The sequence below is a fragment of the Pungitius pungitius genome, chromosome 3 (assembly GCF_949316345.1).
Source record: "Pungitius pungitius chromosome 3, fPunPun2.1, whole genome shotgun sequence".
In the NCBI taxonomy this organism is placed as follows: Eukaryota; Metazoa; Chordata; class Actinopteri; order Perciformes; family Gasterosteidae; genus Pungitius; species Pungitius pungitius.
Genome location: NC_084902.1, coordinates 27,414,798 through 27,480,796, shown reverse-complemented (window position 1 = coordinate 27,480,796; position 65,999 = coordinate 27,414,798). Strand labels below are relative to the sequence as shown.

The 65,999-nt window shown below is 48.9% G+C and overlaps 4 protein-coding genes and 3 long non-coding RNA genes across 13 annotated transcripts in view; 3 read left to right on the top strand and 4 right to left on the bottom strand.

Annotated features, from left to right (window-relative positions):
• Window positions 1-9,742: 9,742 nt before the first annotated feature.
• On the top strand, window positions 9,743-34,437 carry klf7a (Kruppel like factor 7a). The gene is made up of 4 exons (XM_037480257.2): window positions 9,743-10,136; window positions 25,735-26,374; window positions 31,227-31,350; window positions 34,308-34,437. Exons 1-4 carry the CDS (start codon window positions 10,035-10,037, stop codon window positions 34,357-34,359), a joined length of 918 nt encoding a protein of 305 aa, XP_037336154.2. The 5' UTR covers window positions 9,743-10,034; the 3' UTR covers window positions 34,360-34,437.
• On the bottom strand, window positions 33,136-39,625 carry LOC119223262 (uncharacterized). Its single transcript, XR_005120911.2, has 4 exons — window positions 39,473-39,625; window positions 38,691-38,802; window positions 34,306-34,421; window positions 33,136-33,394 (listed from the first exon to the last, which is right to left on the bottom strand). It is a non-coding gene; the product is annotated as an uncharacterized LOC119223262 (long non-coding RNA).
• A 4,705-nt stretch (window positions 39,626-44,330) lies between these two features.
• LOC119223154 (putative methyltransferase DDB_G0268948) lies at window positions 44,331-48,542 on the top strand. 3 transcript variants are annotated; one of them, XM_037480306.2, is made up of 7 exons: window positions 44,332-44,495; window positions 44,641-44,804; window positions 45,096-45,312; window positions 45,536-45,639; window positions 45,725-45,862; window positions 46,123-46,188; window positions 46,315-46,530. In XM_037480306.2, exons 1-6 carry the CDS (start codon window positions 44,388-44,390, stop codon window positions 46,160-46,162), a joined length of 771 nt encoding a protein of 256 aa, XP_037336203.1. In that variant the 5' UTR covers window positions 44,332-44,387; the 3' UTR covers window positions 46,163-46,188; window positions 46,315-46,530. The 3 variants fall into 3 exon arrangements, with proteins under 3 accessions (XP_037336187.1, XP_037336203.1, XP_037336196.1); XM_037480290.2 differs by lacking the exons at window positions 46,123-46,188; window positions 46,315-46,530 and adding an exon at window positions 48,374-48,542 and having other exon boundaries at window positions 44,331-44,495; XM_037480299.2 differs by lacking the exon at window positions 46,123-46,188 and having other exon boundaries at window positions 44,334-44,495; window positions 46,315-46,520.
• A 2,047-nt stretch (window positions 48,543-50,589) lies between these two features.
• LOC119223247 (uncharacterized) lies at window positions 50,590-52,297 on the bottom strand. Its single transcript, XR_005120910.2, has 6 exons — window positions 52,173-52,297; window positions 52,012-52,080; window positions 51,822-51,910; window positions 51,616-51,721; window positions 51,360-51,465; window positions 50,590-50,917 (listed from the first exon to the last, which is right to left on the bottom strand). It is a non-coding gene; the product is annotated as an uncharacterized LOC119223247 (long non-coding RNA).
• Window positions 52,298-52,373: 76 nt separating this feature from the next.
• Window positions 52,374-55,766, bottom strand: LOC134127001 (uncharacterized). The gene is made up of 3 exons (XR_009955941.1): window positions 54,960-55,766; window positions 54,667-54,869; window positions 52,374-52,495 (listed from the first exon to the last, which is right to left on the bottom strand). It is a non-coding gene; the product is annotated as an uncharacterized LOC134127001 (long non-coding RNA).
• A 1,979-nt stretch (window positions 55,767-57,745) lies between these two features.
• On the bottom strand, window positions 57,746-63,988 carry LOC119223191 (receptor activity-modifying protein 1-like). Its single transcript, XM_037480360.2, has 3 exons — window positions 63,840-63,988; window positions 62,409-62,541; window positions 57,746-60,277 (listed from the first exon to the last, which is right to left on the bottom strand). Exons 1-3 carry the CDS (start codon window positions 63,895-63,897, stop codon window positions 60,022-60,024), a joined length of 447 nt encoding a protein of 148 aa, XP_037336257.2. The 5' UTR covers window positions 63,898-63,988; the 3' UTR covers window positions 57,746-60,021.
• A 1,858-nt stretch (window positions 63,989-65,846) lies between these two features.
• LOC119223090 (receptor tyrosine-protein kinase erbB-4-like) overlaps window positions 65,847-65,999 on the top strand; it is a 116,010-nt gene continuing 115,857 nt past the window's right edge. For all 5 annotated transcript variants that reach the window (XM_062561441.1, XM_062561444.1, XM_062561442.1 and 2 more), the window contains exon 1: window positions 65,847-65,999. This exon is cut by the window's right edge and continues 198 nt beyond it. The gene's annotated coding sequence lies outside the window, so the exon portion shown is untranslated.

The window sequence follows — 65,999 nt, the reverse complement described above, 5'->3', positions numbered from 1 at the left end:
GATCCATCAGGCTGCTTAAAGGAGGACGCTCCCTCTCTTTTCCTCACAGGGAGAAAAGTCTGTCTCGGAGGAGGCGGCGGCGGCAGGGCACGGAGGAAGCATCTACTCCAGAAGGGGTACCAGCCAGTTATTAATTACTCCCCAATTCTCATCTGTTCTCCGTCTGCCCGCGAGAAGTAATTACGTCTCCACCCGTTTCTCCCCTCGTCGGCATCAGAAATGACGCGATAACCAGAAGCCCAAATTACTCCCGCTGATGAGACAATCATTGAGCGAGAGGGAGCAAGCCGGAGATTCGTCAGCCCGCTGTGCTTCACCCATCGGGGTAATGGCACCTCCGTTCGGTTTAGGCCGCCTCCGGGACGCATTTCGCGGGGCGTTTCCAATTGCCACTTCGCAAAACACTAGAAGATGGGGAGGAAGAGATAGGCAGAATTAAATGAGGATATATATATATATATATATATTTTTTCTTCCTGTGCTCCCAATAAGAAAGTGCAATCATGAGGCGGTTCCAGCCGCAATCAGTGTTCTGCAGCTGGAGAGGAGCGTGATGGAGGAGGGACATTAGCACCGCGTCCTCGTATGCCACCGAAGACACAGGGAAAGAGACTCCTTTCTTTTCCTGCTTTACTTTGAAAAAAATCAACTGAAGCGGGTGGTAGCGTGCCTGTCTTGACAGGTGAATTGAGTGAATCCCTTTGCTGCTACACGTGTCCCTGTCTTACTAAATGACACCTCCAAACGCCTTAATAAACACATTTAAATAAACATGGACAGCTCTCCTTTGAGTCAACTGGAGTCCAACAAGATTAACTGATCAAAAAATAAAATCTTTTACTTTCTGCGGTTAGAAATGAACCATTTCTTTTTCATTAAATAAGACTTTCAGGGTTCAACAATACACAAGAAACACCAGAGGTTTGCGGAGGCAAATCTTCTGCTCCCCGATCAAGGCCGATCCAGACATCTCCAAATGCTTCTCCCCTACCCCCCCCTCCCTCCCCCTCCAGCTGTCAAACTGCAGTTTAAATGAGCAGAAGAACCAGCAGGCTAGTGCTGTTCTCTGTATTGGCATTTCAGTACCTGTCAAGTGCCTTATTGATTGGCTGCGGTGGATTAGGGACGTTGCTGCGGAGTGCGTGTGCACTATATTTATACACACACACACACACACACACACTGCACATGTGCCCCGCGACGGAGGTCCCCGAACTGACAACGAAGCACTCTTAAGAACACCTCACACCTCCTAATCCCCCCCGCTCGCTTACTTCATCTCTCTCTCCGCGTCTTCTCCCCTCCCCCCCCCCTCCCCCCCACACCCCACTCGCTAACGTCGCCTCGGCGTCTTTCGGGCCCCGGAATGATTTGGATCCTAATAGTCTTTTTACAGCCGCTGGCTAATGTTGCCGTGGGGGATGTAACAGGACCATAACGAGACAATCCCGTCCCATATGCAGAGATATGAGGGGGGGGGGATCGTCTGCTTCAGCGGTGACAGAGACAATCTGTACCGTGGGGCAGTTCCAACGAAGGAAGGGAGAGAGGGAGAAAAAAAAAAGCTCAGTGTATTCAGGATTATGGTGTAGGAGCCCATTGAAAAATCTAATGGACTAGTCACATCAGATAGACTTGGTAGGACCATGCTTGGATGAGTTCATGTATGCCACACACACACACACACACACACACACACACACACACACACACAGACACACACACACACACACACACACACACACACACACACAGAAGCCATTACCACCAGGGGGTTGGGCCATTACTCTCTGTCCAGTATGCCAGTAAGAGTGTGTGTGTGTGTGTGTGTGAGTGTCTGTGTTTGGGAGGCCCAGCCATAATGTTTCCAGTCCCAGAAAGGGTCCCAGTACAGTTCGGCCCGCCCTAAATAATTTCCACCGGTCTCTTTTTATAAGAACAGGGGGGGGAGGCAATAAGAGACCGGCAATATGGCGCTGATAGGAAGAGTGCGAGGAAGACCACTTGGAAAAGTGTCAGCAGGTGATTTCAAAGGCTGCAGCTGAGCTACAGCTGGGCGAGTGTTCGTGATGCTCACGTGACCCACGCGTGTCGCCTGGAGTCGCCGCGGCCCAACAACGTTTACATTTTTCAACGCGCGCGACGACTCGGCTTCGGTGGCCTCGTTCAAAGCCGACGTGGAAGGAAAATCACAGGTGTTACCAATGACATTAACGACGTCTCCATTCTACTCCGACCAACCGCCACTAAATCCACTGAGGGAGACACGTCCACGCAATTTCTAAATGGTAATTCCTGAGAAAACCTTCCAGCTGTTCCACCCAGTCACAGATGAGGCAATACCAGATGTTTCTACCTCATTTGCCCACCTACAGCTTGGTTAAAAATGAGGCCGGCTCTAATGTAGAAGTTCTCTTCCAATTTTAACCCATGTCATTCAGGAATGGAGAGGCAGTATGTTACTGACGCAAATAAGACCTGCTTCTACTTAACAAGTTTGAAAGTAGAGCATCACCTACCGTTTTCATCAGGTAGAATTATGTTTTTAAGACTCATCTTCTCACATAAGTGGTGGGTGGATATACTTCAGGAGCAAAACATGATTTTGTGGGGAATCTCTTATCTCTGACGGGTCCCTGATCCGCGTCGGGGGGAGGGGGGGTATGCGTGTCACACAGGCTGTCTGTTGCCACCGATCCCTCCCCCTCACCAGCCCTAATCTGCGTAAGTCATCCTTGATTAACCCCTCCTGAACGACTCCAATTAGAGCCAATTAGCGCTGGCAGAAAGAGCCGCTCTCCCATGCAACGGAGACGTGGAAGGATTGATGGAGGGATCGGAGCGAGGTCGAAGTGGAGGTGTGGAGAGCCGGGGACGCGCGGGATGATTGAGGGATGGAGGGTGCTACGGGAGGGGGGGGGGGGGGGCGTGGAGAGAGCCGAGATGTGGTGGGAGAGAAATAATGAGGGCGATGAAGGAGGAGGAGGGTGGTGGGAATCTAAAGAAGCGATGGGTGCTGGATGGCCAACCCGAGTCAAGAGGAACCAAACCCTCTCAAGGGGTGGGGGGGTAGGGGGGGGGGGGGCACTGTGGCAATGATGAAACGTTCCTTTAAACCTGCACGGAAACTATTTTTCCCCCCAGGAACAACAGCGGAGGCTTTTGAGCTGCATTCTGGGGATTGGATGATGGTGGTGTTTTTAGAAACACACTATAGGCGGAAAGATGAAGAAGAAAAAAAATATGTTTCTTATGAGTCCTCCAATTTAATGAAATTGAAATGCTCGATCACACCGGGGCTCGGATTACCGTTAGCCTTTACAATTCTTGTTTGTTTTTAATAATTGTTTTTTTTTCCCTCGCTCCGCACCCTTTAACCTCCATGTGTATGCTTCCAGTTTGCCAGGCAGCTCGGGTAACGACCGGCCCGCGTTGCCAGCCTCCCCGCAGGCCCCCCCCCCGCTATCAACCAGCAGCAGCAGCAGGGCTGGAGAGGCCAGACTGAAGAGCCCCACTCAGCCTGCCCAGTGATTGCCTCAGTCGATCATCAGCCAGAAGATTTCTATTATTGCAGATGGATGATTGGTCTGGCTAGCTGCCGGCCTGGCAAAGCAAGCTCATTTCAGAGCAGGTTTCCAGTGCGAAACCCGGCGTACCGAAAGGGGGGGGGGGGGGGCATGACAGCGGCGAGTCGACAGTGGGGATTTGGCGGTTCGGTGCGGTGAAATAATGGAGAGGTAATGGCCGTAATGACGAGGCACGCTGACGCCGGGGGCATTTTGCGCGGAGGACGAGGTCGTTAATGTGGACTGCCTCCATTTCCGACAGCAATCGAGACGCTAATGGGAAGCGCTTTTCCTGCTAAACAAACAGACGCCCCGCTCTTCGGACAAGGAGTTTGTTTACTGCTCGCTGCGTCACCCGGTCGGTGGAGGAACGGGCCAAAGAAAAAGCACAGTTTCCCCCCCCCCCCCCCCCCCCTCAAAAGAAGCTTGTTTCTCAGTCACGCTCTCAAAAGAACCCGTGTTTCCCCCCCCCCCCCCCCCCCCTCCCCGCTGCAAACCGCCCCCGGGGGAGGGCTGCAACCCCGAGCGCGACCTCGCTATCATGTGACGCCCGGGTTCGTTGTTCCGCAGCAAAATCAAATTCTGTCGACGAATGAGACTATTTAAAGTCCCGTCGTGGTCCAACTCGGAGGCACGGGGCGTCACTTCACTGCATGACCCGAGGTCGGCCTGCTCCGCCGCCGAGGCTCTGCACCCAGCGACCCGCAAACCCCAATCGAGAGTCTTGAGGGAGTTTACAGTATCTGACTGCGTGGCCCCTGCACTTTGGGCATTGGAGGAGTGCAGAGGAAATGCAAACCCCCCCCCACGCAGGGTCTCATGCGGCATCGACCTCAGCACCCGCAGCTTTAAGCTCGTGTACCAAACATGTTGTAAAGTAAAGGCTAAAGAGCTTTGATCGAAAAAAAGAAAAATACTCTAAAACGCTAATGGCCCATTTACTGGTTGGGAATTCATTTTGGCGACAAAAATCTGGACTCGCATCGAGCCGCCTGCTACTTTGCGCTTTGCTGTCTTTCCACCTCTCTCTGACTTTCTCTCGTCTCATCTTTTCCGGCGGCGGCGGCGGCGGCTCTTTGAACCTCGGCTCGTCGGCGGCTCTGTGGCTGCTGCTGTCACCTGCTAATGTCACCGGTAATGATGTGAGGCCGGGTGTTTTTTTTCTTTTTCTTCTTCTTCTTCTCTTTTCTTTTTTTTTCTCCCTCCCTCGACATGGCGTCGCGGAGCCAGGACTCAATCATTCCATTTAAGCAAAACAAAGTGCGACGGCGACAGAGAGAGAGAGAGAGAGAGAGAGAGAGAGAAGGAGGGGGAAGCGTCGTTTTTTTCGTCTGCAAAATGATTTTGCGTACACCTTTGAAGTTGGTGACGCGCCTCTGGAAAATGCAGCGAAGAAGCTCCCTCCCGTTCGCGGATGAAAGGGGAGTCAGAGCTTCTCGTCAACTTTTGACCTCTGTGCGTGGGGGGGGGGGGGGGGGGGGGAGGAGGATCAGTCGTTTTGGGCCAGCTGCCGCTCCAGACGGCCGCCGCCCCCCCCCCGTTTTTTTGATAAACGACACTGAGGGTTTCCGCCCGCCTTATTGCGTCGAGCTCTCCGGGGGCAAAAGGAAAAGTAAACTGAGTTAGAAAGAACTCGGATGACTCAACTCTACTCAAACAGAACTGAATCGCATCAGGGCTAAAAAATCCATTTACGGCGCGGATGAGGCGCCCACCTCCACCGGGCTGTGAGGCTCGGCGACAGAGTTTGTCGCGCTCTACAATAATTCAGTAACGTGTTTTATTAGTATGGGGGCCCGGGCTTTTTTTTTTCTTGGAAAAATAAGATAATAGAGAGGGAACTTGGTATCAGAGAAAACATTTCAAATGTATTTGACCCCGGGACTACGAGTGGTTGACCCCTCACAGTCAGCGCCGGTCAGTGCGGGCCGGAGCTCATTCTGAGGTGGGCTTTGCCGGAGTGCAGGGGGTTAAGACTCAATGAAGCACTACGCCACGGGAAACGCAATCACAGGGTCCACTATACAGTGAACACCCCCACCATTCCCTTCATATGAGTAATGCTGAAGGCCCATCTTAGCGGACTGATAAAATAATTCATAATGCGGGACCTAACATCAGCGGCGTGGGCGGCCCTATAGTGGGAAGTGATCCCGTAACCCTGCCTCGTTTACGGCTTTTAACTTCACATTCAGAATTCAAAATGACAAACTTCGAAATCTACAACTAGTTTTTCCCGACAACTCCAGCTCGCAGCACTCGAGATTTTGCAATGCAATGGGCCTCTAAGAAAATACAAATGGGTTACTACATAAATATATATATATAAAAAATAAAAAAAAACACCACATGTCAACAGCACCCACCGGTAAATCATCAGAGCAACATTTAGCGTCTGCACAGATCTCCTTTGAGCATTGTTTTCCAACACCCCCCCCCCCCCACACACACACACACACAACACCCCATCATTGAATCCAGCGCTCGCTAAGCCCGCTCGCGGATCGCTGATGCGCCGGGCGCGCTGTCAATATTGGCCCATCGGATGTGAGTGAGCAAATCTCCCCTTGACATGGCCAGCCATGCGAGTAATAGCTAGGATTAGGACAGGAAAAAAAGGTACACACATGAATATACAGAACACAGCGCGGATTCGAGGCGGCGGGGGGGGTGGGGGGGTGGGGTGAATTAACAAGGCCTCGGATGTTGCCGGCGCCGCATAGAGAGCGAGATCGACTGGGAGCTCGGACGCGAAAAGACTCATTCACCTGTCGGGCGACCCCGATGACGAATGGCGCACTCAACGTTCGAGGCCATTAAGGATCTATCAAGGTAATTTGGGGGCCGTCGGGGGGGGCGGTTTCTCGTGGACAAAAGGAGAGAGACAATCCTGCAGCCTGATTGGATGCTTCTACCACGGAGAGCGCGCACCCGGATCCCCCAACGAGGCCGGCGGCCCGCTGGCTGCCTCGCAAACGGCGACGAGGCCCTATTTGTTTCACCTGTGTGGCTGCTCCTCCTCCCGGGGGGGGGGGGGGGGGGGGGTGGGGAGCGTTGGCAAGCGGGCGTATCCCCCCCCCCCCCCTCACCGTCGCCTAATTGGCACTCAGCAGCCGCCCCTCATGGCCTCCTCACCGCCGGTGTTTTTTAAACCGGGCCCATCAATCAACGCGGCGAATTCTCCTGTTCTGTGTCGGAGGCCGGGGCGGGAGGCTCGCTCCGGGACAGATGTCGAGGGAGCATTTGTACATCCTTATTACCTCAAAACAAAAAGGTTATCACAATATTATTCCCCAACCGGCGGAACTCTGCCGCGTATTTGTGTGAACGCGTTTGTGTTCAAACACGTCGCAGCGTGCGGATGTCACATCACGCCAAGTGAGACTTACGGAAGGAAAAGCCCGGGCCGCGACACATGGGAGACTAATGTGTGGAGGCGAGCTGCTGCAGACGTCAGGTGCAAATCCGCTGGCTCCTTCGGTGGCTTGATTATATTGTGTTAGAGGGTCTCATGTTGTCTCAAAACCAGCGTCCCTTCAGGCCCCGAGCAGCAGTTAGGAAGAAAAAAAATCGCCGAAAAGTACATTTTTACTATTGAAACGCCGCTGTGAAGTTTTGAACCCTGCCAATGTCAGCTAACCATATTAGCATTCCCACATGGGGGGGAGGCTGTGAGTCGGAATAGAAATGGGCCGGTTCAGTAAGCAGCAGGAGTGGAGGTCCCATTCGTCTTGTCCTGTTTAAATACACTGGTTAACTCCTGCCAACAGGGAGGCCATTCAGCAAAAGGCCAAGGGCATCTGTCATGTGTTGAGCACATTGGTGTTGTCCCCTTCCACCTCCCCTCATCCCCCCCCCCCACCCCTCTCTTCTTCCTCATCATTGGCCCCCTCTTTGTTTATCTTTCGCTTCTCACTCACTCAACCGCTCTCCCTCTTTCCTCTCTTCCTCCCCCCCCCCCTTGCCTCTCCCTCACTACCCCTCCACCTCCTTTGATGAGAGGAGTGAATATGCAGGGGACTGACATGATTAGCAGCGTCATATCCCCATGATGGATGGCGCCTGCTCTATTATTAATATAGTAAAAGCACCAACTGCCAGGTAAGAGCAATGTCAGCATCCCCGATATAACGCCGGGTGCCCGCGGATAATGGTGAGCACTTATTTTTTTTATCTATGATATGCATGGGCTTCGGGCCGAGGAAGAGGATAAGGAGGAGCTGGTGGTGGGGCTAAAAGACGGACCCAGTTGAGCTTGTTCTCTACGATGGTTCCCTCAAATAAAACCTGTACTAACTTTAAAGAGGGAAATAACAGTTTCTTTTCAATGCGTCTCAATGACGGGTTGATCGGGGGACTAATTCAAACGGGGCGATTATATGACAATGTAGAACCTTGAAGCCTCATATAAAGTGCTGAGTTGACATTTCATCTCTTTTGCAGTGTTATTCAGTACGATCGAGCATCATTTAAATTCAGTTGCTGAAAACAGAAACATAGTCAGTGCTATTTGCGTTGTATTATTTCATTATATTGTTCTATATAGATGGAAACTTTAGATTTAAAGAACATAAGTACTGGAGCTCAAAATGAGATCTTTCTCTTTGGCAGAAAAAGCTGTAGAGTTTTTTGTTGAGTACGTGGCGTTGGAGCAGTGCGTTTCCATGGAGACAGCATGTTTGCACATGACAGTAATGAACTATAACGTGCAAAACTGGCAGTGTGCAAAACTCAGGCCTCACTTCAAACCAGTCCGGTCTGTCTCCTGAACGAATCCAACACGGGTCGTCGGGTTTAGACACGAATATCGGACTCATGGGGGAAGGTAGTGCGCTTTTTTTTTTTTTTACCTGTCCATCTTGGACAGACTTTGGTTTGAAAATTCTTGTTATGTCAAAAAAAAAACATGATACGATCTGCTGGAAGTGCAATTAATAATGCAGTTCTTTCATACTGGAACGTAATTTAGAGGAGACCGGGCAGAGGAGCTAAACAATGCATAAAAACAACGGGATTTGTCTGTTAAATATTTTACGCTTCAGTCAGCCATGCGGAGATCGGCTAAACAGGGCCGGACCAGACTGTTGACGTCAGCGTGCATGTCATCCGTCAAATCTTTCCGGAGTCCATCCATCGCCGCTGATGATGGAGAGCGTCTGAAAAGGGAGGAACGGATCCACACCGGGAGAAACAAAAGGAGAAAAAAAAGAGAGGATCCACAGCCAGTTGTGTCAAATGGATGAATGTCAGCGGGGGGCTTTGTCGTCTGTCTGACGCGAGCGCACCCCCCCCCCCCCCCCCCTCCCCAAAAAGGCCACGTGTAACTCGCGTAGCCGGGGCCCTCGGCCAGCCTTTCCCTGCGCTGTGTAATGAGATTACTGACCTCTACTGCACTGTGTGTGTGTGTGTGTGTGTGTGTGCGCGTGTGTGTGTGAGAGAGAGGGAGGGAGACAGAGAGAATACTATAAAGCCAGCGTGGAAGTGCACAATTCCGATGGCTTACACGGGGCGAGCGAATAAGCGGCATTACTCACACCCCCAAACAAGACATATTGCGAAAGATTTGGCCACTGATCTATCATTCCACACACACACACACACACACACACGGTGGACTTGTGGTCACCCCTTCTTTACTGTCAGCCCACAAGCTGCCTGATAGAAGTGCCTGGGCTTCAGTGAACGACTTGGGAGGAAGTCTCTGTTGTGTTACCGTGACATTAGAAACAGAGTAAACACACTCAATCTTCATAGTTCAAACCAATACCAAAGTCGACAGGAACACAGCGACTGCGTTATGAAGATTAATATCATTAGGTTCAAACTCATTAAGAACGCTTAGAGTCTTCATCCACTCTGAAGTCCAATACCCCATCCTGCATCTCATTAGGATTTCATATTTAATGGCAGCCTATTATTGCTGTTTCCAGCTCCTGTTTGTGAGCACATGATGTTTACACCAACGCGTCTCCTCTCAGACTAGCTTTTCAGACCTTCTTCCAAATCTAATATACCCATCCATAAATAGCTCACCTATCGAGCCCATATTTAGTTTGAGTGACGTGGCTCCGGAGCCAATCCCGCCCGCTGAATCGGTCTAGCCCCGCCCCTCCGCGGACTCCTCCACCGCCCGTTTGCCTTACACGGAACACTGGAGTTGATTGACGAACCAAACAACTCCCCATCGTTTACAAGCCCCTCCCCTCCTTTGGCTCCCTATCAGTGTCTAGTTTGGCAACACGGATACGCATGGAGCCTCCATCACCCCCTGTCTCTTTTACGCACCGAGTCCGATAATGCGCGCAGGTACAGTGGCCGCATCCGCCACATTTCGAGCCGCCACGTTGAGCAATTAATCTCCTCTTATGGACTAATATGAAACAGGTGGATGCAGGAGTCTGACACAGCCAAGGCAGGAGGCATTTTTTTCTTGTGCATCGTTCTTGTTTCCCACCATCGAGCGTCAGCATGGATGTCTTGGCGAACCACAGTATCTTTCAGGAACTTCAGCTGGTCCACGACACCGGCTACTTCTCCGCCATGCCGTCGCTGGAGGAAAACTGGCAGCAGGTACGTCTCAACTTTCGCCCTCATCGCGGAGCTTCAGGCGCGCAGTGCACTCGCCGCTCACGGGCTCACGCGCGCTCGAGACACCGGCGTCCACTTTCCGCACTCCGCACCCCCCCCCCCCCTACAACCTCCTCCTCCTCCGCCTCCAAAAGAAGAAGAAGAAGGGTGGAACGTGTGCAGTTGAGATGAAATGCTGTCTATCGCTCACGCAGCTGACAATTTTCCCTGAGATGGCAAAGTGGATGAGATGCGAACGCACTCCGGCGCGTAATAAAGCTGTCAGATGCGATTTGGGGAAATTGAAGATTCGAATCCCATAACAGCGAGCGAATTGGTCGTGAATAATACATCTGCATCCCTCAGATTACTGAGTTGTGCCCCCCCCCCCACACACACCACTTCTCGGATAGAAGTCCCATCACGTATCCATAATAGATAGCCTAACATGTCTGGCTTTGTTCCCTCTTTAAATGCAGTGGCGGAAAAAAAAAGCTCAGACAGCGCAGGGAAAAAGCAAAAGAGTCATCTGCAGTTTGCACATTTTGGACCCCCTCACGCTCTTCCTCCATCCAAGTATAGAGGATGCATGTGGAGAGAGAAGCACGAGGCTGCACGCGGCCACATGGTGATGGTTGCGTGGGGAGACGCACCAGCACACCAACATCACCGGTCCTCGCACGTCAAATCACATGTCGCTGTGCTGTTAATGTCAGCCCACATGGGTTTGCATTACCTGTGTGTGTGTTTGTGTGTCCTGTTACAGATTTCCTGGTGTATCATGTCCTTATATATATACTTTTAAACAGCCAAAATGTATTTCTCATCTCGCATTTCCTTTTTTTCCTCCTCGAACTCAATTAAGTTGCAGCTTTTAATGGCTTTGTGCGGCATATTTAACCAAACCAACCTTTCATAATGCATAAATAAGTTGGAATGAGGGCCACGCAGCGGTCGGGCCACCTGCATTGCTGCTGCTGCTGCTGCTGCCGGTGATGACGCTTTCCATGCTGCACATGACTGACCGAGCAAGAAAAAGAAAATCATTGCATGGACATTTGATGCCGTTATTGTTGTGGGGGAAGAGGAGGAGGAGGAGGAAGAGGAGGAGGGAGAGAGGGAGAAAGCGGTGCGTGACCGCGGATCCATTCGTTGTGGCCAAGCAGTCTAATTGGCCTCCTACTGTTACCCCACCGACGCATCTTTTCATAACAAGTCTCCAACTCCCGGACTCCACTGTCAGAGGATTTTTAAATTGCATGGGCCTGCGCGTGCCATATGCAGCGCATGTCTCTCCCCACGTTTCTCACCCACGGCCATGCATATCAAAATCGATACCTAATGCAAATGGATGAGAGACAGCTGCGTGTGCAGGCAAAAGCCTGGAGGAGCTCTTATGTTGCCTCTCAGAGGGGGAGCTGCTGCTTATTCTCCCCGAGACAACAACGTCCATTTTGGAATTTAAGGTCATCAAGTTTAACCGTCTCTGAAATAGAGAATATACACTTTCATTTTTGTAACCAAGCTTAATATCTGCTCTCATTCAGCAATTTTATTTTGCAGAGGAAGATGCTTTTATTGAGCCGGGTTTCGGTCTACGGGACAAGCTGATGTACTTTTCAAGTACTGAATGTCACATCTGCATCCGCTGCAATGCTGACACACTTCTTGCACCTTTAGTCCCGCTTTAACGGTTCAGACTGACAGATTTTATTGCACTTACAGTTAAAGTCATAGTTTTTGTTTTGTTTTGACCACAGCATATTGATTGAAAATGGACGTAGAATTAAAGAAAGCGCCTGTGAGAAGGGGCGAAATGTTAAACAATGCCTCTCCTGCTAATATGCAGACTTTCACTCAAAGCTGTGTACTGTACTGAAGCATGAAGCATCGGAGTGAATATTAAAGTTCTTGTAAAAAGATCATGGTGTCCTTGCGAGCACGAGGTAGATCATGCCCCCCCCCCCACACTCGCGCTGAGATGTTCTGAAGGTGCCACCGAGAGCCCTCCTGAATGCAGGAATTACGAGCTGTGGCTCGCCTTAAAAGCTCTGCCTCTGACCGTCTGGCGCTCGGAGCAATCCCCCCTCTGTGTTCCAGGCACAATTTAGAATTTGATGCTTTTATGGGGCGAGATGGCGAGATAGGAGGCCGTTGTAGTCGGACCCTAAATGGCTCCCTGAGATGCCATGGCAAGAATGATGACTGTGTCCCCTGTTGGTGTCTGTGAGGCGTGATTCAGGCGCTTATTGGGGGATGGGGAGCAGAGAAGGAGGAAAGTGTTTTGGAGGTCTGCAGATGGCACATTTGAGGCAGCTATTTGTTCCATTATTTGAACTAAACCGTGCCAAACTGAACTGTGCTGTCTCGCTTCCAAATCTCGGTACAGTTGGTTGTTCAGAGTTGGAACAAACAGCAGGGCTGAGGGGCTGGATTTGGAACAAGCCTGCCTGGTCATAATTTACTCTTTTTTTTTTCCACACGTGGAACCCAGTTTCCCTCAAAGAGAAGCGCGCACGTGTGATTTTGCCTCTTTGTGCCGACTTGAGTCGCTGTCTGCCTTGGCTGCGATTCCCAGTGCGTGTTGTGCTCTCTTGTAATCTGGCCTTCGCTGCGACGAAGCCTCGTTTAGCTCCACTGTCAAACATTCATCGCCGCCTTCTGAGCACGCGGATGCCAAAATGCAAAGACAAAACATCTGGACCAGATTCCAAGCTGATATGCCGGATTTTTGAGCCGCCTTCGGGCTCCGCCGATGACGTGTACTCATCCACAGCACTTGACCCTGATGGATAGGATGTAACAAGACACCACACATGGCTGTCTGTCATTGACCTCGGCACACACCCCCCTCTAAGACATATATTATCCCTCAGGGGCTCAGCCCACACACACCCACCCACATACACTATACACACACACACATGTGACTGCCTGATGCCTACCCAAGCAAAATGCCTGCACGCAGCCGCGCTGAGCGTCGCGGGCCTTCTATATGTGGACGTGGACAGATTGCACGGGGGGGGGGGGGGGGGGGGGGGGCGCTCCGGCTCGACCTCCACATGCATACCAGCGTGCTCAGATGCACCCACTTAAATGCACCACATGCCCGCCACTCTGCAGCAGCACCGCCTGCGCGTTGTGTGTGTGTGTGTGTGGGGGGGGGGGGGGGGGGGGAAATCATAGAAGTGGAGGAAGTTGCAGAACACGCACATTCTCTCCGCTGCAGGGTTTTGCATTTCATAGTCCGGTGGGCCCCCCCCCCAACCCCTCCAAAAAAACACTATAAACGACAGAGGGAATGTAGGGGGAAGAGGATGGAGAAGTAAGGAGTCACATAGACGGAGGTTACTACCTCGTCTGGGGGTCAGAGGGACAGCGTGGCGACCCTTTGGGGGGGGGGGGGGTATCCATACGCTTCCCTGCAGGTTTGTCTCAGTGCGTTATGTAATCCTCAGTCGGCCACATCTGCTTTCTCACACCTTCCCGTCTCCTTCCTCCTCTCGCTGGCCTTCTTCCTTTTTTTTCCTCTCATAGAATTAGCAAGCGCAGGACTTGTGCGTTTCCGCCCCCCCCCAGCACACTCTAACGCAGCGTCTGCCAGGTAACAATGTCCCCGGTGTCACTCTTCTCCCGAGCATCGCCGACCAGAACGAACGACTTCGGGCGTCCGAATCAAGCTGGAACAAACCAACCGGTTAAAGCTCACGCCTCGTGTCTTCCCCCTGACCTTTCACTCGTTTGGTGAAATTTTATGCAAATGGAAATTAAATCAATCTTGTAACAGGCCGAGCTGTGCATTCACCAGGCAGAAGGAGGAAGGACAAACTGGGACTTAATCTTATTTGTCTCAAAAGAGCTCCTGGTGGTGTCGGCTTTATTAAAATGTCACATCAACTGGAAGCATGAGATGTGCGATTCCTGAAATCAGGTTTGGACGCCCTCCAAACAACATTTAGTTAATTCCCTTTTAGTTTAACTGACGCCTAAAGACGTGATGGATGTTTGACAGGTGGCGTTCGGGGTGTCGCAGCAGGCGTACTTCCTGTCAAAGCTGCACTTTACTTCCAGACACCCTCAAGGTATTCAGACGAGTCTGCCACATGACGCTCACGTGCCGGGTATGAGCGGCACGAGGGGGAAGGAAGCCCTTTGCGCGTCGTGCTGCATCATTTTTACAAAGTGTTTTTTTAGCCCCCGCAAGGTTATTATTGCTGGATGCATTGATTCAGGGAGAGGATGCATGTCTTTGATGAGGAAAGAGGGGGGGGGGGGTGCTGTAATAAAAGAGCTCTACAAGTTCATCTAATTAGTATACACAGACAAATGAGCTGTAACGGCAAAAAAACAAAATTCGGCTCCTGAGCGGCATCAGTTATGTTAACAAGACAGTTTCCTCTTTTTGTCGCTTTGCATGAATCGAGCTTCGGGTTTAGTCCCTAGGGATCATCCACTCCGTGCCTCCCCGGTGTGTCTCTGCAGGCCTCTTCTCTTGAGATGAAGGGAGGGGGGGGGGGGGTGTGCAGGTGCAGCTGCCTGCGTGCCTTGTGTGTGTGTCTCGTGTAACGGGACGCGCCAGCGACCCCCTGACCCAGTAACATCCATTCTGCCGTTGGAGAGCGCTCGCTGCACTCCGCCACCTCTGCCCCATCACTCAGGCTGGCTGAGGGGCGATCGGCGCTGATGGGTGCCGTCCACCGCTTTATGGGCGTTGATGAAAAGGTTTGGAGGCGCTGATGAAAGAGGGGCCGCGGACGGAAGCATTCATTTGTCTGATGCTCTGGCGACTGGTCCGTCAGAAAGGGAGAGAGGGGTGGGGTGACAGGCGGAGGAGGTGGTGTAGAAGGAATGAAAAAAGGACTGCAGGGGCGGGTGGGGGGGGGGGGGGGGCGGCGGTGAACAAGCACATCTTTATGTATGGCTTCCGTCTGCAAAGTGCTCCGCCACCCCAGGTCTGATTAACACTGAGGAGAGGAGAGGAGACGCCGGCGCGCGCGGCTTGGCAATGACTTTCACGTCATTTGAGGCGGAATCGGGAAGCCGTTACGGCACCTTACAGTGATCCGCCATGCTCCGCTGCCGCCATCCGGCTTGGCAACAGCGGGCTGGGAGCAGAAAGGCACAGTCTGGGGGTCTCAGGCTCTCTCTCCCTCTCTCTAAGCCGTGGAATCGCCGCCGCCTCTCCCTCTCTCTCCCCCCCCCCTCTCTCTCCCTCACAAAGTGTTTATCTCACGACTCTCTCTGCTCCGTCTCTCTTTCCCAAATTTCCCGAGAAGACAAAGTCCCAGCTGCCTTGTTTGATTTGCCCCGCTCTAACCCCTATTTGGAGTCAGCCTCCGTGGGAAAAAAACAAAAACAAAAAGACAAGTCGAACTCGGGGGAGTTGTGCAATCAAACACCATTTGTGTCACCAATAAGCGGCAGCAGGCTGCCGGTGGAGCCGCTGCCTTCAGAGGTATTTGCATCCGTCACCCAGAAGACCAAATGGAGCCTCGCGTTTGAGAGGAAGCGTGTGTGTGTTGGGCCCATTGTGGGAAGGTTGCGTCTGGATGAAACCAGACAGTCCACACAGACGCAGACGGGTGCTCACAGCAGACACTTGCTGCTCTAAACGAGGGTTCTTACAGAAGCACATTTTTCGACATTTCTTCATGTCTGGTGATGAGAACGTGTGCTCGGGAATCGACCGCTCACCGCGTCTGAAAGGTCTGCCTTTCATGGGCTCTATCAGACAGCCATTAGGAGAAAACGATGAGATTACTCATCGCCGCTAATGTCCCGGCGTGGCTGTACACTGCCTGTTGCCGTCACTGAATGCCATTAATGAGACGCTACGGGGGACATATATCTTCGGCTGCCCCTCCCTGTGATCCAACTTGGACCACCGGGTGTGTAATCTTCCAGCCTGCTCACATATGTGAACATCCATTGGCTTTGATAATAGCCACAAATTCACACCATGCCCGGGCATTTTATAGCCATCGCTGGCTGTGACATACCGAGCGTCCCATCCCATCTTACTGCCTACCTGTTGCTAGGCAGCCTTGGCAGGCAGGGAGACCAGCTCTGGCCTATTTGTTTGTTTAGCTGTCATTCTGGAGGGCTAATCCCTTCCTGAGGGACTCCAAGCCATCCAGAAACTGACTGGGGCTCCAGCCATGTGGACCGCCTCTCTCCAAAGACTGAGTGATAAAAAAAAAAAAAAGGGGGGCGGGGGGGGGGGCGCAAGGGTGGAGAAAAGAGACAAGGGCAATTTGCCCTGAGTAAACACCGCTGCTTGTTGTTGTCATCCGAAGCCAGTCATCAATCACGGCCCCTGAGCTCTCGGTGGTGACAGCCGCAAGGACGCGGCGCGCTCTGCAGCCGGTCGGATGGATTATGATGCAAGACGGTCGCTGGTGAAGATCACAGCGCAGGGGCCCCCCCCCAGGGCCCCCCCCCCCCCCGTTGACCTCTCTGGGAGCGCTCCGGCTCCGCTCAGAGCTCCGTCAGAAGACGCCACAAGGCCTGGCGTTGGCTTTCGAGGAGAGACACTTTTAGCTGTAGCGTGTTCATGCAGTCTGCCCCCCCCCCCCCCCCCGCGGTGTGTGTGTGCGTGTGAGTGTGCGCGCTTTGCAGCTCTGGGTCGCTGCGGTCGTCCGACATGCAAAGCCGGTGGTGTTCCTCCGCCTCCTCCTTTCCATCTTTACATTTTTTTAATCTTATAAAAACAAGCTTCAATCTGGATTTTACACATGTATTTGAAACCAGAGGTCAGGACTTTGCGTAAAGGCTGTTTTTTTTCGATTCTCAGCTGCTGATGCTCAATTCACTGGAAGATTAAACTGGGTCCCAAATAACCCTAAAGACACTGGTATCATAAGCCCACTGGGTACATGGTGTAGTTTCAGTCAATCCAAAGCCCTGTGGGGCTGAGTTGTCTGAATAAGATACGACTTGCATCCTCTAAAACCAGGCAGATTCAGCTTGAATTGGGATTAGCCTATATGTCAAGGCCTGAAAGCACCATTTTTCACGTAAAAAAAAAAGAAATATTACTTTGACATGCAGCCTTGAAAAAGAGAAGGATGTATAACTGTCAGAGTAAAGAGACTGAGAGGGGGGGGAGACGATTTTGCACCCTGCTTAGCCCCCCCGAACGGCCTGGGAAGTGCCCTGTTCTGTGATTTAATGAGCCCGGCGGGAGGAGCCATCCGTCAGCGTGACGGCGTACCTCTGTCTCCCATTGTTCTGTTCTGGTATGCGGGGCAGAGCGCTGTGTGTTTTAAGCCCTAACGATGGGCTCGCAACCCTTTGATTAGACGAATCTCCCGGTGCTAATTAAGATTCGGGCTGCCAAAAGAGATGTGTGTTTAGAGGCTCTCTGTGTGGAGCATGGCGTTGTGTGTGAGGAGTTAACAGGATGTGTTCTTTGGTGTAATTTTGTGTGCTGACATGAGATGCCAATGTTGTTTGTTTGGGTTCCTGAAAAGGGAATCTTTTTAAAATAGCAAAATTTAGCAAATAAAATGACAAATATCGAAATGTTCCGTCATTGACCCAAAGGGGTTGGTAAGCAGACTGGTTTTAGCTGGCGTAAGTCGTCATTCTTCAGGCTGCGTGAGCGCGTTTGCATCATCTCAAAGCGGAGCAATAACTTCCAGCATTCAGCGCTGCATCCGAAACAAAAATGAATGCGACGCAAGTACCCGTTTATGACTTTGAAGCCTGACAGCGCCGCCCCCCCCCCCCCCCCCCCTCCCCCACGCCGTAAATGTTTCCCCCGTCATTTCAACTAAACTGATGTTGTCACATTAATATTTCACCACACAGACCCCCCCCCCCCACCCCGTGGTATATATTCCGGGAAGAGAATCTGATAACTTATGCCAACAAGAACGAAGGCATCTCCCCCCCCCCCCCCCACCCCCCCTTCCTCAACCCCGCCAAACTAACCCCTCCGAGCGCTTGCGTGGCTAGACACCCCCGTCCTCCTGCTCTCCTGTTTACCACCGAGGGTCGTTCCCTCTCTCTTTTTTTTTGTGCCCCAGATACTATTTCATTGTAAAATGAGTCCAATTAGCGGAGCCGCTCGCCGGTGGCTGTGGTCTGGCTGCGTCTTCGAGTTATTTGGGTCGGCAGCTATTTTCAGCCCTGCGATGTTGCCAGGAATACTTCAGGGACCAGCGACTGTTTTATAAGAGAGCACATCAATAATTTTCATTGCTTTATGTGCGTGCGTGTGTGTGTGTGTGTGTGTGTGTGTGTGTGTGTGTGTGAGAGAGAGAGCGAGGCGGGGAGAAGGAGGACGCTTCACAGCCAGGGTTTATTGGGTTTATGTGTGCGCACGTGCATCAGAACCAAAAGTGTTTTCTCTTGAATATTCAGCAGCGCAGCTGCTACGTGTGTTTGTTTTTTTTCTCCACGTGCACGCGTTTAATGTGTCCCGCACGTCTCAGCGTAACCGGCGAGGCCTTCCCATTAACTTGACAAACATGAATTCCCCGGGCCTTTTACACTTTCACCCACAGGTTCCGGCCTTCGCCCCCCCCCCCCCCGCGCCCCGCGATCACCCCGCTTTCTCCAGCTCAACGCCAACACACACACACACGGGGAGCTAAAGGCCACAGTCAATGAGTTCCTAACAGCTTTCTCAGTGGCCGCTCTCCGCTGGGACCACGTGTCCGTTGTCGGGACGGAATTGGGGTGAAAAGTCCTCGCACTCGGCTGGAAAGCCAGCTGCTCGGCGCAGAGGGGTGAACGGGTTCAGCCCCGCCGCCGGCGCCGCCTCCGCCGCCTCCGCCCGTCCTCGTCCAAGACGAAACTCTCTCTCTCTCTCTCTCTCTCTCTCTCTCCCCCTCCCTCCCTCTCTATCTCCCGGAGGAGAGCCCACAGCGGCGGCGGTGGCGGCGAGGCGACGTCTTTCAATATTTTAAGCGGCTTGGGCTAATCTTTGTCGCACAGGTTTGTTTTGAAAGCACTGCCGCGGGAATAAAGACGACAGTGCCCCCCCCCCCCCAGTACCTCGGGTAGACATAAAGTCACTGGGATGTACACGCTCTTGCGTAACTGCACACCCCCCCCCCCCCCCCCCCCCCCGCATGCAAACACACACACCGGCATGTCTGCGACCCTGAGCTAATCCACCTTGGCCTCGCTAGACTGTGCCACTGACCTGCTTTCGCAGCTCTCTCAGCTCTTACACCCCCCCCCCCAGTTGCTCCTCATGGTTTTGACGCCTGTAATGAGGCAAAAGGCCTGAAACGGGTAGCTGAGCGTCACGCACGACCCGCATGGCCCTAAAAGGCCGGTAAACACAGACCAGACGTCCCGTTGAGCCGAAGTGTGACAATGGGCGACGGCGGCTCTTATCGGCGCGGCGCCACAGTTGCACTTTAGCAGGTTTCTGGGTGGACGTGATCGGGCTGCCGAGCGACGCTCTTCCCCCCCCCCCCCCACGACTGGCACCGCGCTGGGGGAGAGGAAGAAGAGTTTTTCCGCTTCACTGTTCCCTTTATCTCCACCTCTGCTGTAATTCTGGGCCCCCCACCTCTCTCTCTCTCTCTCTCTCTCCCTTCTCGCCACTCGCCGCCCTTTTGTTTCTCCTTTGCCTTTTTCCCAGCCAAGGCCCCCCCCTCTCTCTCTCGCCGCGTCACTGTGCCTTTGTGTGGGCTAATGAAGATTAGCCAGCCTGCCGCACACAATGGGGTCCCCCCCCCCCCCCCCCGCATCCGGGGGAGAGCAGACTCCCGAAATCCTGCCGCAAGCTGCTAACCCCTCGATGTAAAACCACTGTTATCGCCCGACCCCCACCGCACCACAGCCGCGCACACACACATCGCGGGTTGGTTCCGCCCCCCCCCCCCCCTGCCCGCCCTGCCGCGGCGAAAGCAAAATGGCCGAAATGTCTCGTGATTAGATTACGGCGGTTTTGACGGCTGCGAGGGAGCGCTTGGGCGACTCATGCGCCGATAAACAGCGGCTCACCCAAATCCAGTTAAAGTGAGACAGTCCCCCTCCCCGGCGAGTGAGACACGGCTCCACGCGTCAGGATTATCCCCCCCCCTACAAACCCCTACCCTTTCCTCCGCTGCCATTCTCCTCCTTCTCTCCATCATTCAGCGTTTTTTTTTTTTCTTTTTTCGGGTCTCAAGATGCTTCCTTGGCCAACTCCTCTGTTCTCCCCTCTTATCTTATTTCACCCCCACCCCTCCAGTCCTCGACTTAATACCGGAACAAAGACGCTTTTCCACACTTTGTCACAAGCCGTTTAGATGGAGCAGCAGAGGTCTTTATGCGCACTGCACTTGTTGTATCCAGAGCCTAAAACCCCCTTAATAATGCCGGTATCAACCCACAGGTCGGCTAATCCCCTCTCCCCCCCCCCAAATCTGTTGACTTGTCGAGCTGCGTTCAGCCTTTCGCAGGATGTTTGCGTAGCTTTGTCTGTGAGGACGGATGAATTATTCAGATCGGACAGCAGGAGAGAGAAAAAAAAAATGGGCCTGTCCACTCATTTTGGGAGTTTGTCCACAACCGAGGTTTGTTTTCCGGCGGGGTTCTCGATATCTGGCGTCCGTGTCTAGACGAGGTCCCTGGTGCCCGGGACGTTGCGGATGTGTGGTTTCCGTCGTGTCCGCGTCGGGAGGCGAGCGGTGGGAAGAAAATGTCTCTCTGCTCCATTAGGCCGAGTTCACAGGGCGCTCCGTCGTATCATCGCGTCTTCTTCGTGCTGGATGAGAGCATCTCTGAAGACACTTCCGCCGTGCGGTATCAGGAGCCAGGTGAGGCTCCGGCTCAACCCCCGGAGAGATGGAGCTGTTAGTCAGCGAGGAGGAGGACCCCCCCCCCGCCACTCCTGTTTGCAGCGTTGGCGGCTTGGTACCCCCCCCCCCCCCCTTTAATCTGTAAAGTAGCTTTTTGCTTATAAACCTGTAGGAGATACCGTAGCTTCACCCTTCAGCCTCGCTGCCCCCTTCTTTAACCTGTCTGTCTCGCAGATAAATTAGCTGTGTCCCCCCCCCCCTCACCCCCTCCTCCCCTCTAGCTCTGTCTCATTGTGTCTCTGCTCCCCCCGGCCAAACACTGCCGCGCTCCCCCGCCGAGAAGAACAGTGCGAAGCGAGGGCGCTCTGTCATTTAGATCGGCGTCGGTGAGAAACGGAGCGTTACCTCACCCCCCCATCCCACTCCCCAACCCCTCTGCCACCCCCCCGCAGGCAGGTTCCCCCGCTCGGCAGGGATCCGGCGAGTGACGCCAACGCTGCTCCCCGAGGTGCGTGAAACCCGGAGGCCGACTTAGCAGGGAGAGGAGGGGGGGGGCTGCTTTTCTTAGATTTTGTGTGGGTGCGAGGAGGGGGGGGAGGGGGGGGTGTTTCCAGTGTAAGCATTGCTCAGTGAAGCTATAGATTACCGTCTCTGTCAGCTGCGACGGCCCCCGCTGATGAGCTCCTGCGCCGCATCACCCCGTATCGATTAGGGCAGACACACAAAGGCCGACGGCGAGATGGCCGGCGCCGCCTCGGGCCGCCCGGTCATTTAGCTGTCACCACAAAGTGATGTCTCGGCCCCGGCGTGATCAATGGAAGACACGGGCCCCTGCAAACAAACAAAAAAACAACGACGAAATAAGAAGAAAAAAGAAGCGCAGTGACAAATGAAAACAGTGAGAGAGACAATGAGACGAGACCGCTTGGTTCCCCGGTTTGTCGCAGGCGACAAATTCCCTTGGATGCGATTGTGGTGCGGCGTCACCTGAAGGGTGAAAAAAGGCTTCGTTTCTAAGGGGGATTTTAATCAGAGCAGCGGTATTGTCTTCGCACCCTGGGAAGCAGCTCTTTGAGCAACGAGAAACACATTTCAAATGAACACACGCCAAAGTCAACAAAAGAAGACACGCGAAGCCGCGACGGAGCCGGCGTTAATTCATGTTAAAGTCGGCGAATCCAATCAGGTCATCACAACATCATGTTTGGGATGAAAAAGGAATCGTGGAAAATTAAACCAAGCGCTCGACCACTGAGATGCTTACACGCGTGTACCCCGTGCGTGTAAGAGGGGGGGGACACCTCGCCTCAACTTTGAGCTAAAAATAAATATCTACGTATTCTCGGAATGATAAAGTCAGCGGGGGATCTTTGAGAAGCTCCACTTAACAACAGTGCTGCATCACCCCCCCCCTCGTACTCCTGCCCTTTTAAACCCTGCTCGCATCAGAGCTGCATATTATTATTCAAAGCACCTTGTCTCTATCACGGCATCAGTAAAAAACAAACATGATTATCCTAAAATTAATGAGGCGTAGCCACCCCATTAGGTTTCTCTCTTTAGTGGTGTTTTGGGGCTTCCTTTGGGGCATTATTCATGCTCTTCTGTTCATATTTATAACCCAGGCTTTTTATTAGCGACCTAGCGGGGTGCTAACAGTTGGGAGGCAGCCCGCTCTTTGATGGTGATGGCAGGCGGCGCGGCGCGGGCCAAATGTGAAGGGCGGGGAGGGAGAGAGAGGGGATCAGCTGCCAGGCCGAGGGCCCCGTGGACGAGGGGAGGAGAGGGTGAGGAGAAAAAGAGAGAGAGATACTTTTTTATAGCTCACAATGAGGAGAAAAAGTTGTTAGAGCAGGACCGGTTCACAGCTCTCTGCCTGCTCGACTTGCGAGAAGCGTGTCTTGTGATCAGCAAGTATTTGTCACACCTGCTGTATTTTAAGCCTCGCCAACGTCAGGTGTGTGCTGCACGTGTGACTCACTCTGTGTGTGTGTGTGTGCACTTTTGGTTGAATTTTTCTTTTCACTACAGTGAAGCTGTGCCGTGATCAGTAAGAACAGTAATATAAGATACAAAGCCCCAAACTACTCAGAGCGCCGGCGTTTCTTTGACGTTGGCGAGAGCTGACAGCCGCTGAAGCCACAGCTGAAACTCATCACGCTAATTAGCCGAGCAATTAAGGGCCGCTCGGCTCGACTCATCGACCCTTCTTGGAAAATGACACAAGTTCAGCGCATATTAACTATTTTAATAATCGTGTAATCATCTCAGGTTATATATTTCACTTCTGGTGGTGACGAGCTTTTTGGATGTCAGCGGGCAGCGGGGTTCCGGGCAGTTTATAACACGTCGTGCATGATGCTGTTAGCACTGACTGCGTTGCGTTCAGGCGCTGGATCTGCATTGTGCACAGTTTAGGCCATTGGCCATCGGTTGGGAGGTGGAGGTGGAGGTGGGGCTGCTGGAGCCTCCACGGGAGGCACTCAGCTTATCCTGGCTCTCATGAAGGCATCATCCCAAAAGCTTTTGAGGAAATGGACGCTGGCTTTATGCGCAGCCAGCTGATGTTGGCTCTACAGATCAGCGTTGGCCCATTGGTGGGTGCTCCTTTTTCTACACACACACACACACACACACACTCACACACACGCAAGCAGGCACTTAATGCCACAGGATCAGTCGTGAGAGTTTAGGCCTGTGCGTAGGTGTTGATACAAACACACACACACACACACACACACACACAAGAGCTGCTTAATTACTCATAATTATGCCACTCACAGATACCCGCGTGCTTGGAAAATCACAGACACACACACACACACACACAAACTATCGTAATCACATGCAGCCACATTGAGTGCGCGCACACGCAGGAACCGCTGATCAACTGCATGACCTTCTCTCTCGCGATGTTAATGTCACCCCCTGGGGGGAGCAGGGTGGTGGGAGGGGGAGGGGGTGCCTTGACGGAGTGACGGGAGAAAAGACTAGTGGGGGGATGGATGGAAAGAAACTCCACCCTCCTCCCCCCCCCCCTCACCTGCGGTCGCATTTTACAACTCTTACCGTGTCGAACACCCCCCCCTCTGTTATGCAGCCTCGGCTCGCCACCCTCACAAGCGGCGTGCGCCAGCCCTCTCCCCGCGTGTGAGGCCCGCGGCTCGCCCTGCGACAGAATCCTGTTATGCCAAATGTCACACTTCCAAAAAGGATTCAACCCCCCCCCCCCCCCCCCCCCGCCGTGTAGAAAAGTCGTCCTTTGCTGTTCCAAACCGAGGCTTCTCTCTCCAGCTCCTGCCTCCTTCACCTTGTCCCTCCATCACTCTCCTCCTCCTCCTCCTCCTGCTGCTGCCTCTTCTCCTTCACCCCCCACAGCCCCCCCCTTCCTCACCACTTATCCGTTTCTATCCTCTTTTCCGCTCCCTTGAACTATCCGTAACTCAAACACACACACACACTCACCTTGGTCTGCAGTTCTCAGCATTTTGCTGAATTAAGTCCCCTTCAACTAGGCGCTTTTAGCGGATAATTAGTCCTCACCTTGGGAGAAGAGGAGGCGACAATGAGAAGAAAAGGGAGAGAGAAAAGCATGATTTGGGGGAACTGATTCCTGATGAGGGGTTAGGCTGGAGGAGAAGGACGAGTGAGAAGGGGAGCGAAGTGGGCAGATGGAGGGGTTGAAATGAAAGTGTTTTATTTTCGTGCCCTTAATGAGTCGGCGCACGCTATTCCCGTCATTGTGTCTCAAGGCTTCCGATATTTAATTGCTCTTTGAGAAAGAAAAAAATAATAATATTACTTGACAATTCACTGGCCATCGAGGAAACAGGTTGAAAGAAGTTCTTTTTTTAAGAATCCATCACAGTCCACAAAAAAGAAGCTTTTTAATCTGATGTCAGTATGCAAATACTTCAGTAAAGAAAAACATCTCAAAATCCCTTTTTGTTGTTGGATGAAGACGACTAAGAGGAGAAATGACTCTCCCTCAGCAACAGACCCCCCCCCCTCAAAAAAGTGGTGGGTTTTTTCTCAGACGGTGGAAACGAGCAGCGTGCGTGTGTGTGTGTGTGTGTGTGTGTGTGCGTGTGGGATTGTAAATGTCTCTGATGTGTTCAGTCTGTACCACCCAATCCCTGATAATGGGACGAGCTTCTCCGTCTGTCAGCGCCTATTTACACAAATGAAGTGGCGAGGTAGCGCGCGCCCAGCGGAGCCCGCTAGCCTCCATCTCAGCTGTCAAAACCTGTTAGCGGCTACAAGAGAAACACAACGATCGCTGGGATCAAGCCCGGCGCCGCCCGTTCAGCCGTAATGGCTTCATCCTTTGGACACGGAGCTCCTCCTTTCCCTCGCCGGGCTCTCCTCTTCGAAGACAACCTCGCCAGCTTGTTGTAAAGTAATAGACTTCTCCGGGACGCCAGTTCTCGCAAAATCGGGAGGTGGTAGCCTTTTGATTTGCCCTCCGAGGGGAGAGGCGTAATAGGGATGAAGCAGACCATTACTACAGCTGAATAAATCGTCCTATCTCGGCTCAGTGGAAGCTTGCCAGCGCTCCATAAAATGTTGTTTGATAGGAGTTCTGTTCAGCTCTTCGGAGTCCCTGCCTCCTGCTGCTCGGGCGCCTCGCTTTGGTTCCCGTGCGCCGCGGCGGCCGCAATCAATCAGTGTGTAATCAGCCGTCTAAGGCGGAGCTGCCAGGTAATCCCGGCTGTCTTGGTGGCTGTGCGTGCGTGCGCGCATGTGACAGCTGGCAGAGCTGCCGGGCTGCCTGTCTGCCTGAGTGGATGGCACCGTTCTGCAGGGTCTAAAGTGTGTCCCCCCCCCCCCCCCCCCCCCTTTTCCTTTTCCCACAGACCTGCCTGGAACTGGAGCGCTATCTGCAGACGGAGCCCAAGCGCCTGTCGGAGCTCTTCGACCAGGACCTGGACGGCCTCCTGACTCCGGCCTACCTGAAGGAGGACGGCGAGGAGGAGCTGGCGGACACCCTGCTGCCCGGCCTGCCCGCCCTGCCGGAGCCCCCGAGCCCGCCCCCAGTCGCCCCCTGCCCGACGCGGAAGCACTTCCCCTCCACGAAAAGAGACCTCAAGTTCAAGGGCCAGGCCCTGGAGAACGCGGATGGGATGGAAGGCGCCCACCAGGCCCAGCTGAGCGCCGTCACCTCCCTGACGCCCCCGTCGTCGCCAGAACTGGGGCGCCACCTGGTCAAATCCAGCCAGACGCTGACGGCCTCGCCGGACGGCACGCTCACCCTGAAGCTGGTGGCCAGGAAGGTGGGGCTCGGCGCGGCGCGGCTGGTGGCGGCGGCGGCGGCGGCACACACACTCCCCGTCCGGATGAACGACGAGGAGGAGGGGGCGGCGGTGGCGTGCGGCGTCGGGGCGGGGGGGGAGCTGCCGGAGAACAAGAAGAGGATCCACCGCTGTCAGTTCAACGGGTGCAGGAAGGTGTACACCAAGAGCTCCCACCTAAAGGCCCACCAGAGGACGCACACAGGTGAGGATCGCTCGCTGAGCACAGGTTGATGCATTTCTTCTCATAACATCAGTCGGTGCACCGCTGAGACGTTCAGTCCGAACACTCTGAACGTAGCAGCTGACTGAGTTGCTGTTTTTAAGTCTCAGCCCCCCAATCACACACAAACACCACGTGGGACCATTTGCTTCTGCTTAATTGGTTTCGGCCTTTGAGGGGAATTCTACCTGCATCCATCTATTTATGTGGGCACATTTATTAATTCTTTCTTCAGGCCGGCCAGCCAAATCCCCTGAATCCCTAGATAACCTGCCTCGAAATAACCGAGTAAAATCTCCCCACTTCACATTGTTGGAACGAGCACAAAATGCAAATGAAGTGATGAGAAATGTAAAGAGGAGAAATGAAAACAGCTGACTAATCATTTACAGGTTAATCCACGCTGTATTAAAGACGACTGAAGGCGGCTCTCTCTGAGTCTGTGTCAAACTAGGACGGGTCCTCCCAGTCAAGGTTCTTCTCGAGACGCAAAGGGGGGGGAGGGTTCAGGAGCCATAACTCTCCCGCTCTTCCATCTCAATCCCGAACCACTCAGACCCCTGTCGGTGAGCTGTCCTCCGTCTGAGTAACTGCGCGCCGATGGATGGATTGACCTGGATAGGCTGCCATTTCCCCGGTTATTATTTTCAGCCCCCCCCCCCGTCCTCTGTGCGTTCTGTACTGTAAAGTCTAGGTCAGCGGGTCCTCGGCCCCAAGCTGTCGGATGTCACGGCCGGAAGTAACGCCTTCACTTTGACGCCAAGAGAACGTGTCACATGGGAAATGCGTGTTATTATCTAACCGGGCGGGTGTGGAGAAAAGTAATAATAGCCGCTGGGCGCCTGTGTTTTCCGTTATCAATTAGCAGGGTTTGGGTTCGGCGCCCGTGCGCCCTCGGGGGGTCTCGATCACACCCGACAAATCAGAGGTGTTTGTTTGAGTGTCTTCGCTGGGAACACGGCGAGGACCACCGAGTCTGGCGGAATGAATTGGGCTCCGACGGCTGCAGACGAAACGCCTGTACCCGACCCAAAGAGAGGCATTCAGGGCTGTGACGGGACGAACATGACATTTTACAGGCGTATGCTCGGGATAGCACATCCAATGTAGGGTGGACTGCCATCCGGACGCTATTGCGTCGCCGTTCCCGACCGCGGAGGGACGGCAGAGAGCGTCCATCACGCCGAATGAGGTTACTCTCAATTCAATTTTCTTTTTCCCCGCCATCCAACTCCATATAAGCTTAAAGGTTGACGGATCACTAAAGTGGTCCAATTTGGAAGGCGCGCGCTGGGCTTGTTTACAAGCCCTCGCCCGCTTTCCCCCTTTTTCTTTCCGCGGGGGGGCGCCGGTATCGATGTAAATAAAACTTGTCAGCGACGGCACGCATCGGTGGAAGAAAACGCGTGATCGCACCCTCGGCGGCGCCATTGGCCCTGAGTGGGTTAAAAGCATCCACCCGGCGACCACCTGCCCTCGTCACTGCGGGCTGCAGAGCAGGGCGACGACGGGGTAGAACGGAGGAAAACGGCAGCCGAGGAGGCGCAGATCGCGACGCACGGGCGAAACAAAGAGTCGACGAAGACGGGGGAGACAGGAACGGGGGAGGTACAGTGGAGCGACCCTCTTCAGAGGGAGACAGCAGTGCCACAGGCTCCCCCATTCACTGAGCCATTATCCTGACAAGTTTAAAGATGTCATTACTCAAATCCCCTTTTTCTTAGTTGTTATTTCCATAAATTACCGACGGAGAAAAGACGACGATTTAATCTGGAATTAGACGGGCTGAGTTGAAATGACGGTGCCCTGTAGAGCTTTTTGTGAATAGGCTTATGGCAGATAAGGAATGGTACAATTAGATTTTGGGAAGGCTGAGGGAACGAGGCCTGTTGGGCTCTTCTCTCTCTCTCTCCCTCTCTAGTTCTCTCCTTAAACCAGTCTCCATGTAACATCCTTGTGCGCTTCTTGCCCACGTTCTTATTGTAGTGCTTTGCTCTTTGGCCTTTCTCTCTCTTTCTTTGTTTTTGAACCAATGATTAGAGGAAAAACATCATATGGCTATATATATATATATATATATATATGTATGTCTCAGCCTCGCATCATGGTATTCAGTGTAATGATCAACTCAATGTTTATTGACACAAAGTTGGTGGTAACAATGCTAAGCGTTGGTCTTTCAGCTCCATCATCCCCATGTCTCTCCCCTGCACGCTTTATTCCTCCATCAGTCTGCCCATCTACCATCCCCCCCCCCCCCCTCCCCCCTCTCCATTGTCTCCGATGCTGTAGTTCCAGGGTTGCGGGCGGGAGCCTTGTGGAGGCTCTCTAATGACCTCTGAGACCCGGATGCCCTGCCTCCGCTCCAGCTAATGGAAGGAATGCAATTAACTTCAACACTGGCACCTGAGAGGCTGGAGCGTGTGTGTGTGTGTGTTTGTGAGAGAGAGAGAGAGAGAGAGAGAGAGGGAGAGAGCATTCGGAAGTAACAGATTACACATAATGGGATTACAGTGACTCAGGAAACACCCAGTTATCAGATTACAAGAAATATGTGAATACTTATTTGATTACTAAAAAAGAAATGGAAAAGGGAGAATGCACTATATTTTTGCCTAAAATGATTGAAATGTGTTAGCTAATTGTTTATTTAATCCAATACTGCAGAATAAATAATGGGTTTCAACAATAGCACTATCCACAATCCAGATTCTTTAAATCAGAAGAAATAATCTACTTAAAGCTTCATAATCCCTTTGTTTTAAAGGCAAAGTAATCCCAAAGTAGCAGAGTATAATCAGATTAAGTGCTGAATTGGGTCTAATCCGGTGGATTAGGTTACTGATTGCCAATCAGTCAAACTTTGTGAAACGTTAAAAAGTACATCCTTCCCTATCCAGTTTCTGTTGTGAGTGTGTTTGAGTGTGTACCTGCTGTACTCGCCTGTTTGTAGGAGGGCATCTTGAGGGAGAGGAGAGAGGAGGGGGTCGCTCTGTTGCCAGGCAACGGGGGGTGCAGCGCATCGTTGGAGGAGTCTGTAGCGGAGTGGTTATGTACCGCTGCAGGCTCTGGTCTCGTAGTCCCCCCCCCCCCCCCCCGTCCCCATCTCCTCACCCTGCACCACCACCACCACCACCACTACTACTACCACCGCCACCACCACCGCCTCCACCCCCACCGCCACCAGCCCCCCCCATCTTGCCCCGTGCAGCTATACGGGTATCGTTGCTAGGCAACTGCCTCTGTGCTCTGCCAGCGTGCTCGGTAATTGGCCGGTGGCATGGCGCCGTGCCGTTGCCAGATCCAGCCAGCTGCACCGACTACTGCCTCCTCATGCTTTCAATGTACACCACCCTGCCCCCTCGCTCCCGTTGCTAAGCAACACATTCAGGCATCCCTGCCTCTCGGGAATTTCATTGGCCAGAGTGGGATGGCCCAGACCTGCTGCTCTGGGTGTTTTGGGGAATTCAGGAAACGCTAAAGGCACAGGCTTTATTTTCTGTTTCTTCAAACCAAAAGCATATTCTACACCAGAAATGAGTTTAGTGTCTGCCATAAAGACACCGTCAAAGAAAAAAGGGATGTCATACACCCCAATATACATGTCGTTATTACACACAAATGATGTAGTTAAAGGTTCAAATGCAAGTCAAAATGAATCAACGTGGATCAAGTGTTATCCATTTGTATTCCTCGCTGGCTTCAAGATTCACAGATTTTCACAGCCTTTCATGGAGGTCATCCTTCTCTCACTCGTTCATTTAGCACCTCATCACGGGCCGCCACCTAACGGCCCTCTGTTTGTCGCCGTCGGGCCCGCACGGGGTCCCTGTCAGGCGGGCCGCTCGCCGCGCGGGCTCTGGTGGAGCGGGGGCCCCGGCGGGGTCACGCGCTCAGCGCCGCGTTTTAGGACAAATTTGCCATGAAATTGGAATCCATTCATACAGTATACATTATTGATTTGTTCACCTTCTGCCCCACGGAACAGATCTGAGCGCACAGCCAGGCGAATTTCACTCTCGCTCGTCTCAATCTGGACTGCCTGCGCCGACAGCAGTGGCTCCATTGATTGTGTCCCCCATTTTCGGTAATCACATTCAACAAATGGAGCCCTGTTTCTTTTTGTGCCAGAGCCACTCGAGCAGAGCCGCTCCCTCCCCCCCCCCCCCCCCCTCCCCCCCACCCCGGTGCAGGAGGGGATGCGACCGATGCGAGGAGACGTCTTCGGGGCGCGGACGCAGCTGCCGGGTTTTGGGGTTCCAGCGTGACTGGCCTAATTATTGACCCACAGCCTGCCTCTGCTCCCCCCCCCCTGCTGGTGTGTCTGCACCCTCTTCTGCCGTAATCCACTTCTGAAGCACTTTCTCTCCTACTCCACTTTTCCCTCTTGGTCTCATCTCACCTCCTCGTCTCACTCTCTCACATCCACCTTGCCTCTAATCCCCCCCCCCTCCTCATCTCTCTCCTCATCTCCCTCTCCATCCACCCCCCCCCCCACTTCTCTCCACCCTCTACTCCTCTTCTGCGTGTTCAGCAAGACCGGAGACCAGTGGGAGCTTCTGCCGGCTCACATTTAAATATCGCCTTGCTCTCCTTTCGGCGCCTCCAAAAAAAAAGGGGGGGGGGGGAGACATGGGATGTCAAAAAAGTATACAGGAGATAATCTCAACAGGAATCTCTCCACGTTTGCTAAGCAGAACGTATCAAGCATGGATCCTCGATTCCACAACAGCGCCACGCGGGGGTTTTACGCCTGACGAATAAGCGCGTGACGGACGGATGAGCGATGAAAAAACAGGTGCTTATGTGTTTTTTTTTTTTTCTCCCCCCCCAGGTGAGAAGCCGTACAAGTGCTCGTGGGAGGGCTGCGAGTGGCGATTCGCCCGGAGCGACGAGCTGACGAGGCACTACCGCAAACACACCGGCGCCAAGCCTTTCAAGTGCAACCACTGTGACAGGTCTGTCACAACACAACTGTTGCTGTTGTTATTGTTGTTGTGTTTTAAACCAAGTTTCCATTCAAAGTTCCACTTCCACTCGCGCAGCAGGTTTGTGTTTTGCACACAGTTTGGTTTCGCAGAGCGCTCACTGCAAGATGCTGCTAACACACCCCAAATGTGTTTGGTACTGACCCAGTTTCAAAGTGTGCTGGCAGGATTACTAATGTGTGCAACACATGCGAGGCTCAACCTGTTCATTCTGCTGGATGCCCACATTAGGCATATTATTAGTGCTTCTCCTCACACTCGATTCTGGGACCGAGGTGTGAGATGTCTGGAGAGCCCATTACCGCACATCACTGGCACGGAATATTCATTTTTGAAGGGGGGACGTATTCCAAACTCATTTGTTAGATTGAGGATGAGATTTATTCACACTCGGAGGGTGTTGCAGACAGAACCCTTGATTGCATGATTACATTTATTTTAACACATACTAATATTAGTTTATGCATTACAGATCCATCAATCATTAGCAACTTTTCTGTGTTGACATACAGATTTTTTTGAACATAGGTAAACTATGAGGATGCATCAGTCTCCGCCTCGCTAACTCTCTCGTGCCCCGTCCTGTCTATAGGCTTTACAGCGGAGGTGTAAAAGTGCGCGGCTCGGTCACTTTGAGGTGCTGATTCGGCGCGGGTTGCGTCCCAATTAGTCACCCTGGGCTCCTGTTTAATTATGAACCACAGCAAAATGTTAATTTGCAAGGCTCCGGTGGACAAAGTCATCAAACATTCAACGGCCATTATGAAAAGATCAGCTTGACTCAGACACAAAAATCCTTACCCCTATTTTAATTACGCCCCTCTGTCTGTGATGCGGCCCTCGCTGACACCTCGGGGATCTCTGAGCAATGTTGACGAGGGGAGGCAGCTCAGTGTCGAAGGGAAGGAACCCCGGGTGAATGATTCATTTCATGCTAATGCACTCCAACCTCTTTCATTTGGTAAACTGTTAGTGTGCTCCGTCTGCGTTCATGCATTTGATACATTAAACACTTTTGTTTCTTATTTGTGTGAGAAAGACGCAGACAGAGGGCCTCCTGACCCGAATCCCCCCCCCCCCCCATCACTTACGGGGTCGCGTTTTGTCATCTCGTGTCCTCTACGTGGTGACATGGTGATCGCATGCGTTCTCTACGCCGCGTGCAGTTTTGTGGACATAAAAAAAGTAATTACATTTAACAGAATTTCGGTTTTCAAGAAGCAGAAAGCAAACGGAAACATGACATCAAAAAAGACGGTTTCAGCAATGTACAATATGTGTGTGCAGCCTCTTTATTGAACATTTGACCTCTTGAATCGTGTATAGATTTATTATGAGAGGACAAAAAGGAAGCACTCTATTGTGTCTTCATGTGTGTGTGTGTGTGTGTGTGTGTGTGTGTGTGTGTCGGTGGTAGCAGAGGGCCAAGCAGTGTCAACTTAATCAGGCCTCAGCTGGACGCACTGTAAATACAGTACCTCTCCCTCCTCACCCATGATTTCCCACCTCCCCCTCCGCCCCCCCCCCCCCTACCACCTCCCCCCTGCAGGCACAATCCTAAATTGGGCCCACCTCTGTCATGTGTCACAAGGCGCCCGACCCCTCCAGCCCAAAGCACTCTCACACACGCACACACACACATCCCGCTGAGATGAAGAAAGAGGGAAAACAGGGGGAGGCAGAGAAGACGGGGTGGAAGATGGAAGAGGATGGGGGGGGGCGAGGGGGGAGAGGAGAGGGAGGAGGGGACAGACCCACGGTGTGCCAGCTGGTGTCGTGCCCCCGAGTCGTGACTCATACTTTACCATCTGTCTCTCCGAGCGCGCGCACACAGACACACACACACACACACCCTGCGAGTCACATGTGTTTCGTCACACGGGGGACGCACATGCAGGTGTGACAGTAAGACAGATGACTGGTGGCTCATCACAGTGTAACTCCCCCTCTTGGCTGATTCCTCTCGACGTCTCAGACAGTCGCTTCTGTCTCGGTGGAAACAGCCAATCGGAACCTGGCGTCAAAAAGAACATGGAAATCAACAGCTGCAGAGCTGTGAAAGGGATGTGAATGCTTGGAATTAATGCACGTTTTAACCTGGTTATTATTGTTTATTTTATAGAGGAATGATAACCCAATTATTTACACACATTTTGCAAACTGTTGTTAGTTTTTATTTTGGCAGTCTTTATGCTCGCAATATATTCTGCACACCTTCATTTCCTGCAGCAATTTTAGGGGCAATTTCTTTTTTTTTTTCTTCTCCCAAACACTGTTAAACCAAATCACTTTAGGAAATTCTCAAAACATGGCAAATACGCCTTTCCGCACTAATCACCAGAACTCCCAATTACCCAAGAGAAAGCAACGCTTGCCTTTCGAACGAAAGCCCTCGTCCGGGGAAAGGAGTCGTAGTGTTTGTTCAGCGAGGACGGAAGGAGAGAAATACTGTCGAACTGCTGCAAAGGGCTGCATCTTTAAGTACACAGAGAATAACCATTTGAAGGCATACATTATGCCAATTTGGTGCCGTCAGGTCGAAATAATCAAACCATCAAAGCAGTCGGAGGAGAAAAATAGACCTGTGCACTTCCAGACCAATTCAATATGTTCCCCGCGCGGCTCTGCCCCGGCAATTTGGCCTGATTTCAGAAGATCCATCTAACGCAGCTGACGTTTTGCAGCACATGTTTTGCATGCTTTGCCCCCCCCCCCTTCTTCACTGTTTCGCCACGTCTGGTTGTTCATGGCGCAGCTGAAGTCATTAGGAGTGCCGCTGAAAATGCTGATGAGGAATTAGTTACACATATACTAATTGCGTGTGCATTACAGCAACATTTAGCCTCAAATGACAAAACAAACTGCCCCGCCTCCACATGTGTCACCGCCTAACGGGCTGTTCTCTGTTTGCCTCCCTTTGCTTACAGGTGTTTCTCGCGGTCGGATCACTTGGCGCTGCACATGAAGAGGCACATCTGAGCGACGTCGGCGTGGGAGAAGGGGATTGAGGCGGAGTGGAGGAATGAGAGAGGGAGCATCATCTGCAGAGAATTAACACCACAGATGTGAGAGAGAGAGAGAGAGAACGAGAGAGAGAGGGAGGGAGGGAGTCGCCCTCGGTCCAGGCGCTTGCAAAAGGTTTGGCCCTGTCCATGCGGACCAGTTGTACAGTCCCCCCCCCGGTCCCCCCCCCCCCCCTCCCTCCTCCCCCCCAGGGCACTGACCACCAGAACTGGTGCTTTGATGTTTTCCTCTGCTCAGAATGGACCTTGAGCTGAGAGGAGAGAAGAGCCGACGGCGTCACACCGCAGGGTGAAAGCGTGCAAGGAAGCAGACTTTCTCTCCCACGAACCTGCCACGGCCTTTACAAATCGCCGAAGGGTTCATCATTTTATCTATGGGACGGATAATACTTTGTAATGATCATTTTTCATCCAACCTTTGTCACGTCTGCCAACTGGATCCATTTGTGAACCCTTTTCGGTCGCCAGTTCGAACGGAGCCTTAGATTGGATTTCGCAAAGACTGAAGGACGGGAGCGTGTCCCACTGGGACAGGGAACGGGGCTGTGAAGACAAATCGAGGTCGTCCGGAGGACCGGCCTCCTTTATGAACATCATCCATTGAGGGTTTCCTCAGGATGATGCTGACTGATCTACTCTGGGAAAGGCCGTTCGTTCTCTTAGAATGTCATCTGACACCCGAGCGCCCCCCAGAGACCGCCCTCTCCAGGCATTTTGGCTCCGACGAGTTGCCATCGGCAGCTGCTTGCACAATTGACTCTTTTTCCAAACCTTTTAGTGAAAAATGCCTCCACAATTCGAGGACTCGCTGAACACTGGATGTCCGCGTGCCGTCGGACGCGCGGACAGCCAGAAGCACAAGTAGAAAGCAGACGATAGCACACCGATCGCAAACAAGATCGTACGCATGACAATGGCTACGTTAGACAATTCAAAAGAGCGTTTTGGAAGAGCGCATTGGAAACGGATGCAGCCAAAAAAGAAGTGTCTGCCGTTGATGCCTGAAATGATCTCTTTGGCACCCAAGTAGCCATTCAGGGTTGATTTTGGGGGTCCCGTTCGCACCAACCCATGCAGAACTCCTCCAACCTAGCAGGCCTCAGACTTCCTTTCAGAAGAATAGACGGCCTTCGCCCCCCCCCTAATCGGACCCTATGCAGATCCAAGAGGGAGGGACTCGCAGGAAAGACACAATTCAATCAATTGGGTGGCTCTTCTCCGAGCAAATCAGCGTGAATGTATCTGTCGTCGGTCCGTACACGTTGCCCATGGAAACACTCAAAACCCCTTCCAGACACAATTCACCTCAATGGCAGATCTTTTTCCCACTGGAGCCGAAATAGCTCGACTCTGAACAACCAGCTTTCTGGCGTCTCACTGGTCGCGCGGGCCCGACCGACGGGGGGGGGGGGGTAGGTCGTCGAGGACGGGCTTTCCAGTGGGTGGCTGCGGAGGAACAGCCTGCTCATTCAGCAGATGATAACTGCCCCCATCAGCTCATGGAACTGCAGAGGAGTGAAACCCACACGCGAGACGTGCACACACACATTCGTCCTCGGCGGCTCCTGGCTCTCGTCCAACGGAACGGAGACGCGTCGCAGTCGAGCTGTTTATTCTTTTGTTTTCGCGACTGAGGCACACAGCAGCCGGTCTCTTTCGGAGGGGATGCGGGTGATTTTATTTCCCTCTGAATACCAGAGGCGCATTTCAATTTTTGGGTACGAATGCATTCCTGCCCAATCTGTCGAAGCTCCCGCTTCGCGTCAATATTTGAACTTACTCTCTTCGTCTAAAGGTGCAAACAAGCCCGGGCTGAACGTTGAGGGCACAGGCCCCTTCACCTGCAGAGACGGGGGGGAAAGGGCCCGCGATTGGGAAGCCACTGGACTTTCGGGTTTATTTTCAAGGACACCAAAAAAAAAAAACGCTCCTCTGGATCGCAGCTACAACACACAGCGGCGACACCGGCCTCTGCGCTGGTCGGGGGTCGGTAAAAAAAAAAGAAATTGTTGAAAGAGACACCAGACTTTTGTAAAAGAGTCCTCAGACCGGCTCTGTGAAGAAGAAGAAGAAGAAGCAGTTTGTGGGTTCAATGGCAGCTCTACTTGTGTGTTGTGTCCCCCTCCCCCTGGTTAAATGAATGGTTGCAAATGTGTGGGAATGTTTTTTTGTTTTCTTTTGTTCGTGATTCGTACCAACCATAGCGAGTGATCGAATGTGCGTCCTCCGCGCCCATTGAGACTTTTGAGGAGCCGAGGCGTGGAGGACGCTCAAGTGGACGGGACAATTTACCAAAAGGTGGACTTTTTCAAGCTCAAAGACGGGGGGGGGGGGGGGACTTCCAATGTGAATGTGTTTTCATCCACGTCCTCCCGGAGGATGCGGTTTTCGGTTCGGTGTCACCTTTATTGAACGATTGTCAATTCTGCCGTGCCTGTGTGTTCTTCGTCGGTTTGTATTTGCACTCGGCACATTTTTTGGAAAGACCACGTCCATATCTGATGTTTTCTGTCTGCTCTGGTCACCAAGTCTGTATAGTGGCTGTTTTTTCTAGCACAAAACGTACACACTCACGCTACACGGACTCGCGCACCAAACTCCCTGAACACACAGAAACACACACACCCACACACACACACAAGCAGCGGATGTACTCATAATCGCTCTCCGTCCATCCTTCCTACGTGTATTTTATCGCTTTTCATGCCACCCTGTTAGAGATCTAGACTGCAGCTCGGGGTGGGGGGGGGTGGGGAGGGGCGGGGGCGCTCCCCCTACATTACTATGTGTAACACCACCTCTTTTTCACCGGGTCTGAATTTCAAATCAAACGAACCCCCTTTTTCTACCAGCATTCCATCGTCGCACCCCCACCCCCCCTTCCACTTTCTCAGATATGAACCCTTTCAACTCCTCCTCCCCCCGCCTCCCCTCTTCGCCCCACCTTCCTGGGCCGCCTCCACCCTTTTTTCTTCGTTGTCTTTCTCCTTTTCTTTCGCTGTACAAAGTGTTTCAAATTTATCATTTGTATATTATGATGTATGGGTGCGATAATGTTCTTTATTATGAAAAAATGAGAAAGATTTATTTTTGTTACCGGTTTGTTTCATAATTCCTTTTTTAAATTGGTATTGTAATATCTCTATGCAAGGAACTGTTCGGTGAATCGTTTTTATTTAAGAATGTAATTATGTGTAATAAATGGTAGAAGCAGTTCGGCACAGAGTATTCACGGTTCTTGGCTGGTCTGTTAATGGCGGCTTCATCCAGCAACAATATGCGCCTAATCGCTGCTGCGCTCACAGGGTTCTTCTTATCCGGTCTCAATCACGCAGCCATTCAGTCTGCACACAATGAGCGGCCGGAGCACCCTTCTGCATTAATTCCCACTGACCAGACAACCCTGAAAGACCGTATGGTTTAGGTCTCCTGCGTTTGTAGGCGAGTGTCGGCGGGATAATTCATTTACTACCTGCTTTCTGTCTGCTATTTGTAGCGTCGCACCGCTGGATACGTTTAAGAAAAAGCCTCTTGATTTATTGCTCCTTCCGATCAAAGGAAGGAAATAGGCCAGAATGGCTTCACTTTGCTTGAATGCACTGACTCGACGTCTCCCTCTCAGGGCTCTGCAGCATTTTAATTACATCTGCTACCAGCCAAGGTGATGACTTATCCGCTACTCCTGCCTTTTGACCATGACTAGCTGATAAAAGGGTAATCGGATAACTAATGGCTAATTAGGGAGTAATTACTCCGCGGTAAATGGCCCTATGCAGCGTATTAATTCTCCTTGGGTCTGGCAGTGAGAAACTCCCATAAGGTTTTTTGTTTCATTGAACGCTCCCTAATTGAAATGGGCACCCTCATCAAGAAGCTTACACGTATCTGTCGAACTTAATGTTCTTTTATCTGTAATTACAGACGGCCCCGGCATTATCTACCTAACTACACCTACTGCGTCAATCCAAGAGACACATTATGAAATTAGAAACGATGGAGGCATTTTTCCGTAAAGGTCGCGCGTCCCATGAGCGCTTTCCGATCGTCATTTCCCCCCCCCCCCCCCCCCCCCATGCGACGGAGATGAGGTTGCATGTGAGTTCACAGCAGAGCTAGACGCCGGTAATGCGTTTCACCAGAGAGGCGACCTCATTCACCTCGACACACAAATGTTAACTCCCATATTCACAAATACAGCGTGATGCATGTATGTCTAAAGGGCAATCTTTTTATTTCTTTCTGTTCTGTTTGTAGCTGGCTGCAGTCCCTTTTAGACCAGTCACCTACCTGGAGATTGACGGGTCATTTTCCACAGCTTTGTGTGCTCCTCCTACAACCTTAACCCTTTCATTATGGTGAACGTTTGGTTTTCCTTGGCCCCCAACCTCTCCTGTCACGTCTGGTTGCAAAAAAAGAAGAGAAAAAAAATACAAGATTGGCAATGGCCTAAATGCCAAACTGGAGGCTTCGCCCAATGGGTGACATCTGAGTGACCACCTTTGCTTCCTTCATACAGTCCATGACGGTCACGGATAACTTCACTACACGGTTAGAATGAGGGGGAAAAAAAACACTTTTTTTTTCTTTTTTCTTCCCTTCAGCTGGTGAATGTGATAGGATCAGAGCACAGACACGCAGTGGAAAGCCTCGGATTTGTTGTCCGGGTAATTACACCGGGGGATTCCAAGCGGAATAATCTGAATAATAGAAAGAACTGAGTTGATAAACACGGCTGTTGAATGCTTGGTTACATGTGCTCAGTCACCCCGTCCTCCTCTGTTGTTTCCATTAATCTGCATCAGATGATAGCAAGCGATGGGATCGATGTAAATCAGCTGAGACAATAGGATTAAAACATCCCGTGATATTGTCTGGTTACGCTGTTCCACACATGCATGTGAAGCATTCAGAAACATTGACTCGGTGTCTGTAGGAAACAGGAAGCTAAATTCTACGTGTTATTCCATTTTAAAGAGAAAACGGCTGACTATTTCTGCAAACAAAAATCAAGACCTCAGGTCCCCCCCCCCCTCGCCCCCCGGCCCTCCCCGGACTTTTTACAAACATACTGCCTCATTGTTCGGTATCCGTGCTGATCGGCTCGCCCTTGAGTCCCCGGGCGGCTATTCACCGCCGCAACACCTGCGCACATCTCAGGAATGTGGTCTTTTCTCTTTGGCACAATGCTCGGCGGACGCCATTGAAGCGGCGTACACACGAGGTCCCCCGAATCGGAGCCGCTGCGAGCGAAAAAAGAAAGGCCGGTTCTCGAGGCGAGGACACGGTTCGCTCAACCAACGAAACACGAGGCCGCCTCTTTTCTTTCTCCCCCTCTTTTCTTTCAGATTTAACCAGAGGGAGCCGCCAAGGCCGGTGGGCGTCTCGTAGGCGTTTGGCAGCCATGTAGGGATGCCGCTGTCACATCGAGCAACGATGCCAGCAACCCCCCCCCCCCCCCCCCGGGAAGTGGAAGTTTTAAGCCTTCGTCACAATATCTAAACCTCGCTTAGACTGTCAGCGAACTCTCGTCATCGAGTCCTTTGCCAAGATGACGGAGAACAATTAGGCGAGTAATCTGCGTGACGACGGGGGCTTTAATCTGAGACGCACCCCCCCCCCCCCCCCCCCGGTCGAGAATGAGGATTGTCCCACGAAAGGGTTTTGAACCGTGTTTTGATTTTGATTTTTTGGTTTTATGCCACGAGCGGGCCAAGTGCTGAGGTATTTCCAATTATAGGGAATATGTCGAGGTGGCTCTCGGTAATTAAAGCCTAATCATGCTGGTGGATTCCGAGAAGCATCCTCATCAAGCTTTCATTAGTCTCCCTCCTTGTGATGCCCAGCAGCAACCCGACCCCCTCCGGGAATGATGTTCCCAAAGCCTGCTCCCAAACCAAATCCAATCATTTAGTGGCGTGAGAGGGTTCCATTAAAAGTTTTTTTTTTTCCCAAAATTAAACAACAAGAAAAGAGAAGAAAACTATTTAATTAAAGAGGCCTCAATAAATCGGCTTTTACAGCGTTATTTCATAAGAGAAGGACCAAATGTCACGCTGTGGGAGATGTCTCGTGTTGGACGGGCCGGTGGTCTCGTGCTCTGAGGGAGACGGACCCGAGCACCGTGTGGGAGCACCTGGCCCTCCTACCCGCCGCCTGCCCGGACGGACAGCGCCGACAGCTGGACGCCCAGCGAGCGAGAGGGAGGGAGAGAGAGAGAGAGAGAGAGAGAGAGCCGCGTCAAAGCTACTTGCTGCTCTACGGGGCCATGCATTATGCAGGGATCTTTCTCTCCCTCTCCCCCCTCTCTCGCTCCCTCTGTGCCCCCTGCTCTGCGGTAAAAATAGATCAACAGACCCGAGCGTTCAGCTTCTCACTTTCACTTGGATCTCACCAACTGCAGCGGCTGTCGACACACGTCCACACACACACACACACACACACACACACACTTTCAAGAGCTGGTGCATTGGCTCATGTGCTGAAGCGTGTGTGCATGTCAACCAGTTACTGACTTTTAATGAGCGTGTTTTATGTGATTGGTGGGAATGATTTGGTTGCATGGGGTTGTTTGGCCTGTGACTTGATGTACCTCTACCACACCTACCTAACTGCAACCGCCACATTTTAGAGCTTCCGCATATATATTATCAACCCATTGCTTAAATTTACACAAGAAAAATCAGCGAAATCCAAAATGTTTCGACCAACTTTGAAGAAATAAATTGTGTGTAATTATATGTGTGCAAATGTATGCAAATATGTGCAAAGGCTCCCCTTGTTGCTGGGTGCAAAAGGCTCCCTGAAGACCATTGATCCGTGTCTACGAGCAAAGAGGTCCTCGACTCCTCCCTGATTGTCATTGCGCTGCTAATTAAACAGTCCGGTTTAACGAGTTCCCGTTGATAACAAGGTTGGAAGGAAAGGTCACCCTATCAGGCTCACTCCAACTGGACACCGTCAATAATGGCCGCGCCTGGGAGGACAGGTACACACACACACACACACACACACACGGAGGTAATCACCAAATCACTCTTGAGAGAGCAGTAGCCAACTATTCATTTAACTTATTTAATGTTTTTGAATGAATTGGATGCCACTGGATGAGAATCACTGAAGACCGCATTAAATAAAAAACCAATTACTCTTCACTTAAACTAATGAAATTCCCATTTGAGGAATAGCAACATTTAAAAGGTGCTGCTCGTTTACATGTTTCAGAACATTGACTTTGAATTTCATTAACCAACCATAACCAACCATATAGATTCACTTTCTAAAATCCACTGGAATCATGACCACCGAGTGGTGGATCGGTGTGTTTATAACCTCACCTTCACTCCCGCTGCAAACAATACAATTTGCCACATTAACAATCTTTGAAGTTGGCTTTACAGACACAAGTGAGCAATGTTTTTGAGGTTTTCAGTTGAATCTTATTTTAAAGATAATTCAAACACAAAGGTTAAATTGCATATTTTCTGGTTTGAACAGTTTGAACGCCTTCGTTTGAAAGCCCATAAATGCAGCCAAAAGGGCAAGTCTTTAATTACAGTGAAAAAATGGGCCAAATACAAACGTAGTTAAAAAAAAAAAGGAATCCCTGGCAGATAGGATGTGGGCTAGTCCAGACATTTGCAGCAGAATGGTGTTTTTTTTTTTTTCAGTTCACTCTATATAAGCAGGCTTGGGTGTATGTTTCCCGTAGACACTCGACCCACATACTCTATCTGGCCCTCTCATCCTTTATCTAACGGCGGGCAGAATCAGGATAGATTGGTTCAATTAGAATGGCCTTTAATGTAATCTGTTTAATCCATTTCTATCATCAAAGCCAATACCTACCTCTTCCCTCCGAGAGTGGGATTAGCCCTCCGAGTGTATCTCAGAGAGAGCATCTCGGCTCTTAGAACGAAGCGGACTCGCTCAGATCTCCTCCGTATTTGCTCAACACAACTGGAGAAGACGGGGTGAAGTTTTAATGGGTAAAGATTTAAGATCTTCAACAGCCCACCAGAGATTGCAAACGCTGTTTGCCACGATGCACAGTGGCCCAATAAAAGAAGAATAAAAAAAACAGGGAGGATTTGCCTCTCTGTTCCTCTCTCCATCTCAGAGAATGAGTTGATTTTTTAACTGTGAGGAAAGCAGGGTTTGGGCTTTTCAAGATTCCTTTGATAAGTTTAGGCGTTTTTTCCCCTTTTTTTAAATGTAAAGGTTTTTTTTATGCTACCTTGTTAAAAATAAAGGTGTGCCCATGACAAAATTCTCCCTCTCACTCCCCCACCAAAAAAAGCCTGGCTCTCAATGTGGCGACAAGACTATTTTCCAAATTCATGGATTTCATCCAACAGCTGCAATCTGCTTTTACCTGCTGAGATTTCCGCAGGGAAGTGGGATTTTATTCTCTATACCCATCTATCCTTCCCAGCATGCGCCTGCAACTCACACTGACAGAATAGAGAAAGAAATGATGCACAGGTATTCACTAGTGTGTGTCTACGCTCTTTAAGATGCACAAAATAGCCTGTTCTGGCAAGCGTTATCCCCTTTTCCACCATTTAAGACTCGGTTTTATACAAAATCTCCTTCAACCAACCCCAAATTTAAGATTTTCACATGCAACCAAACAGGTTTAAAAGGCAATATGTCTCATATTTTCCTCTCCTAGTGTGGATTACCTGTGTGATTGCCTTTCGGGAGAATTCCCTCACGCGGCATTAGCCACGATGCTGGTCATGGTTGAGGGGAGCGCTCCCCACCGCTCTTTTTACTGTGTCTGGAATGCCTGCAGATATTAAAAGTAACACACAAGGCCGCGCGTCTGAGTCCATTGACTCTGTGTTTCTAATGGCGTCTGTGGAAACGTGCGAGGGCACCGTGACGAGACCCGCCGGTAAAGACTGGGCGATAAACCGCACGCGTCCGAGTGGTCACGTCGCGTGCGCGCATGACAATTGGAGGACACAAGGCAGGGCCGTGCACGGCGCAACGCGGCAGGGTTAAGGGGTCGGGTGGGGAGGGGGGCTCCTGGGCCCCCTGCACCCTCCTTCCGACCCCCCTTTTGTCAACACAAGCTCTATTGCAAATCATATCTGACAATGGATATTGATCAGGGAGACAGGAAGGATCAATGTCGTTGATTGGGAAGAAAATAGCGGTCGCCCTAAACGCATTTGTACCCATTGAAATCATTTCTAAATACACTTGGAACAAAAGTGCTACGTCAACGTGGTTATAGAAACAGATCATGAGAATTGCCTTTTTTACGCAGATTATAATTGATGAGAGATTTGTCTCTTTTCTCTAGATACTAACATGATGTAGACCATGTCTGATTTATCAGTATGGTAAAGAAACAATATAAAAAAAACGATTAGATGAGGGCGATGATGATGAGGATGATGAGGAATTAGAGCTAAAGCATTGGTGGCAAGCATTCCCACACTTTTCTTCTCGGCAGAGACCGCCATAGATGTGCATTTACTGCCATCTGCTGCCGCTTGAAACCAAGTGCATGTGCAGACATGTGGATCGGGAGTCTCACAGCTTTTCTTTTTGCGATATATTAAAAACTCTCTCATGGCCGGAGCACTTGATATGGGGTTTTGGAGAACTCATTTTCTAGATTTAAAGGAGCAGCAGTGAGGTTGCAGATTGCAATCCGCTCAATCTCAACCAACGATTCATATTTTCAGGTAATTTTACACAATGAAATGTAAGTAAGTATATCATATACAATTGCTGTGAATGAATTGTCCTAAATCCTACACTAGGTTCTTTAAATATATATCTAAGTAGGCCAATTCATTTCAAAACACTACAGTAAGAGCTGTGCTTTTAAATGCGTGTTGACATGTTTATGGGCTGCAGCTCATGATAGCGGCTCACTTTTGATCCCGGGAGTTAATGAGTAACTCAGCGGTTGAAGAAGCACAGGCGCACAGTGATGAAATCAGCCGACCAAGCTCTTTGCAAAGAAACATGGCCGTACGCCTCTTTGAGGGCAGAGAACATGCAGCCGCTTACCGGCAGTACAGAGTGGCCCCGGAAGAATTGATCGACAGGATCATGAGCTACGTGAGGAAACAGGTGAAGTGTGTTTGTCGAGGTCTTCAGGCTGCGTGCTGCTGGTACCTCTAAATAGGATTCATTCATGCTCAGGAAAAAGAGTCGTTTGGATTCAGAAGCAAACAAACCAGTTTAAAAACATAGAGTTTTACTCCAATGCGTTCAGACACCAAACCGGGTCAGTCTGGCTGTGGATGTGGGCTGTGGTTCGGGGCAAGGGACGATCCTATTGGCTCCGCACTTCACCAAGGTTGTTGGAACGGACATCAGCCCCGCTCAGCTGGAGATGGCTCTGACCAATAACAAGAACCCTCCAAATGTATCGTACCGGTGAGTTTGACTGACGGGAGAGGGCTTCGGTAAAGGGAAGAAAAGAAAAGGTTTATTTATTTAGGTGCCAAGGTGGTTCAAAAGGGTCCATTGATAGCAGAGATTTCTGCTTTAAATCGGGGGGCACTTTTCAAACATCTCTTGACGGTATCACAATGGTCACCAACAGCAAAACGACTCCAACCTCTTCGAGACGACAGCGATGAACGTTTCCTGCGTTTTCTGTAAAAAAGTTAAGCAGTCTAACTATTCCTCCATTGACCTCCACTATCCTTTTTGCCTTTGACCCAGGGAGAGTCCGGCGGAGAAGCTACCGTTTGCTTCCGGCGAGGTGGACCTTTTGACGGCCATGACAGCGGCTCACTGGTTCGACCGCGAGAAGTTCCTCCTGGAGGCCGACCGGGTGCTGAGGCCTGGAGGCTGCCTGGCCCTGCTGAGCTACACCATGGCGATGGAGCTGGAGTACGGGGACGTCCCCCCCGCGACACTCAGCGACATCTGTGACGAGGTTTATCGCAAATCCAACAAAAACACCTTAGATGACTACGGGCTAAGACGTAACTCTTATGTTCCCCGACCGGATACTGACCTGGTTCTAGAGTGAGAGACCGTCAATTCAAGTTCAAGGGAACCATTGTCAAGGAACAACCCCCCCCCCACTCTATTTCTGAAATTCCATAGGCCTTTACAAGCAAGGTTGGTAATGAGGTCTTTTTTCTTTTCTTGATTAGTTCTACGCTGCCCTGCTTCCCTTCAGAGATCCCCATATAGGAGCGAGCTCTGTGAACATCTACTCTGACATGTTCGACTCCTGCTCATACCCAGACAAAGAGTGGTGAGTGTTCCACCTCGCTATCTTACATCTGCTTCTTAAAGTAGTCGATCCCGATTTGCCCAATCTTTGCCTCTTTTGCCTCTAGGAACGAGTGTCTGAAAGTAAAGAGGCTCTTGCCGCTGAACGGATACTTCGGCATGATGGAGACCTTCTCCAGCTACCAGAAACTGCTACGAAAGGATCCAGCTGAGGCTGAACGCCTTTCTAATGACACAAGGAACAAGTGAGATATTAACCTCTGAACAAGTCTAATATTAAACTGGTGACGTTCTCAACTCCACCGGCCATGACTGAACCTTGACCTCTTAATCTCTACCTAAATTCCTTTATCGCTCTCCAAAACGGCTTTGACTCTTCTTTGAATACCGTCACACAGTCTTCTGCATTAATCAGAGAAGCCAGAAGACATTGCTTGACTAAGCTTAACCGTTCAAGACTTAAACTGCTTTGATAATATAACCACCATTAATTCCCCACCGGCAGAACAGCCCAGCAAGCAAAACGTGTGGAGGGGAAGTGCTGAGCCATAACTTTTACATGGATAAGGAAGTGTGACTTTGTATTTAATTATCACACCATAGTATTTAATTACACACCGTTTGCTGCTCTCTGTCTCTGGACAGAGTTGACCTGATTTGCGTTGTTGAGAGTGTGTCTCTTCTCGTCCTCCCACAGGTTGATGTGTGCCATGAAGGTGTCCTCTCCTGACACAGAAGTCACTGTGGTTGTGAATTATTTCTATTGGCTGGCTCGCAAACCACTCTGACTCCTGGACACCAGATCCCGAGCCCCGGGTTAAAAAGCACTCATGCAGGCTTCCCAAATGACATCAAAAGTGCCAAAATGTTGGTAATTGCTCAAAATAAAAAGTTGGATGTCTGATTTTTAATTTAATGCTGTGTTCATGAACATTTTAATTTATTTGTTCCTAAATAGAGCACTGTCCCATCGTGAAAAGTTTTGAAGTTTCTAAATCAAGTTTGCGTTTAACATTATTATTTTCATGACCTGGGTTAGATCCAAACCCTTTCCTTCCAGAATGTCCATAAGTATTAACTTTAACTTCAGTTAACAATCCATCAGGAGATTTGGTGTATTCAAACATGATTTAACTGCTAGTTCTACAAATCGGAAGTATGTGGTTCATCCAGAATGTTTGTCATTATGTCAAAATATTTCAGAGTTTTTCTCGGTTGTAGTGCATCGAGGGAACAGTGATCCGTTGAGAAAAAGAGAGAGAATAAATAGATGCCTGGTGCAGTCTACCGCTCCACAGCATGATTCATGAAGCTCCGGGGCCACAGGGGGGGGCGGGACTTCCTGCGGTGTGTGACGCTGAGTCATTGTGGCATCAGTGTGCGGCCGGAGGTGTTCCCGTGTGTGACCACCAGGACAGAGCCGGCCTTCTCTAAGAGCATGTAGGATCTAATCACATGTGACGGCCTCGTCCCGTTCAATTGAGCACAGGTTCTGCCGCTTTGCCTTCAGTACAAAGTGATTAGTCTCTTTTACACAATAAGAGTAGATTCTGCTCTCCTTTCCTGTCTCTCTTTCCCCTTCTTCAGGGTGTAGAGGAATGGTTCAATCCTTGCTGTTGGTGTCCCCCTGAGGGTCCCCTCCTCTACTTATTTATATGCCTACAGATTTTTTCGGGCCGTGAGAACAGATGCTGTTTAACAAACATGGCCCCCAAATCCCCTGAATCTCAAACACTTTGCACCCTCCCTGATGAACTTTGACACCCTCACATTAGTGACGTTATCCACTAAAACGATCACACGGATAAATTCCAATGTTATTGCAAATGGAGCATTTATCACGTTTTATTGCACTGATGGTTAGGAAATGACAGCTGACATGACATCACAGCATTGAGACAGGGGGGGTACAGAGCATCATACATGAGCGTTTACTGCCACCTGCTGCTCTGTCAAGCAAAGTGCATCATCACGTTTCTAGATTTGGAAAATGATTGCATTCTCTGAAATTTGGATAAAGCATTTCATTTTTCAATGGCTAACCATACCCATTGTGTGTTGCTTGATTGAATACCCTCATGCAACTCCTTATGTGGACGTCGTTTTAGGACATCTCTAAGTCAGAGACACACTCTAACAAGTTAATGAGAGAAAGTAAACCAAACAATTTTCGAACTAATGCCTGAGTGAAGTGAGTGCCAGTGATTCAAATGATTTTGTTTTCTCCCCGGATTAGTTCTACACTGCCCTGCTTCTCATGAGGATCTACTCATGTTCGAATGTTGCTTAGTCCGGATTTTCCCAATCTTTCCCTCCTCTTTTGGAACGAAAGAAAAGTAAAGGGCTCTTGCCGCTGAACAGATACTTCGGTTTGATGGGGACCTTTCTTTGACTCTTCTTTGAATACCGTCACAGTCTTCTCCATTAATCAGAGAAGCCAAACATTGCTTGACTAAGCTTAACCGTTCAAGGCTTAAACTGCTTTGATAATATAACCACCATTAATTCCCCATCGGCAGAACAGCCCAGCAAGCAAAACATGTGGAGGGGAAGTGCTGAGCCATAACTTTTACATGGATAAGGAAGTGTGAGTTTGTATTTAATTATCACGGCATAGTATTTAATTACACACCGTTTGCTGCTTTCTGTCTCTGGACAGAGTTGACCTGATTTGCGTTGTTGAGAGAAAAGGGAGTCATTTAAAGGTTCTACTTAAGAAATCCTTTTAAATAGCTTTGTCTCTCGTGTTCCCACAGGTTGATGTGTCCCCTGAAGGTGTCCTCTCTTGACAGACCCCTGACTCCTGGACACCAGATCCCAAAGAAAATACTGCTACAGGTCTCTCAAGTGAAATTAAAAGAGATACAATCAAACCTGGAAAAGAAGGTGTCTGTTTACTACTGCTTTTGATTTATAAAGCACGTAAAAAATAAAAAGTTGGATTCTTGAGCCATGCTTTTTAGAACCAAGCCGTGTTTTAGGCCTCTTTTCAGTGTATATTCATGATGTAAATCTCCATTTTCCTAATAAAGGGAACACTTGTGAGGTTTGGTCAAATATGTAAATATCGGTATATATGTTGAAGGTTAAGACATTTCGCACTTGCTTTTTTTTTAATTAATCGAGACTTTTATCTATTTCACCATAAAGAAAAAAAATCTATACAAACGGTCTTATCATTACAAAAGGCTCTTCTTCTCCACATGAAGGATTGTCCGAATAGCGTGATTGACACCTCAATGGAATGTTAAGAGCCTATAGAATTGAGCAGTTGGCATGAGCTGACTTACTGTTGGCCAACCAGGATCAACAGCAGCACCTTTGGGTTGTGTTGGCAAACGATAGGCTGAGGCGTAACCTTTGACCCTTCCACCAAAGAACAAATGCCTCTAGAAGCATGAAGTTTGTGTCTCTCCTTGGTGCTCTTTGGCCGCCAGCTGAGTCTTTTCATGGCAAACTGCTAAGGTGAGGGACATTTTACCACTATCTTTGCCAAAAGTTTCTGTTGTTGATATTTAGCCCAAAGTAGCGCTGAGCTACGAATGTTTTGGCTAGCTCACGTTAAGTTGTCCAGTTCTTGTAATGTGAGTTATGATATTTCATCATACAGTTTGTGAGTTGTGTGCAACGATAGGTCGATCAACCGGTCGAGAGGCGGTACATCGCCTGCCGTTGATAAAAAAAGAAAACAATCACATCAGCATGCAACCGCAGCAGCTAACGGAAAATGAATGCTAATACTAATTAGCAATTAGGGTTGGGTATCGAGAATCGATTGGAATCGGGACTAGCTTTGCGATTTAACTGGTATCGTTCAAAAGTTCGATTCCTGGTTTCGATTCTCAGTCCGCCGGTGTTACACCGAAATCTGTGACCCATCAGAAACTGTGACCGCAGAGGGCGCTGTTTCACATCGTCTCCTTGTGCGTGCTAGACAAGGAGGGCGAAGAAGAGCGCCTACGCAAACGGCGTAAACGTTAATACGCGGATGAAAGCATCATATTATAGTGTTAAGAAAAGAAAGAACAAATGAATAAATGAGTCAAACTTCAAAATATTTTGGGGGGTGGTTATTTCATCTCTTTACATCACTCTGGATGCATATCTTCTTATTTGGAGTCTTCACAGAGCCAGTACCTCAGAGGTCACCATATCTGACAGGTAGCAGCAGTCAGAATGTGTGACCCCACTATAACTGCTGAATAAATGAGTCAAACTTCCAAATATTTTGGGGGGTGGTTATTTCATCTCTTTACATCACTCTGAATGCATATCTTCTTATTTGGAGTCTTCACAGAGCCAGTGTAACTGGCTGAATAAATGAGTCAAACTTCAGTAGGTTAAAATCGAAATATGAAATGACAATAAATTAGTGAGCCTGTGTGTATCTTGAAGAAAGATCTTTAAGATTGATCTTTAATGTAATTATTTTTAATTGAATAGACTCTTTTCCTTCACAAGAATCAGCCTACTGAAAACACATCTCGACGCCATCTTCCCAAAAGATACAACATTCTTGCAGCATTGTTTTCTGGAGCTTTAAATGTTTACACTAAGCCCAAATTAAGCACAATAGTAAAACTATTTATTCACATACTTTCAATATTTACAATACATTTTTTGTTTGGCAATGCTGTTTACAGATGTATTTACATTATTGTTTAGGGATGCATGCCAGACAGCTGTACATTGCACCACCACCATCTTGATATCCAACGCAGCTGTTGTGGTACCAGCGCTCACAACTGTCACACTGCATCTGAAACAAGGTCATATTCAATGGGACAAAGATTAGAGCGATAGATAAATATGTATTTGTCACTGTAGGAATACATGGGTTCCTTAGCAAGTCAGATTGTGATTCAATAAAGTTAATTTTAAGATAAATAGTATGCTAAGTTGCAAGACGGAGACTATTAAATGTATGGGTAGCAACATTAGGAAGATCCAGTACAAATATATAAACACTGATTCAAGTTTAAAATCAACATTGACCATACGTTTTCTTAATGCCTTTTAACATGTTTTAAGGATCTGTGTGAAACCTTTGTTCAGCAGCTGTTTAAAATTAAGACTCAAAAAACATAGTTCACAGAAATTTAGACTGCTCTCGGTTGCCATTGTTTACGGTCTAACCTCTGTCTAATATCTGAGGCTTGAACGCAAGCTCTGCCTGAGCTCTCACTGCAAAAACCTATCCTAACATCTTACCCAGTCAGTGTTGGTGCTTGGTAAGCCTCCCTCTCTCTCCTCTATCACTTCTTTCAATCCACAATAGAAGCAGAGCTCACTGAGATCATCTAGTTAAGATATGGTGGGGTACCAAGACATAATGTAAGCTTATACAGTATTACATGTAAGACATAGAATAAACTTTATAAATTCATGTTGACTAAGTACACTCCTGCCATGTGTATCAAATCTGGTAGATTTGGCTGTTATTACAGCCCAGTGAAGCCTTTAAATAAAAAAAAAATAATTGTGTCCATAACATTATATCAATTTATTAAAATATGAAATAGCCATTGCTTTAAAAGGACTAAAAGATATAATTATGCATCAAGAAGGGACAACAAGGCCTTTCACAACATCCAGTATATGTAATTTACAGCTATCCTTGACAAAATACCATGATATACTAACGCAATTTAAATTCCCTTTGATTTGTAATAACACACACATTCTTTGGATATAAGAAAATCCTCATTATGTTAAGCGAAAGCTTTCAAAGTGTAAACATACCAGTCTCATTCAGCAATGTGACAGCCACCTCCTTTCTGTAGCCCTCCACTGCCTTGGCTGAATTGATAAAGACTGGAGCCTTCTCTGCCAGGATCTTTTCAGCATACTAAGAATATTTCAAACAATGATACAAAAAAAGCAGAACTTTATCAAAGTTGGCATTAATTTAAATCCATAGTTGGAATAAACCCTGTTTAAAATCATCCATGTTTGAAGTAAAATGCAACGCAATCCATTAGAGTGGAAGTACACTTACTTTCAAGACAAATATTCCACAAGACGTGGCATCTTTCTAAAGGCTGTGTTTTACTGTGTTTGCTGTCCACCTAGACACATTGAACCCCTTTAGTCTCATGAATGACCTTGGAAGACAGAAGGTAGTATTTATTTTATGCACGAACAGAGGCTTTACCTTGGACTTCATAATGAGACACACCGGACATCATGTAACACAAGAGTTACCTTGTGGACTCCAAACACTGTTTTACTTTGGATGCTGCGTTGCCAAGTGAGTCAAGAACAAGGCTCCGCCGTTCCAATGGGAAAATGGCCTATAAATGTTATAGGAAATCAAAGAGCATTTATTGTATATGTTAAACCAGGAGTTTGCTTTGAAAAATATAAAACAAACAATGTAAAAAATGTACCTCACTGCAAATATCCAATGGCCTGGCTCATGAACTGCTCCAAGAATGACCCATAATGATGATGATGGATTAAACTTAAAATAAAAAAAACAGAAAAATATTTTAAATTAGATAAGCAAACAACAATCAATTTGGTTTAATGATCAATACAAAAAAACTCTCCTACCTTCAATCGTGTTGTTTTACGGTTCCAAATATTTGTCATTGGGTATGAGTCAATGAACATTGCCTGCTTCCCTCCTTTCTTATTGTGTTTGATGACAAGTTTGGAGAGGTATGCATTCATTACCTAAGGTTAAGCAAGTGAACTGTTACCCAGTTGGTCTAGATTTAGTATGCTTACAGGTTAACCAGAAGTGTTCATGCGTACCTCACTTTCAAGTTCCTGATTGGGACTTGTCCTCCTAATGTCCCAATAGAACAATTTGTACTGCCCGATACTTGACAGCAGTGCATGGACGTCTTTGCCTTCCCAAGCCTCAGTCACATCTACAACAAGTAAAAAATATCAAATTAATATAGTAATTCCACTATCCACTACAGTGCATTTTATGACAGGATTAACATGTAAAATAAGACATAACATCGTAATATTTAAAATATAAAGACAATGTAGTGTGATGCCCCACACACATAATGAGTGTGTGCGGATGGTGCCTACCTAACTGTCTCCCTACATGGCTAATGGAGAGCACCTGGGCCCGGTGTCTCTCCTGAGGTCTATATATGCCATGCTCCTGCCAGTTGGAGAGGGGGAGGGGGGGGGAGAGAGAGAGACTCGAGAGGAGGCAGCACTGGCCTTCGCTCCGGCAGTATTCGCCATGTGTTTTCAGTTGTGTTGATTTATTCTCTTCATGCATACACGCACCACACCATTTGTCACACATCCACACTTACAACACTGACTTACTGACTACCCACCTCATAGGATCCTTATGGCTTTTGGATATGTGATTTCAGTTTATCATTGAAGTTCTTTCTGTTAGGGTTATAATTTAATAAACATGTATTCTTTTCATCTTTTCATAAATTGTCTCCTGCTCCTGATGTTTGGCATAGCTTGAGCCAGCTATGACAAATGGGTGCTTGTCCAGGATCAGTGAGTATCACATTTTCAAGTTTTGAATTTCGGTTAAGCGATGTGATGGTGTTCAAAAGATACAAATTGTTTGGCGTTGCGTGCGGGTTTCCGTTGCCGTTATTATAACTTTTCATTGGTTGAGTTAATTGGATGGATCAATTAAGTTTGACACATCGATGTTAAGTTGAGTATTTAAATAAGTACGGGAGCTACTCTTTGTCCCAGGTCAGGCAGAGCCACGTTAGTTTTTTTAAACTTTCGTGGATATTTTTTTTTTTTTGATAGTGTTGGGGGAACGCAGTAGTAGCAGTTGTCTCGGGAGCACAGTACGTGGCTGACAGCGTGATGTTTAAAAGTTGCGTTGTCCCCAGCGTATAGTCAGTGCATAATTACCCCTGCCGAACCCCATGAAGAGCTAGGGTTGAGTTAGTGAGGATTTGGTGAGGCAGATAGGGGACGCTCCTTTGTTTAAAGTTGCATCGGTGTGTCAAAGCGCTGTCCAATTATCCAACCATTCAATGATGGCTCATATTGATGAGTTTGTGGCGTCGCCATCAGTTGATCTTTTAAATAACAGTACAAAGGATCAGTTGCTGGAAAAATACCACATTGACATTGGGGACAGGAGACGTAAATTGCCAACACTAAAGATGGCAGGTCAAAAAACGGTATCCTTTTACCTGCCTATACACCCAACATTTGATTCCAGTTCCATTCAACTTCCCCCTGGCTGGCCAGGTGACACCACTTTTAATTCATCCAGGTGAGACTGAAACGAGCTGTCCAGGTGCTACACATTAATCGGCGGTTCAGGTGACAAATCATCCTTAAGTGCAAGGAAATGACACTCCAATAATCAGATAAGGAAACAAATACAATTACGTAACACAAACATGTTAAATAAGAAAGAATGTCCAAAACGGCTACAACAGTATCCTTTGGGGAACCTCAAATTGGTAGATGAATTTAAGTAGACATCCAGTTATCTCCGCTGCAGTTTTATTTTTAATGGCCTGTGCCCATCTTGTGCAGTAATCTATAAATTACACAGATGTACTGGTTCCCCTGTTCGGTTTCAACCACCTTGCCAATCAAGTCCATACCAATTAGTTCAAATGGACATTTGACCTATTAAAGAAAAAAGTCAAAGAAAATCACTTTTATGAGAGGCCTACAAATAGCCTTTATTTAATTTCCATTGGAAATGTAGTAAATGTTACTTAAGTGATCAAATAAAAATATAATAAGTGTTAAAACATTTTTTTTACCTTGATAGGCTTGTAATCAGGGGCAACCTTTATTTCAACTCTGTTCTGCTGGCAAACAGTGCATTCTGATACCTATGGATAGACAAAGGCCTTTATGAATGTTGAACTGTAAACCGGCTGATAAGAGATGCCTGTGCTGCAACTGTTAATGACTGAATGACCAATTAGGTATTCTAAATAAAGTTAGCTAACATTTACTAAGTAACGTTTCACATTTGAAATTGATGAAGTTCCCGTTCTCAATTTCTGGTGTGCAATAGTTGACGCTTTTAAGTAAAATATCAGATAGAAATTTGCAAAAACCAACTTACCCATTTCTCGATGTCAGATGTCATGGAAGGCCAATAATACCTAAGAGAAATGGCATCCCTTGTTTTAATTTGTCCACAGTGTGCACCTATTTCACTGGCGTTGAATTCTCTAAATATGGTGTCTGCGTTGGCTGCACCACACACAACTTTGGCTTTGACTTCTTTGTCAGAACCCTTGTGTCTGATGTAATACAATTGGTCATCTAGAAAGGAGAATAACAATTATTGAGTGGGTATACTGTACTTCAAAAAGGAAATGTTTTATAATAAAACGCATTTTGTAAAATACCTACCTTCGACGTAGTAGCTTGCCGCCCTTCTTCGAATGGGGAAGCGCTGGTGTTTGTTATAATTTTCTGGTAATTGTCCTTTAACAAGATAATCCAGCAACTCTTTAAACATCTGTGCATCCATGGCGAAGGGATGTGACCATGAGGCTAATTGCGAGTAAAGTTACCTCCCCTAAATAGTAGTAGTTCTTTCTTTTGCGCGGTTTGCGTAGGCGCTCTTATGTTTACGCCGTTTGAGTCGTCGCTCTTCTTCGCCCTCCATTGTCTAGCACGCACGAGGAGACTATGTGAAACAGCGCCCTCTGCGGTCACAGTTTCTGATGGGTCACAGATTTCGGTGTAACGCCGGCGCCGACCGGAAATAGAAACCACTGAACACCAACGAAGAAGCGTCCACCGGAAGTGTTGTCATAACAGAGCGCTCGAACATGGATAGCGTGCGTCGGCGGTCCAACGTGTGGTTACACAAACCGAAAACTTGGCAAAATGCAACATTTGCAGCAAAATTGTTTCATGCATAAGAGGGTGCGCGTCAAATATGATTAAGCACCTCCGAGGTCATGGAGTGGAAGTAAATGTGTGCCTAGGGTTGCCAACCGTCCCGTATTACCCGTGACATCCCGAATTATGGGCAATTTTCCCTCCAGTCCCGATTTCCAATCACAGCCTCCTAAGTCAATGACGCGCGAAAAACTCCCGGTTGTTGTGAATTTGTGACGCATCGGACCAGTGTGCGCGCGAGTGCCAGGTGGCCAGAGCGGAGCTGTCCTATTTGTTAAAATGAGCAGTGAGGCTGGCGACCGCATGACGCCCCCCCCCCCGTCAGCGAAAGTGTCCCTGATTTGAGGTTGGGAGAGTTGGCAGCCCCCTATGTGTGCCCCGTGTTTGACGCGCTGTGCCGACCGCCCTCCGCTGCCTCTTCCTCTGGCTCCAAGGGTTAGCCCATCAGTAGGAGCGAGGTAACGTAAGTACCTGCAGTATCATACACTCATCCCAGTGAGCACAAGACGTTATTTCAACGTTGAAATATGGTTGAAATAGGGTTGAAATGAGGTCTTAGACGTTCAGACCTCATTTCAACGTCTTTTCAACCGGCGAAAGTGGTGAGAAACCTCAACGTGCTAGAAAAGGGTAAATTTCTCGATTATGTGTCATGTTGTAACGTAAGGTTGAAAGAGAGACGATAATATCATTAAGATTATCATAATAATGAATGAACTGGTCGGCGAAATTTGGTCTACGCAAAGACGTGATTTCAACGCATTTAAGATTTTTCTTAAAACGTCATGAATATGGAAATACAGAGTGTGTGTCTGTTACGCCTCCACCCCGGCTCGGGGGAGGAGGCGTAACAATATGCTTCAAGGACAAAATAATGCGGGCCGTTTCTAACATTAGTTGTAAACACGTAACTCTGATCACATCTGTAACGCGCATGCGCAAGTTCTTAGACGCTTGCAGAGCTTCCACCGGGTGCAGCGCGCGGGGAAGTGTGTCCGGGAGCAGAGCGACGTGAACGGGCTGATACAACCACGGCTACCGGCCCCACTACTCTGTAAGTACGTGAGTGTTTGAATGAAGCACACCTGGAACTATAACCGGTTATTTTACTGCTGCCCACTCGATACGGGAAAGACTGTTATTTTGGTAAGCTAGTTAGCGTTAGCGCAGATAGTTTGCTAGTTAGCATGCTAGCTTGGAGCATGCAGGCGTTCAACATGAACTGGACCAAAAGTAAACCTCATAGAGTATTTTCCGTGTGTTTGGTGTTGCTTATGCGTTAGGTTGTTTCTGTACACATATCATATTATTGCCGTTCCCATTTAATGTAGAAAATACACGTTTTTAAAGCAACGCGGCCTAAACAGATTGCAGGGGAATTCAACAAGTTGTGGCCTGTAAACAAGCTAGCCAACACATTGTAAGTTACTGCATGCTTAAAGCAACATTGTAAAGTATGGTACTGTGTAATATACCTGGAAATGTTACTCCAGAAATGCCATAATTTGCAGATGAATTGTTTATAATGTTATAAGTAAACAATCTATAAATAAGGGTTCTCAAACATCTGCTGCTGTTATCATTATAAGTCACTTTTTTTATTACTGTCATAAACTCAAATTACACACTTTGCCTTTTCCCTAAAGTCTTTGTTCTTCCCTCCTCACAGGTTCCTGTGGATGGAGGTTACGTCTGATGGAGTTTGACCCTGCAGTTGTCCTGCCTTACACCTGGTGTACTACTCTGAATATTTGAACAATTTCTGTCGTAGGAATTGAACATACTGTACATCTTTAAGTTGTTCTCTCTGTACTCACCCACTCCTCCACTGTTCACCCTTAAGTGTTGTCCAGTTGAAGGGAGTTTTATCTGTGCCGATGTGATGGTTTTGGGACAGGATGCTACATGTTTACACACTGTAAAGCTCCCTCAGGCTTATTTTTCATTTTGGGTTGAACAACATAAAATGAATTGAATTTAATTAACTTGTTGGCTAGAGGCATCTGCAACTGAGGGGTGTTCTGCGCATTCTGAATCATTGAAGTGACGATGAGGGAGACAGAGCTGATTTCAGGTATACGATCTGGATTCAAGTGACTCAGAGGCAGATCTTGTTACAGAATCTGAAAATGAAGTTCCAATGATTCAGAAAAATGGTTTACAAACACAAAATTCTAAACTAACTGGTTCATGTTGTTGCTCCACTTATAATTTCATAGTTTATTTTCACAAAATATAATTTATTTTTGTATAGGAAAAGTGTTTAGTGTTATATTGATATGAATAAATACAAATTAATCAAATTGTGTTGTCCTTTGTTAAGGGCTGTTGACATGATTAACTGTCAACCGCTGATTGTGTGTAACTTGTACTTTTCCAGCGAGCAATTATGCCGTTGAAAAGACGTTTAAAAGACGTCTATGGCCCGACGTCTATGTTTAGACCAGTTTTCATTGTGATTTTTAATATCGGTGGTATACGCACAAATGTGGACGTCATTTCTTTTTACACCTATAAAATAATGCTATAGCACAAAGTAGAGGACGACATTTTACCGTATTAAAAATTACGTTGATATGCGGTCTAAATATAGACGTCTTTTCAACGTCTACGAATAGGCGTTGAAACAACTTTCACTTTTAAACCATTTTGCAACGTCTTTTCAACGTCGGGCATAGACGTTTATTCAACGTCTTTTCAACAAAAAAATGTTCACTGGGATGTGTAAATGTGTTTTTGTGAGGTTTCAAAAATAAAGCTCTCTGGAGGAACGTGTACCCCTGTTAAAATATATTCATAATTTATAATGTTAATACAATATTCAAGTTCATAGTTTGATATTTATATTGTAGTTGAAAACAGCCCTGTTAGAAATTCATAGTAAAGTTAATATAAAGTTCATAGAATTAACATTGATGGAGAAGGTCAGACTATTTCCTTCAGAAAGACCCTTGGTTAGCTAGCTAATATCTTTAACTTAAACTTTTTTGACCCTGCCTCTTAAAAGAATCGGAATCGAGAATCGCCGGGAACCCGAATCGAAACAAGGAATCGGAATCGTTCAAATTCAAACGATACCCAACCCTATTAGCAATCCTTCCTTCCTAACGGATGCATTTCATTTAATTCAACAGCAACCCAGGCTGACTCCAATCAGTGCAAGTCATCGAGTAAGGTAATGACCAAGACTGTGTAGAACGGTTGTGATGGTTCGCTTGCTTCGGACAGACGAGGGGGTCGTTGTCCCCACCGGCATTAGCCGTGCTCTGGTAACATTGTTTTTTGCGGAGATTAAACTGCAGTAGCTAGACATGTATATTTTTATATATATGCATGAGATGTTACACGTAACTTAGATTTGTTGACATGTATGAATTATAATACGTTTTCAAGCTACAAATTGCACATGTGTGGGTTAGGGGGCAATGCTAGCTCTCACTGCCCGGGTTAGGGCACCTTTTAAATTAGATATTTACAACTGTGTCGTGAACCTACATTTAAATAAACAAAATTTTCCAGTCACCTATGCTTAACCTATTGGTTCAAACCCTGCTCTTTCTTTCTCTCCTCCGTTTCCTGCTCCTTTTCTATATGCAAAAGTTTAACAATCGTCCAAGTTGTTGGAGTCTCCCTGAGTGTCCTTCTCTCTTCAGTTAATAATATGCTCATAGATTGTTTGGGGCCATGACAACAGATGGTAATCAACATTGGTGGGCTACAATTCCCCTGAATCCCAAACACATTTTTATTACTTTTCACAAACTCAGATACTGCCAACGAGTGCATCTATAACACACAATCATATGTCTGCAGTTCTTAAAGATGTATTCATAATAACAGGAAATTATTTAATTATCAATAAATCAAATAGATGATGCAAAAAACAGCTTTTACCACATAGTCCATCATTGCCCCTCAGGAGACCCACATATTGTCCAGGGCGTAACCATGATTTAGACATTTGGGGGGGTCCAAATGAATGCCCTTCCCCATCATTTCTTTTTTAAAGCGGGTATTGGGCTGGTGTGGTGCAGATGTGATCTAGCGTGTTCTGGTTGGGCATTTAATAAACTGCTTGTACTTAAGAAGTTCAGGAAGGCTAAGATTTCCTTTGTTAATGTCCCTGAGGACAATAACCAAGGAGTCTGCGTTGGTCCGCTCCACATGGCGTATCTGGCTGGCGAGTGTCCGCTGTGTCTCCTGCATGTTGCCCGGCGGCGGCAGGTAAACACCGACCAGGATGAATAAAGCGAACTCACAAGGGGGGAGTAAAAGGGTTAATGAAAGTGAAAGTTACAGTTAATGAAAGTTTCCAGATCAGAAGAACAGTGTTGTAGGATCAGTGTTAAGTCGTTGCACCAGTTGATGTTGGAGTAGAAGCAGATTCCTCGACCCTTCGTCTTGCCGGATAGCTCCATGTCGCGGTCCGCTCCGAGCAGCTTGCAGCTTGTGTGTCTCTACATATTTTCTGCTGTAAATGGGGGGGACATACGACCCCCCCCCCCCCCCACCAAAGAATGCATGGTTTCGCCCTTGTGTATTGTTAAGCCTTGAGGCAGAGTCCCTACAAAACCCCCTGAGTGTGTTTACTCCTCCACACCACCAGGGCGGTCATGAGCAGGGTGACCAGCACCGGGACGGCGATGAACGGGGCGAGGACGCTGGTCGGCGGTTCGTGGAGGAGCCTTCCGGTCAGAGCGCAGTCGCGGAAGTAGTCGCGGTGAATCTGCATGAAGAAGCGGTCGACGATCTGATTGGGCCAGAAGCAGTCCATCTCTAAGGCTACGTGGTAAGTGCATTTTGTCAGCACCTCATAGATCCTGCAAAAGGTGACAACCCACAGTCAAATCCCATTGAGGAAAACCAGAATTTAGCTTTTAGTTCACACGGCAGCAGCCCCTTGCGAAAAAAACACTGATTTATGCGTTCTAGTAGTAAGAGTTTTGGAAGATTAGAAGCCACATTTTGCAGATGGTCAATGATAAAGGGATCCCTCCTAAAGCGCCCACTCTGATTTACAGAGCTTAAGTAGCACACTTTTCAGGTCTCTGGATTTGTCTTTGAAATGTCCTTTCGGAATGGAACCAGAGGAGGGACTCCTGTTGTTAGGAAAACGGCTTAAGGAGAGTCTACAATTACCAGTCGGCCTTGACGCTGCTTAATATAACTGCTAGGTGGTAGAGGGCAAGGGAAATGGAGATGCATACCTAGGGGGTAGGCCCCTCCCCGCCCCCTAGGAGAGTATTGCACCATTCCAAATGGCCACTTTAACTGTGTAGCCCGTGGGCAAGTGGTAAAAAAGCATTATTAAAGTGTTTTTTCTGTCAATTTAAAGGTACGTTCACTAACCCTAAATGACAGTTGCATCTCTCATAAAGAACGCGGCTCGAGCCACAGCTCGGTGTTTCCAAACCCTGTGGAGCCCTCTGCCTTCGAATGAGACTTTGTGCGGCCACACACAGAAATTGTTGTGGTCTAAAAATAAGAAACAAGTCAGGGGAGGCCGAATAGTTTTAAATAGTTCTGGGATGTGTGGCGTGTGAATGGCCCCCAAATCCCCTTTTTCAAACACTTCCACCCTTCCTGATGAACTCTGACACCCTTACATTGGTGATGTTATCCACTAAAACGATCACACGGATAAATTCCATTGTTATTGCAAATGGAGCATTTATCACATATTATTGCACTGATTGTTAGGAAATGACAGCTGACGTGACATCACAGCATTGAGACACCCGGGGGGGACAGAGCATCATACATGCGCAAATTTCCAAAAATCAAAACTATCAGGGGAAAAAAACCGAGGACAAGATAAGACTGACGACATGCAGACGAGCACACAAGCAACATGGAATGACGCGACAAGAGACAAGAGACTGACAGGGCTTGAATACACAGGGGAGGTGCAGGTGATTGGACACAGGTGGAAACAATCATGACACTGCAGAGAACCACAGGGGAAGGCAGGACAAGGCAGGAAGTGAAGTTAACTCCAGGAACACAAGCGACATGAAACTACACAATAAAACAAGACATGGACCCAGACCGTGACAGTTCCCAATTTGAATAGTCATGGCATGATTTTTAAGACTACATCCAATTAGATAGAAAATCCTTAATATTCTCTAATAAAACTTCAGTAGCCGAGCAATAGCTCAACAAAATAAATTCAATTCACAGGATTCTGGCGGTATCATGGTAAATCACGGCAATTGCTTCATTCAGTGACACTGTTGTAGCTGCTGGTGTTGCCACCAGAGACGAAACCAGCAGCTCGACAGACATTGCGATACATTGTTTTCGAACTTTTTCGCATTTCTGTGTGGTGCATGTCTGGTCTCTCGTTGTTCCTCCCGCACTGCGTGTTTTAGTGTAGTGACAGAGTGTCTACTCGTTGTGATAGCGGGCGAGCTGTACCCAGCATGCAGATTGGGGGTGTAATTTTTATAAGTGTACAATTATTAGTATGACAGTGTGTGGAAAAAGGTCATTTGAAAACCAGCATTAGGCCCAACCCTACACACAAGCATTGCTTGTTTGTCATGATGTGTATACATCATCTTTTATGATAATTTGCAACTACACACACCACTAATGATGTGCTATGGTAACAAGTGGTGTGATGGTGAGAGACACAGGCCGGAGCTGGCGGCTGTGAGGCGAACAGCAGTAGCAGCGACGGATAAAGCTTGTCGAGGCAAACAAGTCGTGTAGGAAGGAGAGCTCACATTCGTGATGGCGTGTGCTGCATTTAAATCGCTGGGCTTAGAATGTGGCCACAGCCGAGGAAAGACAACCCTTGACAAGATGCTGGAATATTAACCGATTTATAGAAGATTCAACTTCTTGACCCAAAAACCATATAGCCCTTTCCACCAAATCCATCTCCTCCATTAACCCACGATCCAGTTCCCCGAGTGTGAAACGAGTGCTTTGTCGTCGACTCACTCGCTGGTGTCCGGCCAGCTGCACCACAGGCCTCGGTCCAGCCCTGCCATGTCCCCTTTGAACTTTGCCAAGCAGTGGGTGTTGATCATCCTCTCGTAGAGGCCCCCATTGCACCCGGATACAGACGGAAGGACTGGAGGAAGATTGACGGGGGAAAAAAAAAAAAGAAAATGAACCACTCGATCTGAATGTGTTGAGGGACGTGTGCTCGCCGCTTGTCGGCGTGGAGGCGGCCCGCTGCTCGTCCCGCGGGACTCTGAGCGCAACGGGTCCGCTGGAGCAACATGGCGGATGCCGGTCTGCGGCGGCCTGATAAGGGCGGCGTGTTTGCTCGCTGTCTGCTGGCTGTCCCGGGCTCTGTGGACACTCGAAAGGTAAAACTGAATGTGTTGACACACAGGGATTTTGAAAGAGATGCTGTACAGAAAAGGACTTTGTGAAAAATCAGGGTTGACTCCCGTTGCAGCAGACTTTTCCCAGATATTCTGCATCAAACAAGCAGCATTTGTGTTGTGTTTTGCCCGTCTGTCTTCTGTCTTTTTATCTGACAGCCAAGAATTCAAAAGGCTGCTTGCTGGAGAATTTCACTCTACATCTACTTACTGCCCTCAAGCGACGCTTTCAATATTTTGGGCATGTACACGCAGAGGAAACACCCCTCAGTCTAACAGAAATCATGAATTCTGCCAGCTGTTCCTGGACTCAATTTCTATGGAAATAAACGAGGCTCATAAATAGGACGAGGTTCTGTCCATCTCGGATGCTTAGCCCTGATGTTGTCCTCCATCGGACACAATGGTAAAGCGGTACCAGGAGGGATATTGACACGTCTCTCTGCATGCTGTGGGCGGAGGCCTTCCGCGTTGAACTGCCACATGGCTGCTGTACACCCTGAGGAGGGCTGGCTGATGCTTCTGTGGACTTTGAGTCGTGACAAATTACCGCGTGCGCCGATCAGACCGAATGAGCCCAACAGGAACCGCTCAAGAAACGTAATTTAGTACAATTCCGATGTACAGTACTATTTGTGTTTTATGACGGTAACTTTACAAGTGAATGTTTTACATATCACTGCACATTAGTTTGTCAAATGGTTTCAACTACACCTCATGCATTAGTAATAATATCTGGTATCGTAAGTAGTATGACAGCCAAAGGGAGCATTTTCTGTCCTTGACAGTTGAGGCACCACTTTCCTTTGAAGAATGTTTTTGTACAGTTAGATATTGCCACTTGCCTCAGAATGACACTACGCAACCGTGCGGATTAAACTAAATAAATGAATGAATAGAGGACAAAACAGACAAAACAGGATTGCTGTGAGCTCAGTCATCTCTGAGATGTATACTACACACCATTCCAAATATATCCAATTTATTCATGTATTTCTTGAAAAGGAAACCCCAGAATCCCACGGATCAAACCACTCACCTGCCAACAACAACAACATAAGGCACGTTCTCAGGAGCGACGCGCCGCGCGAAGCCATGCCGAGCTCCTCCAGGGCGCTTTCACGCAGTCTGCTCAGTCCGTGGGGTGGGTGGGTGGGAGGGGGGGTCAACAGCAGGCTTTTCCTTCTGCCTCCATGTATCAAAGATAACAGAGCCGCGGGACACGGAGAAGGGGCAAACTGCGCGTAACCCTCCCCCTCCCCCCTCCCCTCCCCTCCCCGCCATGACCTTCCACAGTGGGCGGGTAGTTTCCATCCCCCGACCTAATCATAGAAGCTTCTGCGTGTCATCTGATCCACAAGGGGACGCAGCACAGTTGGACACCCAAATTAGTGCTGCTTGTTTTGAAGGTATTAAAAAAAAAGAGACCCAGCATCAAGTACAACACTGAGCCCCTGGAGGAATGCTGCATTATTTTGTTTCTTTCGTGCCCTTAATCTAGAACGGAACGCGCCATTCTACGGAATTCACAACTAGTACGATTCATAATCCACGAGTGGAAAGCCACACGCTCTAATTGGCACCATTACCACTGCGGAGGCCCGCTGTGAGATAACACATCGTTAGACTCATCATATGTTTTTAATTATGAGTCAAGTCCCCTCCCCTCCCCCCCCCATCACTTATTTATAATTTGTATCAATTGCACCCCCCCTCCTCCCGCCCAATCAAATGTCTCTTTGGACTCACACAGGGACCCATTATGAAGCGCTGAGGCAGAACTCCCGTCTCCCGTGCCAGACTCGTATCCGCTCACATCTCACGAAGCTCACAAATGTCACTAATTGAATGTTTTATCTGCAGATTTTGTTTTCTCTCTTTTCTTTTGCACGGTTTCCTCGAGGCTGCTCTGAGTTGTGCTGCCACCCAGTGTGTGCTGGGTCCAGCAAGTGCTTCACACTGTTCGGGTGCTTAATAGCAACAAATAGGCTGGTTGCTGCTCTGGTCATTCTGTGTTGATACTAAAGATGATTTGATTGTTGGACACAACAGAAATCGGATGTAAGGTGATCGTGTGGGATTTGTGTTTTGAATATAATGTTTATGGAAAATACAAGACCAAAAGTCCCCAAAGGGGCCTTAAAATGGAGCAATTCTCTGCATGTTCCCCTAGAGAGCAGCAGAGGACCCTGCACGGAGCCTCTCTCCGCCACTGCGGGCATTTATTGGAAGATCATTTCGGTCCTTGTCGCCTAAACTTGTGTAGCTGCTTGTTAATGGAGCCAGTTTATGCTGCACACGCATCACAAATCAATATCCTCTCGTCCTCCCCCTTTTTTTCCCTCCCCGGACGGTTTCACACTGACATCAGTCTACAATGGAGGTAGAATGGGACGCGCCGGCTCGTAAAACGAGCGGCCCTGAAAATGGTTTACTGCCGAAGCCATCCCGTTCAGCGCGGCCCCCCTTTTTTTTCGACCAGCTTCATCAAAAGTTTATTGGCCTGCTGCTGGTGGATGTTTGCACCGGCTGACCCCGCTGACCCCGCGGGGAGCTTGCTGCGAGTCTGAATTCAATAATCCAGCAAGAATGCTATATTTGGATAGTTGTAAAATAGTCTGTAACAACACTGAAATTACTAAAAAAGTATTACTTCGGTTTTTTTTTCTTCTTTCCAGACTTTGGATAAGATGGAAACCAATAAGCTCCCAGAGCAGGTAACGTCCGCAGGTAGAAATGTGGTCTCATAGCACGCCGCGGGAAACCAAAAGAGCGTCTAGAACAGGTGTAGCGACAGCAGCGAAGACGCCGAATAGCCAATCAGAAGAGTCGATAAGTGAGGTGGGCGGATCCCCCCCCCCCCCCCCCCCCCCCCCCCCCCAAAAAAAAGAGAAGACAAGACGCTCCTAATCTTCCGGATAGTCGTTTTAATAGGCGGAAGGGGGGTGTCAATCACAGAGAGGAGGCGTGTTCGGACCCCCATACAGTCCGTGCCGAGTCCCCCCCCCCCCCTGCCCCCCCCACCGGCGCTCTTGCAGCGTGGGTAGTGAATGGCTCTGATTATCCTCGGCGTACAACGACCTAAACACTGGCCCGGGAACTGATAAACAAACAGCCAAATAACGCGCTGCGTAAAAGCTCTCCACGGCGCCGGTCGCGGGTGCGCAAGGACACCGTGTCAGCGGAGACTCTGACGTGT

Excerpts from the sequence above, each read along its gene's own strand:
- LOC119223154 (XM_037480290.2), top strand. The coding sequence starts at position 44,388 with ATGGCCGTACGCCTCTTTGAGGGCAGAGAACATGCAGCCGCTTACCGG. Across the intron at positions 44,805-45,095 it reads CCTCCAAATGTATCGTACCG|GGAGAGTCCGGCGGAGAAGC; the intron begins GTGAGTTTGACT and ends CCTTTGACCCAG. Across the intron at positions 45,313-45,535 it reads TCAGCGACATCTGTGACGAG|TTCTACGCTGCCCTGCTTCC; the intron begins GTTTATCGCAAA and ends TTTCTTGATTAG.
- klf7a (XM_037480257.2), top strand. The coding sequence starts at position 10,035 with ATGGATGTCTTGGCGAACCACAGTATCTTTCAGGAACTTCAGCTGGTC. Across the intron at positions 10,137-25,734 it reads TGGAGGAAAACTGGCAGCAG|ACCTGCCTGGAACTGGAGCG; the intron begins GTACGTCTCAAC and ends CTTTTCCCACAG. Across the intron at positions 26,375-31,226 it reads CCACCAGAGGACGCACACAG|GTGAGAAGCCGTACAAGTGC; the intron begins GTGAGGATCGCT and ends CTCCCCCCCCAG.
- LOC119223191 (XM_037480360.2), bottom strand. The coding sequence starts at position 63,897 with ATGGCTTCGCGCGGCGCGTCGCTCCTGAGAACGTGCCTTATGTTGTTG. Across the intron at positions 62,542-63,839 it reads TATGTTGTTGTTGTTGGCAG|TCCTTCCGTCTGTATCCGGG; the intron begins GTGAGTGGTTTG and ends ATCTTCCTCCAG. Across the intron at positions 60,278-62,408 it reads AGCTGGCCGGACACCAGCGA|GATCTATGAGGTGCTGACAA; the intron begins GTGAGTCGACGA and ends CACCTTTTGCAG.